Genomic DNA, 72,089 nt, shown 5'->3' with positions numbered 1-72,089 from the left:
TATTCTCCTTTTTCATCTGTGCAATGACCTCTGGAAGATAAGATTTCCTAGTTATGCTTTTTAATGTCTATTTCTTAACTGTGTCTAAAAGCAGATTGATTGAGATCCATTTGCTCAATTTAGAAGGCTGGACTGATTAATTGTGTCAACATTCCAAGAGGCAGAGGAAAGGAAGAGACAGGGGTTCTACACGATGGAAGCTGTTCCTGAAATAATTTGACCAGCAGCCTTATCCATTTTTCCCATGGCTGGGAACAAAACGCAACCCAAGACAAGGAAAACAGGGAGCCCATTTGACTCCAGCCTTGTCACGTAGAGTCACGGCTGTCCTCCTGTGCCTTGGAGAAGAGTATGCTTTGGGTCTCTGTTCTACAATCTCTGTTTTGCTTTTCCTCCACAGTGTCTTATTTTACTAGCATATGCTGAAACTTGACTTACATTTCATAGCATTAAAACAAAAATCAGGAACTCTTTATCATTTATTAACTATTTGGTAAATAGTTTTTGGTGAAACTTTAACTTTATTATTAGGACTTACCATGGCAATGTACAACAGCTACTTCCACAGATAACAGCAGTGGCTTACACATGCTAAACTTGTATTTCCCTCTTACATAAAGAAGTCAAGCAATCGGTACCGCAGGGCTGGTTTGCATGAAGGCCCCAGGGTCAGAGAACCAGATGCCTGTTATTTTCAGCCCGTCAACTTGATGGCCCAAAGTGGCTGCCTGAGGGTAACCATCAAGTCCACATTCCAGGCAGCTGAGAGGAGGGAAGAAAGGTGCTTCAGTTCCCTTTTGGGATGGTTCTGTAAAGTCCCAGGTAGCTTTCCTGCTTTTATCTTGCTTTAGACAGAGGGCTGAGAGACAGCTTGCTATGAGGTAAGCTCAGCTGAGGACCAGCCATCTCCCTCGAGGGGAGGGGAGGGAGGGGGCGGGGAGGCACCGCTCATCCTGCACGTGGTGTAAGACACCACGATGAGCCGCCAGGGGCCTCCGCAGTCCGTCCATTGCTTCGGGCTGCACTGAGCGGCTGGTAACGATTGAGATTTTCATGTAGAGCTGCGTGTATGCTGGAACAATTGCTCGGTTCATTTAAACTAGTTGCTACCAGAGCACGTTGGAGAACACATTTGTTCTCACCTTCTAGCCAGGGAACCTCCCGCCAGGTTTCTGTCCTGCTGTTCATTTCCACGTTATTTTCCAAGACTTCTGGAGGAAATGTAAGCAGCCTGATGCTCAAATGCTTTTCTGTGTGACTCCCCCCTTGTTCTTTGAAGGAACAGCAAATTGCCAAGAGAACAGTGAACAAAATGCCAACCCCCCATTTAATTAAGGGTCTGAGATTTGGTGTTAGGAAATAGAAGAAATTTCCAGGAACACACTTAAGAAACATTATTTCTTTCAAATGTGATTTGGAACAGCAAAGGACAATATATTTTATAGCACAGCTTTTAAGACAAATGAATTGAAAGTAAGTTCCCATAATGAAACGTCCAACAATTCTTTATATTTCTCCTGGAATTTCCTTGGTTCTTGATGTAAATTTTTAAATATTAATATCAGCTTTCTATTCTTTCTCTTCCTGTAGTTGTAGAATTAATGTGAAAATAGCTCGTTGTCTCATTGATAAAGCCTTCTTGTCAGCCTTCTAGCTAAACAGCTTGTGTACGTTTTGGTGGCAGGTGTGCTAAATAGTAGTTTTCAGACACTTGAGCGATGCCCATCACACCAGCAATGCGGGAGCCTATTTCTCACCCACGACCAGGTTAGATCCTCCTTTCTTCCGCTGCCTCACCCAGGTCCCCATATTCTGATTCTTTCTCACGACCCATTTTCATAAAGTTCAGCCCTGCACCAGCAGAGGAAGCCTTGGTTTCTCAAAGACCAGGAAATTAGTTCTAGGTTTTCTGTTATAGGACAGTGTATAAAATCAGGCAAATTGATATGTCTTTTGAGGTCTCAGGATCCCTGCATTTAAAACAAGAACTTGAGTTACAATACTATTCTCTTTGACTTTTGAAATTCTAAAGCTCCACACAATAGCTTTTTTTAGTTGCTAAAATTTTTCTAGACTATATTTTTCGAAGTTTCACAAATATCTGTTAATTTATACTTAAAAATGTTATATTTAAGAAATGGAATAATTATTTACAATTAAATAGGAATTTAAATCAAGAAATGTTTGATACTGGATGTTTACTATGAGTTCAAGTATGTAAACTTGATTTCTGTGGTACTGTCGATAAACCACAAAATTTGAGAGATGTTGGTTAAAGTTTATCTGGGGCAAAATGAGGACCAGAGTCCAGGTGACAGTATCTCAGAGAGCTCGGAGGAACTGCTCTGAAGATGAGGGGGAGCTCAGAATTATATAAGATTTCAGTGAAGAGGGACGTGTGGTCCAGTACACGTTTAGGCAGAGGCTGCTGCTAGTCAAGGAGCAGGTGTCTCTGTTAATGATTTTAGTGCTTTTCTAGATAGGAGGAGATGCAAGAATTTGGGCTCATAAAATTTCCTGAAAATGTCTAACTATCTGAAGACTTTTCTGCCCATTTTCCCAGAGCACAGAGTGCCCCATTCCTGATGTTCAGAGGGTGTTGGAGGCCAGCAGTGCAGTGGCTCATGACTTAACCAAATCAGAGGCAGATGACAAGTGCCAATTTTTAGTTGACAATATGTATATATTGTAGGAAAAATTATTACTTTCCAGCCCTACCCGTGTTCTAGTTTTAGTTAGAGATCAACGGATTACTGTGTTAGATGACTTAGGTCAGGCGAGGGGGCGACGAAGTCGTCTCGTGAGCCGGCCGGTGCTCTATGTCAGCCTCCTTGATCACATTCAATTTCCTTTCTCTTCAAACAGCATGCTTCTGATTTTGTGAAGTTTGGAGCCTGTCCTGAGCACATGGGGTCTGGAGGTGGCCCTGATCCTGTGGTCTTTGTTTATTCTGTGAATAATGGTGTGAAACTTTATGTGCCCAAGCTTCATCATAATTTCAAACTTAAAGGATTTAAATATGGGAGATGGATGCCAAGTTCTGGGAATAGATTTTCAGGATAACAGCCAGGATTGGTAAAAAGTAGGGAGAATGGATACAGCCTTCAAAAAAGAAATGCTATTTTACAATTTCTGGCAGATAAGTTAAAGTGCTTGTTGGGATTCTATCAGGAATGTTTAATTGGGAGACTTGTCTTCCATTTTCATGAAACAAATTAATTTTATTATTTGTTCAGTGCCTACTGTCTGGCAATGAGGTAGCCCGTTTGCATATAGTTTTATCATTTAATCTCTACAGAGTCCTAGGAGAACACACGTGTCACAGGTGAGGGAACCAAGAACATCCAGGGTATGTGGCAGGAAGGCAGATGGGCTGGAGGGCTTACCCTCCTTCAGGCTGAGACAGAGACACCAAGGTTTATTGACAAGCATGTTGCTGAAGTGGTTTACTTAATACTTTCCTTCCTTCATGAAGTGGAGCCCTTGAAATTGTTTATGTCTGGCTTATTTCCCCTCTCTCCTCTGCCTCAGGATTTCTCATAAGTAGAATGAATTTGGCCTGAACATATTCAGTAAAACCAGAAAATATAAAATTAGCCCACACAAATGTCTGATTAGTCCTTGTAATTCAGTAATTCCTAAAACTCCTAGAATCGCAAGGAAGGTGTGTTACCTTTGGGACTGAGTGCATTTGAAGAGTGAGAAATGTAGTGTGATCTGGTAAAGGCACAGGCTCTATAGACAAAGATCTGGGTTTGGATCCTGGCTCCACCAAGTACTGGAAACATGACCACCCATAGCCTCAGTTTCTTCATGTGTTGAATGGGCTGATGGAGCTCACCTCCAAGCCGTCGGGTCAAAATGAGATGGTACGAATGACTCACAGGCAGAATGTTTGACATAGTGCTAGTTGCTCTTGCTGCTTTATAATGTCTTCTTAGGTAATTCCGTTGTCCATTGGCTTGTGAATACCTCCTCATTTGGTTTAAGAAAAATAGCATGCCTTCAGAATTTAAAAAAAAGGAATGAAGATATACTGATTAATGCTGGGTGTATTCTTATAGGTCATTTATTAAAAAAATAAGTAGGAGTTCTCTAAAGAGAATTTATTCAGTGTGCCTAGAATATGATTCAGTTAAATATGATTTTCCTTTAAATTCTTTTCAGAAATTTCCTGTGATATTTTTATTGAATAGTAGTTGAAGTTTTCTGAGGAGGGGTTACATTCTAAAAAGTTTATTCTAGTAACAATTGATACATTAAATTAATTATTGATATCCCTGGACAGCTTAAAGCCCTTTTTTTTTAATATATATAATTTTGGGGGTTAGTTCTATGACATTTTATTGGGCAGAATTATTTCCCATTTCCATTTTACAGGCAGAGAAGATGAGTCATACGATACTCATTATACAAGAGCAGCAGAGGCTGATTAATTTGGGCAGAGGAGGAAAAGTGTGTGGAGAAAAACTTCTTGATTCTCAAACTGGACACATTCTGTGGTGCTGTGCAGCTGAAACGGTTTTGAATTTGCTTCTCCGTTGACCTAGATTTTGGCCCATGTGCCTGGAAAGGTCTCTCAGGCAAACATGCTAATTTAAGAAGTTTGTCATTCTAAATGCTCTTAAGAGGATTAAACAAATTCCACAGCAAATAAATGAACATGTTTGGAAGGTTTTCCACCCTCATGCAATTTCCAGAAAACAGACATTATTCACTTGCTAAACCAAACACACAGGTATATTAATGAGCCTGGCTCATATGACTGGACAGCACGGAGGGAGCCTCATCTATTGGCGTGAGTTCTGCTGCAGGAACCGCACCTGAAGGTTTAATTGGAATTTATATCCAGCGAGTGCTTCTCCAGCCTTTTTCTCCCAAATGTAAGAAAGCGCCCTCCTTGCCTGGCCGTTAGTGGGCAGAGCCCCGCGGCTAACACACTCCTCTGATCATCAGGAGGGTGATGGAGCCAGTTTGCTTAGAAACGCTTAGCTACACTGGCAGCGGGGATCATCAGTCACTTCTGTGTGTTCACCTCCACGTGCAGGGGAGAAAATCGAGTTTTGCTGGAGACAAACGCTAATTGACCACCAGTTGTTTCAGAGGGACTGTGATGTTGAAAACTGGAGTCCCTTTCATTTTTATATGTTGGATGCAGACAAACTGCACGACGACACCCCCACTGTAAGTACACCCAGCAGGGAGGGGGTCGGAATTTGGATCTGCACGTATTCAGATTCTGGCACTGGTCAGCTTACTGTGTTCTCGCTGGGTTTGGGAGACTGTTTCTGTAGTGATTAATTTGGTTTCCAATAAATTTGCACAGCCGTCTCCTTCAGTCGAGTTCTGATGAGTTCAGTTGGGAGGGGCATGTGAAATTGGGGCAGGCAGAGAGGTGCAATGAAGACTAGACACCATCTGGTTTCCTCTCATTTTTTATGGGCCCAAAATGGTTGTCTTCTTTTCTTTTCCCCTCAATCCACCCCTTCATGTCAGGGAGTCGTCTTCAAGAATATCTTCCTAAAATATAAAGTAATGAAGAAGGCAGTGTGTCTCTTTGGTTGATTTCGTTTGAGTTGGGTTCATTATTAAAGATTTTCTGGTGAGGATTTTATGAGCTCTTAAAAGCTGGAAGAGCAGCACAACCAAGGAGAGAAAGTCAGAGAAACGAGTCAGCGGCCCCTGTGAGGTCTGGGGGACGAGGGCAGGAGGGGGTGCAGAGGCAGCACCGTGGCCTCCCCTGCAGCCCTGAGGGCAACGTGCGCATGTAAAGCCAGCGTCTCTTGTCACCATGTGTTCTAACAGGACTCCCACTAAAAGAATGCGTGGAGATTTGGGGAGGCCTTACCCTTTACCCTCTTGTCAAACATCTTTAATGCTGACTGTATTTATTCAAGATGACACAGAGATCACCTGCAGAGCTTGAGGGAGCGGTGCTTGCTTCCTGTCTTGCCCGCCCCATGCTCACTCATCAGACAGCTGATTCTTGCAGGCACTGCAGTGCCCGTGGGGGGAGCTCTGCTCCTCGGGGAGGTGGGCACGGGAGTGCTCACATTGGTGCCGGTCACACCAGCGCTGATCCCTCTCCACGTGATGAGCCCTTTGTGTAAGTAGTAGAGGTGGGATCCAGAGTCTTCCTGCGTCTACAGAGTTCTCCAGTAAAGCCAACTTGGAGGAAAGAAAGAAAATGCCTACTGTTTCAAGACTGTGTCCTAAGGGTTTAAAGCTCACTGTGGAGCACACGTGAGATCTCATCCAGTAAACACTCTGGGGTCTTGACTCAGACTTGTCATGAATTTGGCATTCTCATAATGTTATTTCTCTTATAATATGTCTAAGCAATCATTTTTGTGTGATGGTTATATGTGCATAAATGTCCTGAAGAAACTGTTGTGGATGGAAGTGTGGGCATCAGTGGTACCAAAAGGGCTGGTGGTCCTGGGGGCTGTCCGAGCCCCACACCATTTGTTACCAGCAGTCTTTCAGATTGCATCTTATTCCAGAGCTCACCGGGGCTCCCATCTCTCACTATGTGTCTTGAGAGAATATTTGTTCAGGGGGGAGGGGACAGGATGCTTCCAAGTCTGGGTTCTGGGGTTCCCTGTCTAAAGGTGGCACTGGCACAAATCCTTTATTCATGGAGTAATGAAGCCCCCCAGTCTCGTGGCTAATTGGGCCTCCCTGTCCTTCTTCATGTGAGGAGCCGGAGGGTTTGGGTTAGGCCCCCAAACCTGTTATTGGTGAGCTTTCAGCCCTATCACACCACCTGGGTTGTCCCGTTTCAGTCACATGACTTTGATTTTTGCAGGTAGGTGTGACTCCTGGACAGTGCCTGGGACTTCCAGGTTTCCCCTACAGTAGGGACAGTGAAGAAATTTCAACCCATAAGGTGTGTTTGGGGGCCTCGAGGACAAGTAGTGACCCACAGACAGATATCTGGGTGGGTGGCAATCAGGCCCGAGTCTTGGAAGGACAGAGATTCCATTACTGTTGTAACAGTGAACTTAAGGGAGGAATTCGGGAAGGTCTGATGCATTTGAGATTTAAAGTATTATCTGGCTTTTATTGTTAGAAGTAGTGGTTTTTAACCCTTAAACTCATTCCCGCTTTTTATAAGAAATATTTTGTAGCCTTTCCTTTTTGGTGCCCGGAATTGAACATCATAGAAAGTGTAACCTAAATATAAATATGATAAACAAATAGACAGGTAGATGGAAAGATGCGGTACCTCAATTCTTATATTATGAGGTATTTTATATTTATGCTAATTAGTGACCTCTCAGGACAAAAGGCACATACAAAGGAAGTCACTTCTAATAAACTATTTTTCCAAGCCTTACCTAACTGGGAAACAAGTGGCTTCACAATGTTAGAGCACCTTCCAGGCCCCGGGGAAATCTCCTTGTCACAGTTACACTTGCTGATGGTGTCTTGTGCCAAGTGCAAGCACATGCGGTTCGGAAGCTGCCCGGAGGCGGACTCCGGGGATTCCTTCTCCGTCGCAGCTGTGAGGGAGCCTTGCCTTTCCTGACCACAACCACAGAGGCGATTTTAAGTCTCTGAAAACTGCCATACCAGTGTATATCACAACCCCTATAAGATATGTTGAATAAAGTAGAAAACTTTAAGTGCCTCCTTTAAAATAGAAATAAGATATAAAATAAATCATGATTTAAAAAATTCTAGTGCCCGAATTAGTGCTACATTACACTAGATGCATTATTTGGTTAGACAACTTCATTACTGCTTTCCATACCACATCTTCTAGTTAGATTTTATTTATCTGTTTTTTCCCTAAAGAAAAAAATCATATGAATCATTCTTGTGTCAGAGGTGATGAGCAGAGAGCAAGTGCAAAACCAGAAATCGTGATGCTGGTCAGTCTAATATCAGCTCCGTCACTGCACAGATCATGTTAACTCATTTTACTGCACTTTTTGGAATTACATTCTCACTTGGAAAAACCTCTGTGTCAGTTAGATTTGTTAGTAAAACAATTCTTTTTCTTACTTAGTGCATCAGTGATGTTTTCAAGATGATAAAAAATTTGCCCATGGCATTTAAACAGTTGCTTGTTCTCGTAATTCATGGCTCACGGTCTCGTATTTGTCACAACTGGAGAACTGTGTTTTCTGTGTGCAAATTCTCATTGCTTTGGGGACACAGGGAAACGTCTCCTTACTGGATGGAGTATGATAGTAGTTGTTTGCATTCTCTCCCTAAATCCTGTGTTATGACTCCTGTTAACTTACAAAATATGAATATTGTTATTTACCTAAATAGCTAACATCGCACCAGTGATGAATATCAAATTGGCCCAACTAGGAATTCCAATATTAAGTGAGATAGTAATTTCACAACCCACACTTCCAAAAATTTGGATTGATGGTTCAATTATACCAGGGACATTACCTGTTTTAATTGAATCAATCATTGCTTTCTTCAATAAAATTTCCATTCCATCTGCTCTTTTGGTTGATTGTTCTTCAGTGTTTTGTTTGCTTTCTTTCCCAAATATATGTGATTTTGGCTTTTGTCATTGAAAATCCTTGCTGGTTTTGCTACCTCATGCTGGAGAGGAAGCCTTGTGACTGTTTTATAGTCACTGGTTTCATGGTTGTATGAGTGCTTAATGTCACCTTGCAGGGGTGTACAGACCTAATGAAGTGTGTACATAAAAGGCTTAGTCTACACTGAGTGCAGGGTTAGTGTGAGCAGCTCATGTCATCAGTAACATAGTTAATCCATTACAATCATCCTCTGTTAATCAGTGTTATCCTTCTAACGTCTCCAGGAGAGGAAATGTAGTATTCTAAATGCAAATTTTTGCCACTCTTTTAGTCAATTCAACACCTTTAAAGCTTTGCGTAATAGGACTGTGTGCCTGATATCCCTACTTCTGCTCCTCCTGACCCAGGACGCGGTCTCCATGGCTGATGATCCACGAGACACTGGATTCTTGGTCCCATGGCTCTGTGTGTTCTGGGACATCTGGGGACTTCAGCACTGTTTTAGGGTCTTTGGGTCCCACCTCTTCATAGCATTGCTGAGATGAGATCTGTGGTTTCACCCTCATTCTTGAGCGTACGGTGCATTTTTTCTAGAGCCAACACACGCCACCGTGGCAACACTGCTTTGACCATGTGCTGGGCCAGCGAATGCTTGTCAGTTCTTGGGTTTAAATTTTCTGTTCTAATTTCTAAAATGGGGTATATTGACAGACACTCTCCATGTAAACAGAAGCTCTGTGGGGTTTTCAGCAACTTCTAAGAGCATAAATATTCCTGAAGCAGCTAAACTTCCTCCCAACAAGTGAGGAGCAAGCAGGCAAGTCCTGGGTGCCTGTGGCGGCCAAGCTGTGCAGCCCAGGCTGCTCACTGAGGAGCAAGGAGAAAATCTTAAAAACCTACTTTCATGCTGTCTTTCACAGAATCTCAGAAATGAAAGGTTTAATATCTAAAGAGGGGTGATTTTTTTAAATAAATTTTTTATTTTTTTCCTTTTTCAGTTTTATTAGGTAGAATTATTACAGTTCAACTTAACATACACAAATTGCATGTAAATACATGTATAGAGTATACTGCATTTTTTAGTTTACATATATGTACTAATTACTCTTTCTAAGAACAGATTAGAAATTTAGATTTTTAAAATTACAGTTACCAGAGGAATAAGGACATCTACAAAAGAATAATAAACAGAATATGGTAATCCAATCACAAAGGACAGTCAGATGTGCTTACATATATTCAAGAAATCAAAATATTTAGTTCATTTGTGGTCTTATCATTATTGCTATTAATTTTAGATTCCCCATAAATGAAGTCATGTGGCATTTTTCTCTCTCTTTCAACCCTAGTTCACTTAGAATGACGGTCTTCAGGTCCATCCATGTTGCTGCAAATGGCACCTTTTATGGCTGAGTAGTATTCCATTGTATATATGTATCAGCTCCTCTTTATCCAGTCATGTGCTGGTGGACGTTTGTGTTGTTTACATGTTCCTTGTTCTATGTCCCTTCTGGCAACAATTACGGATTTTAAATATTTTCCACTTTAAAATCCTTCCTGAAGGAGATGTGGTAACTGGAATCAAAAACAGTTACAGCACAGGGTGGTGTGTGATGGGCCCTGGGGGCTTGGTAGAAAGGTTGGCAGTAAGGATTTCAGATTCTTATCAAATGATTCCACCTCTTGTAGCCCTGCTGACTGCCTCTCTCACGGCCTGCCCTACAAGTCTGACCAGTCCCTTCTATGAATCCTACTGTATTGTGCACACATTTGTCCAAATGGTGTCATCCAGCAGGGACCTTAAGTGAGGCACCCAAGCTCCTGTGTTGGTTTCTTTCAGCAGCCCTTAAACTTCCTTGGGAGCCAGGACTGTCTCATTGCCCCAAGGATCCCTAATGCCTAGTGAGATGCCTGATACAGCTGGTACTTAACGAGCACATCGGTCAAATGGAAAAACCTGATTAAAGGAAAGGCCCTCATTTTTCAGACATGCCTACCTGAGTACATAGGGTAAAATGACATGTCTTCTTGGATTTGCTGTCAAATACCTCAACAAAGGACAAATAAAAGAATGAAGGTCTGAATAAAGGAAATATGGAAAAGTTTGTGAATTCCTTAATCTGGGTGATGGGCTTACTCTACTATACTTACTGATATATACTTAAGTTAGTTTATAATTTTACTGTCATTAGCGGAATAGCAAGTATTAATACTTATTAATTGAAATCCTTAGAAATGACCAAACTTACCCCACACAAAATTCTTAATATCCAAGTAGTCTGTCTTACAGAAATCTTTTCCCACAAAGACAGGAAAAAAGGGAAAGGCAGGTCAGTGCAGTATTTCCACATTGTCAAAAGACCAATGGCCGACACAAAAGAAGAGGTTGCAGAAAAGATAAAGAGGCTGAAATCAATGTCCGGAAAACCTAGCTAAGAATCCTAAATAGCCGAACTTAACTAACCTCAGCACTGCCGCATCAAGAATGGAGCAAATAGCACCTAGTGGATTTTATTTTTAATAAATAAATAATGATCCAGTTCCTACCACAGGCAATTATGATAAGACTGAGTATAAGTTCCACCAACAAATAGTGTACAAATCATAATTTCTACTTGATTCAAACTGCTTCTTCTATAAAATTTGAATCTTTTTATTTTTAAGACAGATTTGTGGCATATGACCTAGTGATAAAATTTTCAACTGTCTTGTATTAAAAAAGTTCACCATAGTGAGAGTTTATTACATCAGCTATTCCTTTTTGGGAAACCCATGTGTCTTGTCACTCTCTTTCATAAGATTTTCTGTGGAAAATTCCATCCTTCATTCAGGAAAAGGCTGAACAATATATCTCATGGAAAACCGTCATAAACTGCAACCCAAGAAAATGAAAATGACACTGAGCATCCCGTGAAGCCGGCAGACACACACAGCGCACGGCTGTGTTCCCGCCTAGACTTTCTGTAACCAGCAGGGAAAATTTGCATTTAAAGAACTAAACATAAACACTTTTCAGGACCTGAGCACACAATTTTCATTTCAGGGTTTAGTGGGCTTCCATTTAATTCTATGAGAAATGTATAAAACAACAGAACAACAGCTGAGATAGGGTTTAAAGTAACTTTTATGTCTTAGTGAAAATAAAGCCAACTGATAGTTATCATTTTTACTTTATTTGATCTCACTCTCTTACTTTACCTTCCCAACCTCCTCCACAAAATGATGGTGAACATCCCCTCCTGGGTCAGAAATCTAAGTAGAAATTACCAATCACATTGAGGTGTGCTTTGTTGTTTAATTTTTCAAAACAACCAAGTTTCATTCATATGATTTAATAATTAAGATCAGAAACAAAGTCTACTCAATAAATGGTAGACAACACATGTCGTCATAGCTGCTCATCAGGTTTGGCCCCACGTTACACACTTTTACATGGACATGTGCCATGTGCTGTCATGGGAAACGGTGAGTGGGGACAGGGCCTCTGCTCTCACAGGGCACACAGCCTGGTGGGGCAGGCGGTGTTCAATCATTGCCCTTTTGTCTTTAATATACTTACAAATTATGGGAAATGCTATTTAAAAAGAACAAAATGAGTCAATGAAAGTGAAAAATACAAGGACAGTATTTAGGCTGAGGGAAGACAGGGAATCTCTTTGAAGATCTGACACTCCACTGAGACCCAAAGGACAACTCTGGCACTGAAGGTGAAGGGCAGGGACACACTGATAAAGGGCTGAAATCCCAAATATACCAAAATTTCTTTAAACTCAACAAGAAGGATGAATAACCTGATTAAAAAATGACCAAAATGCCTGAACACACACCTCATCAAAGAAGAAATCTAGATGCCAAAGAAGCCTATGGAAAGGTGCTCCACAGCATCTGTCATCAAGGGGATGCAGACTGAAACAGCGAGGTATCACTGCACACCTGTAAGAACTGCCAAAACGCAGAACACTGACAGCACCAAATGCTGGTGAGGCTGTGGAGCGACAGGAATTCTCATACATTGTTGGTGGGAATGTAAAATATCCCAGATACTTTGGAAGACGGTCTGGCAATTTTTTACAAAATTAAACGTACTCCTAACATATGATCCGGCACCTGTGCTCCTTGGTGTTTACTCGACGAAATGGAAACTTATGTCCACACACAAATCTGCATACAGATGTTAATAGCAGCTTTATTCATAATCACCAGAACTCAGAAGCAACTAAGCTGTTCTTCAGTAGGTGAATGGATAAACTGTGGTCCATGCAGAAAATGGACTATTATTAGGTGCTAAAATGAAATGAGTTATCAAGGCATGGAAAGACACAGAGGAAACTTATATGCATATTACTAAGTGAAAGAAGCCAATCTGGGAAGGTTCTGCAACTGTATGGTGTTCTGGGAAAGGGAAAACCACAGAGACTAAAAGATCAGTGGCTGTCAGAGGCTAGAGGGGAAGAAGCAATGAATGAGGTGCAGCACGGAGCATTTTAAGGTCACTAAGACAGACGACTCTGTATGATGATGTGATGGTGGATACCAATGTCCAAACCCACAGAGTGCGCACCACCAAGTGTAAATCCGAGTGTCAAGTATGGGCTCTGGGTGATGATGACTTGTCAGTGTAGGTTCAACCATTGTCACAAATGCACATTCTGGTGCAGGTGTCAATAGTGAGGAGTCTGTGGGGACAAACTACAGTTCATAAACCCTATACAGCCCCAGCCACTGCTGTTAATAAAGCTCTGTGGGTGTGTGGGCTGTCCGGCTGCTCTGGGGTCTGAACAGCAGAGCTGAGCAGCTGCACCAGAGATCAGGAGGTTTGCAGACCCTGAAATATTTACTCCCAAGCCCTTGACAGAAAAAGTCTGCTGAGCCCTGTTCTAAACGAATCAAAATTCACCCTGATGAGACAGGACAGCAGAGCCCAAACCAGGCATGGTTAATGAGACTGAAGCAATGTTTTAGTTCCAACACCTTTGCTGAAGTCCTGCAGGTCCAGCGACAGACTGTAGCCAGGAACCGTCTGCAGGAGGAGGCGGGAGCAGGCCTTCCCGCCAGGCTCCGGGATGCCGGGGGCCGCGGGCCGCATGGGGGCCTCCTGCTTGAAGAAGGCGGACTTGCAGTGGAAGCCGATCAACTCATAGAGCTCGGAGAGGAGGCTGCACTGCTGAATTCTCTCCTCGGAACGCTGAAGCACAGGGAGAAAAGCAACAAGCTTCTGAAAGAAACATGTCAGTGAAAAAAGACACGTAAAAAGATTTTCCCTTAAAACAGAGGCCCGATGACACAGGAAGGAAGAGGAAGGCTGACTCAGTGCCCTGACGGGACCGGATGCAGAAATGCAGGGAAGCAGCGCTGTGCAGAAGCTCCAGACCCCTCCGGGCCCCACCTCTCCGTGTTCCGCCTGTCCTTTTACTAGAAAGGCCCGTATTCCCTGAAATAGAGGAATCTCCTACCTAAACATGGGACACCGAGAAGGGAAAGAGGAAAAGGAAGGGAAAGAAAAGGAACAACAGTTCATCTAGACCCTAGGGTTTGGGCGGGAATTTCACCAAACACAGAACCTCTCAAAGCACAGAGCGCACAGTGAGAAGCTGACAGTGTGACTGCGACTTCTTCTCCTTAAGCACCAGCTACCTGCCAGCACACGCTGCACCCGTTACTGAATCATTACAATCATCTCAGAAACTATTACTACCCCGGCTCACAGGCAAGGAAATCTGAAACTTGGGGAGGAATTATTATCATCCTGGACAATGCCCCACAGCCCAGAATTGTCAGAGCCTCTGGCAGACCATTGACTAAAACGCTCCTCATCACCACGGGCCCTGAGCCTCAGGCTGAGGCCACGTCAGGTCTACACGGGCCCAGAGCACGAGGCTGTGGGACAGGGAATGCTCCCAAACGAAGTGCCAGGCCAAGACCCTCAGGAAGCTATCTAATGAAACCAAATCCCCAAACTCATTTCCAACCCACTGCTCTGTCCGGGAGGACTGCTCAGCCCATCTGTGCTGTCACCTGTGCACAGGCTGAGCAAGAGGCCCAGACAGGGACGTGACGTCCCAGTGGAAGTGGCTCGGAGAGCGCTTCTTCACAGGACAGACTCTCCCGGCTTCCAACGCTAACTCTTCGTTCCATTTCCAACTGGAAAGGAAGTTTAGACTTGCTTTCCTCTCCAGAAACAAAGAGAGTGTTAACATCAGCGGGAAACTCAAGACTGAGGAAGAGTCTCCGGCCATTTGGAAGGATAGGCCGGGGAGGGAACAGAGACAGGGATCAGAAAGACCCGTGTTCCAGTCCAAAGTCTGCACTTCACTCGCTTTGACAGTTTCCTTTTTAATGCAGGTGATAAAGTCTAATTATGATTGTTGGGAAAACTAAATGAAATAACGTATTCCACTACCATAGGTGTAAAATCCTCCATGAGTGTTCCAGAAATGGACGTGATCGTGGTTAGTTACTGTCTGCCAAGTCTTGTGTTCTAAGCTCACATCACCCAACCAGAGATGTGCCAGAGAATGCCTTACCAGCCAGCAGCCTTCTCCAACTTGGAAACTCACAGTGTCCGAAGAGCAGGCAGTGGTGGATACTTTGGGGCACTCTGGAGGTAGCACTCCAGTGATGACTTTAAAAAGCTGGGGAGAATTTAGGGGACCATACAGTTCAAATACAGAAAACTCATTCTATGTCTACAAATATTCATCTCTAGCCATGATGATTCAGAGAGGAAATACACATTCAAATGTACATCATTTTCCCACATAAGTGCATCAAAACAATTTGGAAAGAATTTAACTTTCTTCTCTAGATCACACACTGGGGATTACAAGGTTTGTACTGACAGCCCTACTTGTAAGTCATCTGCAAACGTAACTGGGTCCACTAACAGTCATCATCATTCAAAGAGAAGGATGGAAAAGAGCAAAGCCAAGCTAATACGCTCCAGCCTTTTGTTTGGTTACGATGTCACAGAGGAGACGGACAGCTCAATAAGGAACCACTCTGCCGTGATCACGGAGCCTGGGAGCGGGATGGGCGGCAAGATGTATGATGCACCAGTAGCTGTGCCCGCGCTTCTAGGCAGGTACCAAGACTCACCTCGACAAGATATCAAACGTTTATGCCCACGTCCTCATCACCTGACATGTATTAAAGAGAAATGAAAACATATAAAAGGCCAATACCCTTGGTTGGTACACCGTCCAAAGAGCAAAGTCACAGTTTGACAACTGGCCATCACGGTTCCCTGGGATTCATTCTTGGAGAACCTTAAAAGCCTCTCCTCTGTCCTCAAGAAGTGCTGCCTACTTCTCCTATCTTTGATTCAGGGATACAGCACGTTCACGTGGACTTTAATGTCTGCACAGATTTGACTGTCTTTCTCCAGGTTCACTTGTCCATTCTGAAGAGGCCTGAGTTAAGTCCACCTTCCATAAGATCAATTCTCTCCAGTGACAGCTCAACGAGCCTGCAATTACAAGCCAACTGAACAGGACTGTCCTCAGCTAAAAATATCACCCACCCTTCACTGCTTTCATAATCTCCTCTCCTGGCTAATTGCAACAGACCAACAACACCCTCCACCAAGTTCCCCAACTATGTCAAATAGAAAGTAAGGTCCATAAAAGAGGAGACAACTCCAAAGTCACCTCTGAATTCCTAGCATATAATAATGTCAATAAATAGAACTATGATTATTGCTTCTTTCCTTTAAAACCTTTCTGGTATTTGGGTCCAGTATCTTGATATAGAAGACTCTGGAGGCCTTTTTCAGAATGGCTGTCCACTGAATCTTCAAAACACAGCTTCTCTTTCCGGGAGGAGCTGAGATTTTCTACCAGGAGTTTGTGGTCACTCTCATGCCATAACAGCTTTAAGCTAAATCCTTACTTTGTATATGTTATTTTTTCCCTCTTCGAAAAAAATTGACTTTCCTTATTTCCTTGCCTTGAGGAATGTATTTTTTCTTTTATTTCAAATTCACCCTTTTGTAAAGCAGGATTCTCAGGATGTACTTGGCCTTACATAAGAACAGCCATCCAACACCCAGTGTGAGAGGCCTCGGGCTCACCTCCTGCCCTCCTGCCAGGGCAACTGAATCTCAGTTCAGGAGCCAACCTGCACCCCAGGGCTTCTAAGGCACACATATCTCCCAGAATCCCTACTTTCTGGTTGGTCTTGGCTTCTGAGGATTTCCCCTCATTTTCTTGACAATTAGCCTTGCAGCTTGAAAGATGAAGAAGGAAGGTTTTATTTCTTAATCTGCATTTTAAGGAACTTATGTAATGAAGGTTTTCACGAGTTTTTAGAACCCTCCATCGCCGAGACAGAAAGCATACTAGATATTTTCTAAATTTAGCTATCATGTGCATCTTTTCTTTGCTTTTGTTTTCTTAACTGCTAACAGACATTTTTTAATTAAAAAATAAATTAAGGCCGCAAATAGGATAGAAAATTGAAGGGGCAAACAAAATTAAAGGGCAAAGACAGAAAAATGATAAGTAATCTACAAAGTTAATAGAATACATACACTATGGATCAGATCAGCAATTCTCAGTAACAGCTAATTGAAACCTGACCATGAGGTAAAACGTCTCTCCTGTCAGGAGATGGCCAATAGAAAATAGAATTAAACCAACAAACTAAAATTCTAAGTCTGGCGAGGTATAGAAGTCTACCAGCTAAATGTGTCCTCTTCTGGAAAAGAGGGAGAATCACCAGCTCTTTTCTGTGGAGCCTGATCCCAGGGAAGGGTGGTGAAGTGAGCTCTGTAAGTTCCCAATTAGCAAAGTGAGTGATGAATAAAGAGACGTGAGCTTTGATGACAGAGATGATACTACTATTCACTTGTCCTGTCAAGTATGACTTCATGCTCAGTGATCAAAACCTGGGCGTCCTCAGGGATTGAGATTATAGGAAAATGCACAGCCTGGGCCCAGACCTCCTCTGTGAGCTCATGACGCTGCACTTAAATATCTCAAGGGTACCTCCAACTCCACATGTAAAGAGCTGACTTCACGGTGCTCCTCCAATAGCCGTCCTGCCCAGGGCCCCTGGTCTGGGGGTAAGATCTTCCTGCCTCTCCCAGCTCAGGCCCATCACTCAAAGATGTGACTGGACCCCTCTTTCAGGGCCCAGATATCCTCAGTCACCAAGTCCCACCACCCACACCTGACCTACCATGTACTCACTGGCACTCACTCAGCACTGACTCTGTGCTGCGGACCACACTGCACACTGTGCACAAGTTATCTCACTGGATTTCCACAGCAGTCCTGGGAAGTCGGTACATCATTGCTTCAATTGATTAGGTAAATTGTTTCACTTCCTTGAGTGCGTCATCCAAAGTGTCACGGCTACTGAGCCACAAACCTGGGACTGAAAATCACTTGAAAACTGAACACTGCTACACCTCGCAGCCACCGTACTCTGACTCATCACATCATCTCCTGCCGAGCCTTCTAAATGTTTCTAAGCATTCTACAAGACAAAAGTGACCTAAGAGAGCACCCCACTCCCGTACATAAAATCTGTCAATGACGGTCCACTGCCTTTAGGAGAATGCCCCACTGGGCCTGAGCATAGCCCAACGGCCCGGCATCTGCGTTCCCTGCTCAGCCACGCCACCTCACCCACCACGTAGTTCTACATGTGCCGTGTGCAGACAGGGATGCTGATTCCTTTCAACCCGGGGCTCGTCTCACTCAAACAATGATCACCCTCTTCAGTGGTCACCCTCTTCAATGCTGACTCTCAGAAAAATGTTTTCTCAGGATGAATCAATATCTTTTTCTTTACAACTTTCCATCATTGATAATGAGCTCCCCACAAAAGAGAGAAGACTTAATCCTCAGTCTCCTTATCTGTAAAGTGTGAATAACAAGGAACTATGAGAGGTTTTAAGAGAAATAATTTTCATGTGAGGCTGCGGGACAATTTCCAACATACAGTAAGCACTCAATATGTGCTTTCATAATATTAATAAAAATAGATTCCATTTGAGCAACCTTCAATCACTGCTTTATGGCTTTGTCCAGAAGACCACCAACAAACTGTTGGGCGAACCGCTTTGAGCAGATCAGCATAAGCATACTGGGAGAGGAAAACGCTGACTCCATTTACAGCTGCAGCCAACCAGCACTACGAGTTGGGGGCAGTTTGCACAAACTATTACATGTTGCTTGAGCATTTAGTTGTAGCTATTGAATAAAGACAGGTATTATTTAGTCAAAGCTCCTGAAACATAAATCTTCAAAGATTGATGCAAATTAGGTTTCAAGTATAACACACACACTAGAAATTATTTGAAAATTTTACTCTTAGATCCTCTGCACATCAAAAGGGCATATTCTTAATGTATCTGACTAAATACACTGAAAGGATTATTTAAAAGTAATTAAGATGAACCATCCTGAATAACCTCAGTATCATCTGCACAAAGCCCCATCCAAGGGTCTCATTTCTCACGTCCACATAGGTGTTCAGGCAGCTTAACCTAGGTCTTGGTTTCTTATAACACAGAGATGGGAAGAATTGTGGATAGATTTATGTAGCAAATACAAACCTAGGGTATTTGCTGTGAAGGAATCCTAGAAATAAATAAATTGATATATAGTCCCACCCTTAGGAAGCTCAGCCTTTCCATTTACAACAGCATTAAAAATAAAATGAGAGATACATTTAACAAAATTTTACAAGATTTGTACTTTGAAAATTTTGAAGTATCACCAAAAAATATTTAAAAGATCTACATATATGGAAGGCATCCCATGTTCATGGAATGGTAGACAATATTGTCAAAAATGTTAAGACTCCTCAAAGTGATCTACAAATTTAATGGAATCTCTATCAAAATTCCAGCTGGCTTCTTTCTAAAAATTGAAAAATTGTTCCCAATATTCATATGGAAATGCAAGGCTCCCAGGTCAGCCAAAACTATCTTAAAAAAGAAGAGCAAAGTTGGAGGACTCACTCAAAGGTTACTACAAATCTATAGTACTCAAGTCATTATGGTACTGGCATAAGTTTGGAAGCATAAATCAATGAGACTCAATAAAAAATCCAGGGGGAAAACTTACATTTACAGTCAGTTTTCCACAAATTTGCCAACAACACTCCATTGAAAGAATAGTCTATTCAACAAATGGTGCAGATACACCTGGGTATCTGCAGGCAAAAGAATGAATCTGGAATCTGGACCCCTGTATTTTATATAACAAATAAATATGAATTCAAAATGGATCACAGACAGAAACGTAAAAACTAAATGTATAAATTTTCTAAAAGAAGACATAGTATAAATCTTTGTGGTCGTAGTATAGGCTATGGCTTCCTGGATACAATACCAAGGGCACAAGTAATTAAAAAAAAAAGCAGATAAAATTGACTTCATCAAAATTAAAACCATTTGTTACAAAGGACATAAGAAAGTGAAATGAAAGAGGAAGGGGGTAGCTCAAGTGATAGAGTGCGTGCTTGGCAAAAATAAGAACAAAGAAAAAATCTAATTACCTCCCCTATAAAGAAATTGTTTTAATGTTTAAAAAAATTACAGTGAAACGACAGTCTGCAGAATAGGAGAAAAATTTTGCAAAGCATATATCTAATAATAGGCTAGTATCCGGGATATAAAACAAATGCTTACAACTGAGCAATACAAAGAAAATCGACCCAATTTTTAAATTTGCCAAGGATTTAAATAGATACACAATTGGCCAATAAGCATATGAAAAGATGCTCAGCATCAATAGCGAAATCTAAATCAAAATGAGATCTCAGTTTACACTCACTAGGATGGTTATAATCAAATCTTGGACAATAACAAGTGTCGGTCAGGAGGCAGAGAAATGGGAACCCTCAATACACAGCCGTTGGAAAGCGGCAATGGTGCAGCTTCTTTGGAAAAGCCTGGTGTTTCCTCAAAAGATTAGAGTCATATGGCTCAGCAATTCCACTCCTACATATAGAGTCATCCCTCAGTATCCTCGGGGGGTTGCTTTCAGGAACATCCCACCCTGGATACCATAATCCAAGGATGTTCGAGTCCCTTTACAATCAGCCATCTGGATCCATGAAGAGGAAACTACAGAAGTGGCGGGCCAACTGTACAGCCAACAGAATGAAAACATATTCTCGCAAAATCTTTCACATCAATATTCATAGCAGTATCATTCAGAGTAGCCAAAAGTTACTAACAATATCCATCCATCAATGAACGGATAAACAAAATTACCAAGAATAATCCGACAAACTTTTGGTCATTGAATCTTTGCCAAAGGAGGTGAGAACATACAATGGAGTAAAGGCAGCCTCTTCAGCAAATGGTGTAGGGAAAACTGAACAGCTGCATGTAAATCATTGAAGTTAGACTACTCCCTCACAGCATACACAAAAATGAATTCAAAATGTGTTAAAGACTTAAACATGTAGACAAGAGACTATAAAACGTTTAGAAGAAAACATACGCAAACATGTGACATATATCTCAGCAATGTTTTCCTAGAGCAGTCTACTCAAGCAATAGAAATACAAGCAAAAATATACAAGTGGGATCTAATTAAACATACAAGCTTTTGCACAGCTAAGGAAACAGTAAGCAAAACTAAAAGACAACCTATGGAATGGGAGAAAATAGTTGCAATAAATGAAACTGACAAGGGCTTAATTTCCAGAATATGTAAATAGCTTTTATACTTAATAAGAAAGAAAAACAAACAATTCAATTAAAAAATGGGCAGAAGTCCTAAAGAAACATTTCTCCAATAAGACATACATATGGCCAATAGGCACATGAAAAAATGTTCAATATCATTATCAGTGAAATGCAAAACAAAAGTGCAATCAAGTACCAACTCTCACCAGTCAGAATAGCCATCATTCCGAAGTTCACGCACAATAAATACTGGAGAGGCTGCGGAGAATTGGGAACCCTCCTACGCTGTGGTGGGAATGCAGTTTGGTGGAGCCATTGTGGAAAACTGTATAGAGGTTCCTCAAAAGACAAAAAATTGACCTCCCATATAACCCAGCAATCCCACTCCTGGGCATATATCCAGAAGGAACCGTAATTCAAAAAGACACCTTCACCCCAATGTTCACAGCAGCACTGTTTACAATAGCAAGACATGGAAACAACCTAAATGTCCAGTGACAGATGACTGGATAAAGAGGTTGCAGTATATTTGTCCAATAGACTACTATTCACCCATAAAATAATAATAAAATAATGCCATTTGCAGCAACAAGAATGGACCTAGAGAATGTCATTCTAAGTGAAGTAAGCCAGAAAGAGAAAGAAAATTACCATATGAGATCGCTCACATGTGGAATCTAAAACAAAACAAAACAAAACAAAAAAACCAAAGAAACAATAAGATAAACTTATCTACAGGACAGAAACAGACACAGAGACACAGGAACCAAACTATGGTTACCAGAGGGGAGAGGGTGTGGGAAGGAATAAATTGGGAGTTCAAGATATGTAGATACTGAGTATGTATAGAATAAACAGCAAGATTACACTGTATAGCACAGGAGAATATATTTAATATCTTGTAGTAACTTATGTTCAAAAAGAATATGAAAATGAATACACGAATATTCCTATTTAACTGAAGTGTTATGCTGTACAGAAGAAACTGACACAACATTATAAACTGGCTAGACTTCAATGAAAACATTTTTAAATAGACCAAAAACGAAAAAAAAGAAAAAGGATATTATCAAACACAAAGAATAAAGTACTGATTCAGGCTACAATATGGATGAACCTTGAAACTCTACTAAAATAAGCCAGACACAAAAGACCAAATAGTGCCCTTTAAGGTGAACAGTATCTAAGTGTTTATTGTACTACTCCTGTAAATTTTCCGTAGGTTTGGATTCTATCAATATCAAAATAAAATGTATTATTCATTAAAAACATAAAACACTTCCTCACAGGAGGGCTTTAATTGTTAAATGCAGAAATGCAAGTAAAGCTTTGGAACAACATTTTGCACGTCCACAGACAGTCAGTATTGTCACTGCCACTCAGAGGATGGTGCCAGCGCTGATGAGAGCTGCCTCCACTCGCTCCCCTGCAGACAGTAGTGAAGACTTGAGCTCTGACAGGCAGGGTTTGCGTGAACCTGAGTCAGACACATCCACGTCCCAGACTCTGCGTTACCCAAATTTCTTATACAAGCTGCAACATGAAATGTAAACACGCTAGAGGGATGTATCATACAACACAGGGAATACAGCCAATGTTTTTCAGTAACTGTAAATGGAGCATCTATTGTACAGCTGAAACTTATATCATATATTAAATCAGCTATATCATTATAAAAAATTAAAAACTATTTTAAAAATTTTATCACTGTAATAGCCAATTCGGTTTTTAAATAACTACTAAACAGCTTAGAATGTATAAAACCATTTAAGTGTGCTGTTTGTTTACATATTTATTTACTTAGAGCCTCCTGCTAAAAGAGAAATTAATCAAATATTTTCAACACAGCTTAACAACCATAACAACAAAAAGGCAAAACTGAGTGAAGAGAAAATGGAGATTCAATGCTTTAATGATACCAGGGGGAGATAAAGTCATAAAAATGGATTCCATGAAGTCAGGGCAAGTGTTATAGGCCGACTAGAAATTCAGCTGTAAGATTCTTGGCAGCTAAAGAAAAAAGAAAAAGATGATGGGGCTGGTGGTAGAGCATGTGCTTAGCGTGCACGGGGTCCTGGGTTTAAGCCCCTTGACTCCACTAACAGATAAATACACCTAATTACCTACCACCCCAAAAGAACCCCAAAGAAAAGAAAGAGAAATTCTTTTCCAAAAAACCTTGATATTAAATTTGGATTAAATACTTAAAGAAGAAAAATAGGAAAGATAAGTGACACAGTGAAGGAAAAGCCCAGCTGGGCTAACAAGCTAAGTCACATATCCAAGTGTGATAAGTGTCGGTTTACTGATCTAAGTTTTGCTGGGCTAACTCGTAAATCCAAGGTCAACAATTGTCAGTAATGTGATCTGTTCCAAATTGATAAGCTTCAGTGCACTGATTCCTTGCTTTTTCTTGTTTGAGCCTTATTGGCTAATAGCCCCATACTTGTAATTAAGCCTATAAAACCTCATGTGCAGGTCTTGGAGGTGCTCAGACCTTCAGAACAGAAGCCGCTCTGAGCCCGCTGGCGTTGTAAATCTCAGTACTCCAACCTTCCGAGTGCTGCTTGTGTCTTGGCTGGTCTGTTTTTTCCGCAACAACACAAGCGATAATGCCCGTGACATAAATGTGCGGTGGCTGCTGGCAGGTCCCCATGTCTCACGTGGGAAAATCTGAAACATCCTTCTCACCACTCAGAGTCATCATAAGCCAACCCCACACCTCCAGCTGTTAAATGCAGGAGAACAGGCAGGGCCCGGACTTTGCTCTCTCTGTGTCATCACAGTGAGACAGGATGGAAGGGGGCAGAGAACAGCCATTCAAGGAAGGCCACAGCAATTAACAACAAAATGGTGAAGGATTCAACCCCCAATAGGCCTTGAGGCTCAGGATGAAGAGATTTAACTTCTAGCAGAGCTTGAGCTTCATTAAACACCCATTGTAATAGTAACATTGGTGAATAACCCGGCCCCAGGCACCAGGGCAATTGCAAGGCTAGCCACAAAAGGTCACAGGGTGGGAAATGGCTAACTCCCTGGGAATCCCTGCCCCTTTCCCTAAGGCTGGTCCTTCTACTTATTAGCATATGAAGCCACCAAGCCCAAGAAAATGAGCAGCACAGCGCCACCTCGCGGGCACCCCTCTCTCTCCCTCTTTGGAGGAGGCCCACACTCAGTCTGTGGAGTGTGTACACACTTTTAATCTGAGCATCAAACCCCCACACGTCGTGACGTTTCTCTTGCATTTCAATGTATCTCTCTGTATAAATCTACCTTTACTCAACACTGGCTTGCTCTTGAATACTTAACTGCATGAAGCCAAGGAACAAAATCTGGTTGGGCACATCCCAGGGGCTCAATCAAAGCCTGGGACACAGCCCTTCTCATGCCCTACTTTTTTTTCTTGTATCAAAAGCACTGGGTTGTGAAGGGAGCTCTCAGGCCCCAGCTAAGGGACAGAAGCAGCCAACAGGGCTCCAATTGGCGGGCAGTCTCTCCCCCAGCAGGGGACTTGGGGGACGGACCAGTTCTCTGTGTTTGTTGTGATGACACCCCAGCCAGAGAGCGTTCTCCTAGGCCTGTCCTCACAGAACCCTTCTCTCCAAAATACAAGCATAACATGCCACAATCCTTTTGTTCAACCAGGAAATGTTCAACCCACTTTTTCCCTCCCCAGTAAAGTACCCAACTGTCCTCCCTCCCATCCCACCACTTCTTTCTTTGTGAGAATTCTGCACTCTCCACACACCATCCTGAACGCAGGTGCCTTGCTAGCTGGACCCGAGATGCTTCTTTCTCACACAGCCTGCGTCCTTTCACTTTCCCCTTGTTACCTTAAAAAAGCCTTTCCTGAGTCACCCACTCCTCTGATTCTGACTTTCACAAAGTACTGAGGTTGCAGTCACTTTGTAAATACCTCCCAGGTTTTGGCTGGGTTTCCTTTCCAAGATCTTCATTAAGGAGCTGCATCAAGAAGTTTAAAGAGGCTAGTCTTACATCTGAGTGGAGGAGCCTGCATAAAATTAAAATGGCTTTGAAGAGAGAGTTAACCAGGAACAGAGAGGTCGCAGGTCGTTGTCAACAGTGGCATGAGGCAAAATGTTCTTCAAACGCTCAGAGTGGTTTCTGAATGCGGAGTTGGTAGGGAGGAGATGCCAGGAAGTGAGTGGGGTGAGGGACACAGAGCACGCTCCCCCAGCTGTGGAAGAATTGGATTTTTTTCTAGCTTTCAAAACAATTTCTTACTACCTTTTTCTCTTATTGTCACATACCATTTCCTACGAATTAAGAATATCAATGTCAGTCATTTGGGCCGCTTCGGAGAAGCTACACGATGCCATTCACAGGGCTAGGACATGACAGCCACACCAGTCTAAGTGGAAAGGCCAGTGGAGTATTTCTAAGGAAATCACGGGCATGCAGCAAACTCCCCAGTTTCAATGACCTCATCTCAAAGGTGGGGCCAATAAAACTACCAAGCAAAGTGCGTGATGATTATGGCCGACATCTGTTTACTAGGTAATTGCCAGTGACAGCTGCAGCTGAAAGGGGATTGATTATGATTAACAAGGCCCTGTCTATCTGGCCACAAACGCCCTGCCTTCCTGCCTTGGTGCAGCAGCAGAGATTGTTAAGCTGAGATGAACGCCCCCAGAGCAGCCCAGACGGGAAAACCCCCAGCTCTGCACGGCGAGGCCTGTTCCTTTCCTTCTCATAGCTGATCACAGTTTGCTGTCATCTCTTTTTATGTTTATCCCTTTTTTAACGGCCTCTCCTCCAGAGTTTTTGCTCAAGCAGCGCAGGGCCAGGTGTGTCTTGCGGCCTGCCGGATATTCTGGGCTGGGAGACAGCTGAACCCACATCTGGCTCTGGTGCTGAACGGAGAGGGCAGAAGGCCCAGGGGCCCATGCTGAACCGAGGCCCCTGCACCCAAAATTATGGTGTGACTTTGGGCAAATAGCACAGTGTTTTTACCCTGAGATTCCTCATCAGTCCATGAAAATAACTGCCCATGGCACGTAGAGTTTCAAGGATTAAAGGAAATCACCAAATTCACAACCTAGCCAAGGGGCTGCCAGTGCGTCCTCAAAAGACAAATGCTGCCTTTCGGCTCTGACACACGCCAAGCGTGGCGGCCGCACACAGTGAACACTGCTAAGTGCCAGTGTGTTAAGTGCTTCATGTGTGCTATAATACTCTTTAGAATTTACAACAATCCCAGGAAGAAACGAATATTATCACGCCCATTTCACATATTCACCAACAGGTTAAGAGAGGTTACATTCTAGTCCAAGGCCCTATGTTGATGAAATGGCGATTTAAACCGGAATCTGGGCCCAGGCCTTGGCTCCATCTCTCTCCCATCCACCTGACCACTTGCCTATGAATTCCATCGGTCCAATACACAAGTTTGCAGCCGGCCAGCTCTTAAACGCAATGTGTGCCACCGTTTGTCAATGTTGGTTAATTACCATAAACTGTTCTCAGAAACCACTACAGAAAAGAAAGGTGGACTTAAGGAATTCTGCATTGCGTTCTCCTTTAATGTGCAGAAACCCTTCCCTACAGCACTAAATACTTTTGTATGCTTCCTCCATGTTTATGTATGCACACGGCTTACTAAAGTAGAAGGTACGTGCAGTAATTCCATCTCGGTTGCTTTCCAAGTTTGCAGGTTATCCATAATCAGCCTGTGAACGAAAATACCACAATGTGAATGAAAATGCTGCAACCATGTCAGTAAACAAAGAATGCTGAAACCAACTCATTAGCGGCTGCCACCACCCCCCGCGAGGACAGGCCTGCAGCCCAGCCTCTCAGCCACTCACAACGGTGCCCTCTGGGCAGACTCAGAATAAGAAAGGACAGGATACTTGCCCTAGATAGCTAGGTGCTCGTCTAAAGTATGAATTCAGTGAGTCCAAAATATTTGCTTCCTCCCATACATAGAAAAGCACTAAAGTCCTGAACTTGAGATACCTGGCTTTCTTCAGATAACAAGCAATCTTTTATTGTTCCAACAACCTGGTCTTTGTTGTAAAGCCCCTATATATACTAGCTCCTCTGCAACCCATTTGGAGTAGTCCCTCAGAGAGATCTGACAGGCTGTCATCCCGTCTCGAGTCCTCCCACCAAATAAAACATAACTCTTAACTTTTAGACTGCACATGTATTTCAGTCAAAAATTTTGGACACCATGAAGGGACCCACGGCAGACTTCTCTCCACCTGGACTCTCCGAGTAACTGGAGCCTTGGTACCAGCAGTGGCCCTTTGTGCCCATCAGACTCCTCGGGGAGTCCAGATGAATTTGGGTGAGTCTCTCCTGTTTCTCAGATCTCACATACTGGCTGATGATCCTGAGTTTCATCTGGCGGTGTATCCAGGTACATGGCCCTCCAGTTGAAAGAAACTGGGGTGAATTACCCACCCAGTGGAGACATACTGGGTGGGCCCTGGTTGTACAATAACGGGAAAAACCCACCTTGAGGAGACGTCCGAAGTGGGGTTGGTGGAAACATATGAGGAAAATACTCACCAAGTGGAGACATCCCGAGTGGGTCCAAGTTGAAAGACATTGGGTTCAGGACTGAGTGGTCAGGTAAGAGCCTGGTCTAATGTTTTCCTCAATTTGGTTACATCCATTGAATTTTTCAGGATAAAAGTAAAACTCTTATGAGGAACATTTCAACTCCAAAAATGAGGCCCTCCTCCTGGCTGGTAACAGTTTTCTCGGGTGACAGAGAACCTTGCAGGAGTGGTATATGCAAAGACTTCATGCCATTAGAGTTGTCCCTGTGGGAAATCTTACTAGCAAATTTATTCTGAGAACCCGACCTTACAATGGGGAATAGAACATTCAAAAAAAAAAAAAAAGAAGAACAGAAAAGTAATTAAAAGAAATGACAGATTGCCAGCCTCCAACTGTTACCCCAGCCAGGTTTATATACGTACAAAACTTACAACATTAATTGGGAATTAGAAAAAATAAAAACTCACTCTGAATGTACCTAACCAGGCCCGATAAAAATATTTTTCGCAATTCTGAACTTATGAAAACAAAATCCCCTTTAGGGGGAACTTGGATTTCTCTTCCTTTGTCCTTGAAATGTAAATGTTGTATCTTTCTCTGGGTGTTTTAAGTGTGTGTGTGTATGTGTATATATGTGTACTTTTTTTTTAAAGGAAACCTTGGACTCTGCCATACAAAACGTAGAAGTATTTTGTACATATGGTGGCCACGCAAATATATTGGATTCTAAGCAATTCTTTGTACCAATATTCAGATATTTTACCATCTTAAACTTTGTTGCATCAGCCTGGACCACAAAGGCTTTTAGATTTTGGAGAGTAAACCTTTGAAATTTATTTAGGCAACACCCCACTCTTATGTGGAAGGGCCTCTTCAATTGATTTTAAAACAATCACTACATATATATATTCTATATACATAGAAAAATATATATATATATAAAAATATTTATATATATATATATATAAATTGATGGCCATATGATGGATCCTTTAATTTGGAAAAACTTTTAAATTTGTGAAAGTTGAAATGAGATCTCATTATAAACAGCTGTTTTATTGGTACCTATTAAAATCAAGTTTAAAGGTAGAAAATTATATCTAATGGTTAACCTAAGAACTTAGTTAAAAAATTAAACCTGGTTTGAAAAGCTACATTTATGTTTTTCCTTTCCGATAAATGGTTCTAGAGATGCTAATAAAAACTTAGAATAATTAATGTTAATTAGTTTGAATAACTGGAAAAAGGATCGTAAAAATTTTGAAAAACAAAAAAAGAACAGGGCTTATCACAAATGGATAAATATTTTTATATGGTTACTTTGAATGAGGTAAATAAATTGGATATTTTTGGATTTAGATACAAAGTTTTGATACTACACTATTTAAAGTTAAAAAAAAAAGGGACAAAGAGATCACCTACAGCCCCCCAACATTAAAGTTCAAACAAGTCCGTTTTATTTACCACAGTTTAAAATATATGTATATATAGACTGAAATACTTGAACGATGATTGGGACAACAGACCAATTAACCAAATTAAAAATTGAGAAGGGCCTAAGCTCTTTGGCTGAAACTTGGGCATCCTAGAGACTGTTCTATAAAATTAGATACAATGCACAAAAAAAAAAAGGCTTCTGGCACTCCTTCTAGAAATAAGAATTATTGATTAAACCTAATAAATATAAAAATTAAAGGTATAAGATTTAATAAAATTGAGATAAATTTTGTAAAATTGGTATATTTAAACGGTCTTTATATAAACCTTTTGCTTAATTATGTTGTGGGATAGATATATTTCAATGAAAATACGCCTCCCCTTCTTGGTATTATAAGGCTGGGCACATACCTGTCCCTCAGAAAATATTAATTGAACAAAGTAAAGGAAACCAGTAGAGTTACATGAGCCATTCAATATAACGTAAAACTGAAATCTAATATTCAGTGGCTAATAAAAAATATAATAAATGTTTTACCCTGGGTTTAACTTATAACTCAAGGAAAAGAGACCTTACTAAATGCCTTATGCAAGCTTTGGAAGACATGATAAAGTAAACCTTAAAGTTTTAAAACATGGAATTCTTCGTTTACTGCTCTTCTCACTGATACTAAAATGCCAATTAAGGAGATAAAACTGGGTATGGGTGACAGCAGTTCTCTGGGGTCCTGGACGCGTGTGTCTTTGTCTTGCAGATCAGAAATATAAATACAACAAACAGTGACCTAGGATTGAGCCTAATTAGCTCAACAAAATAAAACTTAAGGCCAAGAAACTTTTGGCAGTTGAGAACTCAGAACTCTCACGGGTCCTTCAGACTTTGTGAAGCAATCTTAACTGTCTATTTCTTAAATAGTAAGCCTTAGTGATTTGAGCCAGCAAATTCAGCTTACTCCAACTATTATTACACCTATCTTATAAGTAAGTTTAATACTTAAGCTATGAGATCTCTTGCTTTTGTCTGTTTATAAGCCTGTGTACACATTATCGATGTGAGATATTTCTACTGCTAAAAAAGAAAAATCAAAGTCAAAGAGCTCTGCTTAATTGATGTAAAAAATAAGAGCTTAAAATTAAGTATTTTTAAAATAAAAACTGAACAAATTCACTTTCAGCATCACGTGAAATGGAAAATATTCAATATTAAGGTAATATTTAATATTGTTTAGTTTAAGTATGTTCTAATTAATATAGACATCTTTAAAGTCATCAATATTAAGTATAATAACTTTACTGTACCTAGGTTAAATGAAAGTGAAATAAGATCCTGTTATATCTGTTGCAGATTTGTCAAAAAAAAAATAACAGTAATGGGGTGTGGTAAAATTTTAAGGAAATTAAATGCAAATGAGATGAGAGTTTTGGGTAAATTTTTAAAATATATCATTAAAATGTATGCTTAAGATAATCTGTAAATGTTTGGTATCTTTAAATTCTAGATTTGTGCTAAATTAAGTTAAATGATAGGATTTTATTAAATAGCTATGCCATTTTCAGATAAAATAAGATTGAAAGATGAATTACTTAACATTTAACTTCCTCTTACAGTGAAACTAAAGGTGTTTAGAAATATTAATAAATGGTTGGTGCCACCCTGAAATAGTCTCTATTAGTAAGGGAATGATCTCAGTTTCCTACCAAAGTAATATAAATGTGTAAAGGAAGACATAACAATGGAATTATATTTTGTTAATGAAACATAGTGAATTTCTCCTGAAGCTGGTTATTTCTGAATGGAAGAGAAAATAAGGGACACACTAATATGAGTATAGAAATCTGTGGAAGGCTTGTGGAAGAGGAAACCTGAGGAAAGAGTTTTGTACGTGGTTAGAATTGGCTAAGTTTAGAATCAAATTGGGCAAAGTAAATGAATCTTAGAAGTAAGCTGGTACAAGAATACATTTGGTTTTCTCTCTGTTAAGAGGAAAAGTTTTTCTTAAAATGTTAATCCACCTTCAGTAACAGATTGTAAAACTTCTTATACCACTTAGCTGATATGTTCTGCCTTTACCTTTGACGTATTTTCTTGTTAATGAATAAGTACTACTTTACAATGATCTATATGTTTATCTGACCAAGTGTTCTGAAATCTTTAAAAAGATCCCCAAGTATCAATTTCTAATTAAAGTTCTTTTAATCTCCAGTTAAGTTTGGGATGCTACAGAGGGCCCCTGAAACATCTCAAGGAGAGATTTTGAAATAGTAAGTTTCATTTGCCATGTTAAATATCATGGTATTGTCAAATGAATCATAAATCTTCTAAGGTTATATTGAATGAGAAAATATTATTAATATAAATACTGTAGAAATTATATGGACTCCCTAAAATTCTGGTATATCTGAAATGTTAAAAGTGATAATTCTGGGTATAGTGACCAGGTTTCTTTATAGATTATTGTGTAACGGTGTTTAACCATGCTTTTAAATCTTTTGTCATATATAGACAGCTAATTGTTTTCTTCTCATGATTTTGAAAATGCTTGCTCTTCATGGAGATTTACTGATTTCTAATAAATTTCAAACTATACCACTGAACTAAACAGGGTAAGACATTTTTAATATGCAGTGAAAACTATGATTAAAAGGATTAGTTTTGTGGGACTGAGTAAACTGATGAATATGGTTACAGATTTTGATTTTGTTTGAAATACTACTGGTTTTAACCTGTTTCCCATTCATAAAGAAACTCTTCCTCTTAGGCTAGTTATGAATCACAGAAATTTGATAAATTATACCTATGTAAGCAGACTTGAAACAGTTATCTTTTCTCTCTATATGATCGCTCAAGAGACTAAAAACTCTTAGGTCCCCAGTGGCTCTATGAAACAAATGAGGAAGATCATCTCCTAATAGATATAGGAATCTCAAGTTATTTTAAGGATTAGAAAGAGAAAAGAATTTACCTAAATATGTAAGGCAGAAATCCATGACAAGCATTTGACGTGGCTTTCCTGGCCTTAGCAAATCTTATTAACATTCTACCCTGAGACACCGTATTAAAACTTCCAACACAGCCAATTTTAAAAACCCTATATGATCAAATAATCAGACTTTACATGTAAAGAAATTAATCTTGATTTAGCTGTATTTGAGAAAAATGAGTGTAACTTTAGAGAGAGAAAAGACTTTATTTTAGTGAATATTAAATTCTAGTTCTGTTAATCGAGGTCTATATTTACTAAGACACTTCCCAAATCATTCCTTGCTGTTATGTCACATTGCTGTACAGTTTAATTGAATTATGAAAAGGATACACTAGGTTTGTTTCTGAAGCTCAGTAATCTATCCTTGGGTTAAGTTCCAATGCCCCATGACCTGCAGCCAGGGGATTATACACAGTGGAACAGGCATGACTTAAAGAACTGTCTCCAACCTGAACGGAAGGACACTTTTTCAGGTACTCTTAACTAGACCATAAACACCAAAGCTGAAGGAAACGGACTTTCGGATTCATTTCCTATCAGAAACAGCCCCTGCAGTGCACTGGCCTATAGAGCACTGCTCACCTTAAAACAATGCCCAAATGGAGAAAAAGCTACCAGGCCAGGATGAGTAAGAGACGAGATCTGAGGTAGAAAGCTGACCCAAGACACCAGACCAAGTTTGTATAACAATTACTTTGACAATTTCTCCTAAGTTTGATTATGAACTACTCCAATTGTTAAGTTTATGGTAAATTACCTATGTATAGTACTTCTGTGTTACCTTGGTGGGTTTCCTTACTCCAGCGCTCCAACTAGATAGCCCTCAGAAACGTTATTTTAAAAGAAATTATAGTTATGTTTAGGCAACTGTTGATCTTACAAGGTGAGAGACCTCATCTGGCCAATTAATACCTGCTCTGACCCTGACCATAAATATGAAGTTTCTTATAAGAGCACTCAAACTCAATCAGAAATACAAGCAAAATTTTAACCCAAAAATATAGCTTCTAGACTATTAAATTCTTACTCGTGACTTCATTAACGTTACTAGCTGTATTACTTATATCCTGTCTATTTTATAAAATTGTTGTCTCTTACATTTCCCAATGTGTAACTAGGCCTACAAGATTGATGATGGCTAAACATCTTGAAGAAATAGATAAAATTTATAACCCTGTATAAAATAACAGTAATAGTGTGATTCTAGGTATGGGAATTAACAACGAAGGGTAAACATTTCCTGGATCAGAAGAGACTAGTAAGACAGGCGATCCAGAGAACTTTTAGTATCAACAGGGCCTGATAAAAAACCTAACACCTTGAATGGCAGCTCAGAAAATTCTTCACCTGTAGTAGGAATGAGCCATCCTAGACCCGTGGGACAAAATTCGTCATGAAATGTCTCTCAAAATATTGGTCGAATTTAGGAAAAAGGGGAGCACTGTGAATGAAAATACTACAATGTGAATGAAAGTACTACAACAATGTCAGTAAACAAAGAATGCTGAAACCAAGTCATCAGCGGATGCTGTCAACCCGCAGCGAGGACACGCCTGCAGCCCAGCCTCTCAACAACTCACAGTGGTGCCCTCTGAGTGGACTCAGAATAAGGAAGGACAGGATAATGTCCCTAGACAGCTAGGTGTTTGCCAAAGAAATGAATTCAATGACCCATATGTTTGCTTCATCCCATACATAGAAAAGCACTAAATACTTGAACTTGAGATATCTGGCTTTCTTTAGATAAAAAGCAATCTTTTCTTGTTCGAAGTACCTGGTCTTTGTTGTAAAGCTACTATTTATCCTAGCTCCTCCCATACCTCTTGGGGCATTCCCCCAGAGTGATCTGAGGGGCTGCCTTCCAGGCTCGAGACCCCCGCCAAATAAAACATAACTATTAAATTTTAGTCTGAAACATTATTTCAATGAACTGCCAGAATAGACACAACTCAGCAATTCTGTAATTGAACGCACTGAATCAAGAACCAAACGCGTGTTCTAGCCCAGAAAAACTACGGTTTCCTCTTTCTTCCTGTCATTGTACAATCTCACCAGAAGCCATTAATTTGCTGTCTGCTCAGTTGGCAACGAAACTCAGAGAAGAGTCAACTCAACAGAGCGCCCTGCTGGGAAGAACCCCCCGCAGCAGCACCGCGGGCTGCCTGCCCTCCCGCATGCTCTGCTGGCCCCTAGTGTCCTCCGTGGAGACCAGGCCAACAGAATTGCTCCAACAGCTGCAAAGTCCCACACATTAAATAAAAACATTTTATTTTATACTATATGTTACGTATATACTCATTTCGGAAAACAGCTTTGCCAGAAGCCCAAATCTTCAACACTAATCTGCAAAGTCAAATCCGGTCCCCAAGGGAAAACAAGTCTTAAGACGATGCTAAGGCCTCCAATGTCCTCTCCACGACCGTCAACAAAACTGACTGCAGGTCTGCAGCTGCAGGCGGTTACATGTCCATTTTTAAAGCAACCCCCTGCCCTCAGGTGCTATAATGTCCCTCTACGCCCTCCCATCTCAGGGTAAGAGCAGCCGCAGCAGAACCTTGCAGGGCAGCACTGACGGGAATAGACAAAAGGATCATAGCTAAACTAAGGCTTCTGATGACATGAGCTTGTCACTCTATCACTTTACAGATGAACATATATATAGAGAGATGTGGAGTGATGGTGATATTGCTCAAAGTCACACAGCTAATAAGTGGCAAAGTCTATAACTCTGCTCCTCCCTCTGGCGTGATGCCCCAGCTGGGAGGCCCACAGATTTCTCTCCTGCCTGCCTGACCAGTCCTTCCCTGTCACTCATAACCCACCACAGTGTCTGATCTTAGCCTGACTTTTCGGCACCTTTTCCCTCCAGTCTGGCAGGAAGAAGGCTGCTCGGGCCACTGTATGACTTCCGGCTTCCCAAAACCTCTGTGCTCAGGCTGGTCTTGCCTGTGCATCCGGTCCCCTGCTCAGAGGCTCTTCCTCCCCTGCAGGAGGACGTTTCCACTCTCCGCAGGGACACCCCCTCAGGAGAGCCCTCTTCTCGCCCTCAGCATGGCAGGTGTCCGAGGCCACATCCCGAGCTGCCCCATTAGGATTGCGGGTGCCCAGGTCTGCTAGTCAGACCAGCAGCCTCAGACCCAGGGATTATGCCCGGGCCACCGTGCAAACCTACTGCCCGCCTCACAGCCCCCAGCCAGCAGGTCACCTAGAAGTCACAGCAAGTGCCCCACCCAATCCAGAAGCCTCTTCATTTGCCAGCACCGCTGATGACTGGTCTCCAAGCTTTGGTCAGTTTTGCAAAAAACAGCACCTTCTACTGTGAACCGGGGGTTTTCGCTTCTGCTCCCCATCCTTACTGGAAACATCGAGGGAAACCAAAAGTCCTTTTCTCAACACTTTTCTAATGACATCCTTCCACCCACAATATTCACATGCTCAAGAGCTTTGCGTCCACGTGATTTTGTTTCCCTAACGGTAAGTGGCTCAAAGCACTGCAGGATTTTTTCTTTTTGAGGGTATTTGTACTCAGTTTATCGGCTTTAATCTGTTTTTGTCTCTCTCTTAAGTATCCCTAGCAGTTACCTATTCTTACTCCCTTCAGCAGCCTCCCTCCCAACATCTAGTGTAGGAAATCAGCTGTGATGAGGGGGCCGGGGGCAGTCACAGAAGATGCAACTAAGGCACAGAGAGGCTACATAATTTGCCCAAGAAGATCAGCTTCAATCCCCAACAGTGTGTGTCACTTCCCTCTGTTTAACCCTTATGATAAGCAAGCTAACTTTTTGTAGATTATGGTTATAAACAGATGAGGTATCAAAATAAATATAAGGACACACATCAACTCTAAGATGTTCATTAACTCCACTATTTTGTTTCTATTTATTTTATTTCTATTAAAAATAATTAAGAACCTCTGCAGTCAATATAGCAAAATGTTACTGGGTTTTAATCCAAAATATAGAAATGTTAAGTGTGTCATTACTCATCCTTATTTGTATGTTCACAAGACAAAATGATTTGAAGGTCTCTCTCCCCTGCCCCTACTCACAACTGGCTCTCACCAGAGCTCCCAGAGCACACATCTAACAACCTTTCACTTCACCCACAGCTGAACTCATCAGTTTTCCCCCAGAAATCCCTCTGCAGTTTTCCCTCCTCAGAGCACAGCAGGACCATCATTTACCTCATTAATCCACCCAGAAACCTGGGTCTTACTCAATCCTACCTTCAGAGACAGCATTCATTGTTTCCTTTTTACCATCTAAACATGCCTTCAATCTGTTCGCTTTTACCCACTGACCATCCCACCGCTGAAGTGGAAGCCACCAACACTGCCCACCTGGACTCACGAGTCTCCCAAGTGGCCCCACAGCCGCTCTCCCCTACTTGAGACAAATGGGGTTGTGTCACTCCCGCGCTTTTTGGAGTCTTTCCAAACCCACTCTTCTTAGAAGAAACTCCAATTTCTTTACCTGGTGAAGGTCTTTGCTATGAAACTGTCAGCTCAGGGAGGGCAGGACACGCCCTCTTCCCTCGGCCCCACCCTCTGGCAGAGCATCAGCTTGGGAGGACCTGCTGAGCTACACCTGCCTGTATTCTAAACCTGGTCTTGAGTTCTTAGCAAACTGCTTCACTTATCCATACAAATCCAAGGTAGATTAGAAAGATTTTAGATGTTGAGCTAGACTATTGATTTGAGGATTTTGCACTAGCAACCTGCAAGGACATGTTCTAATGATTCTGTCTTCTTAAAACCACACCCAGATTTAGGTAGTATTTGTGGAATATCTTCCAAGTAAAGGGACTGTACTTTTACAAACTTTATGTTTTATAGCATGAACATCCCGGACAGGGTCACAAATGGAACAGCCTCACAAGTGACGGAAGACAGGTGAGAGGCATATAGCAACAGGTCACAAACATGGTAAGAAAAAAGTTGTTTCTCCAACCCCCGAAAAAATTCCTCTAAGAACCGAAAACTCTGAATTTTGAAAGTAAAATTCTATCATATAAAGACATGACATAAATAACCTCTTCATCAGGGTTTCAAGATCTGACTGAAGAAATTTTAGCATGCCATACTGAATCCTAGCACAGAAAAATCAGATGGACTAGTGGTGAGTATTTTCCAGGGAAACGGCAGTAATTCCTCTACTTGTAAGGGGACACACACTCACTTGACGAAGGTGATTGTAAACCACATTCTGGAGAAATTCAAAAGATTCTGTCACTGCTTCAAGATGGTGATGACATGGTAGGACGGCTTGGATGCATGCTTCTGACTCACCGGCATTCTTGCACTGCAGGGGGAAAAGGAGGCCCCCATTCAACAGCAGAGATGTTCCTGTCATGTCTCCCAGGCCGTGCCTCGGGGACTCAGTGCACTGTAGCAGCCTGGCACCAGGCTAGGACCCGCAGCCTGGCCCACCCAAGCAGGATGGGCACTGTGTTTGAGAAATCCCATCTCCGATGGGAGCAACAGGGGCTGGTGTGGTTGTGTGAACATATAAATGCTCATTGAAATACACCTGCATACATTCAAGTGATACAATTAACAGTAGCAGGCTATTAAACAAAATTTCAATTGTCAGTGTTAATTTTACCATTCCTTTCCTCTTGTCCCCTGCACTCTGAGACAGGCTTAGGCTCTCTCACACCTGCAGCTGTGATGCAATATTTGTGAAGTTATTTTAGTTTGCTGCGTCTTCACTCCCCGTGTCGCTGTGACTGTCGTCTCTTAACACAGTCAGATGTCTTCCTAGATCTCTCCATGAGTTCCTTGTTCCTGCTTCTCAGATGCTGAGATAAAGAACCGGTGAAGGCACATGACTAGAAAAGGCACTGTGGACTTGACCAAAGTCCTCAGTGACCCCTAGATGAGTGCCTCTCACACCTTACCTTCGATTCTCAAGGTTCTGCCCAGGGTGACATCCAGACCGGGAGAGAGTCTTGGGCCCAATTAATGGCTGTGTGGTTTGGGTGCGGGGACAGGTGCAGGAGCTGGTTCCGGAGCCGGGCCCCTCCCCACCTCTGCTCCTCTCTCTCCCGAGGCCCCGCTCCCAGGCCCCCAGGCTCCCTGATATTCTGTCCTTCTCATCTACTCTACTCCCAGCCCTTTTCCCCTTCCTTTTTTCCCTGATTATCCCCAGCTGGAGTGATTTTTCCATCACAGTATCTGAAAAAATTTCCTGCAGCTGAAAAAGAGGTCTGCAGAGGGCAATGCCCATATGCTGGTACCTGAAGAGAGCCCCTGGCTAGGGGGACCCTCACCAACACTCACAGGGCATCAGACATGTTGCAGGGTCAGCCACCCCCAAGAAGAGTTTGCTGTGACCCCCAAGGCACGCACAGCATCCCTGCTCACAAAACTGTAGTTGGCCCACATATCCGTAATTAAGAAGCAAAAACAAAAAAATTGCTCATGTTTCTTACTAAAATTATTTATGAGGTGGAAAAAGAAGTTGTAATACAAAAGAACAAATTTGACTCCATGTTAGATATGTTCGTTTGGCTTTAGACCTGTACCCTGTTTTCTAGGCTCAGACTTGCTATCTCTGAACCTTTTGTAAAAGATAGTTGCCTTTAGCCTGAAATATCCAGGGGAGCCTATTCTCCGGGCTCTGATCTTTAAGGATGTTAGCTCTTCTACACTTACGTAGAGATGGAAAGTTGCAAAATAGAGAATAACCTATTTTTTTTTTTAGAGGTTTTAGGGGGACACCATGATATGACCCACATGGACAGCTGCAAGATCAAAGGATTTCAAGGACAAACAATTGGTACAGCAAGAAGTTTGCAACAACCGACCACAACCCCGCCGCTTTTTACTATAAAATGAGACTGAATTCTGACTTGGGGAAGAGAGTTCTCCTGGATATCAGTATGCCATTTTCTGGGTCAGCCAGCTTTTCAAATAAAGTCACTATTCCTAACTCCAACATCTTAACTCCCGATTTATTGGCCTGTCATGCAGCAAGCAGAACGAGTTTGGACTTGGTAACAAAATGACTGCATTGGAGGTAGTATGTCTCCATTGTTTCCTCATTTCCAGTATGTCACACCCTATCAATTTTACATGCTGTTTAACAACACGACCAAAAAATCTATTATACGGAATTGATTCCACGGAAATAAAATTATTTCTACTCCTTCAAAACTAATTTTTTCTATTTTATTTTGTTGCTTATTGAAAAGAAAATAAAAGACAAATCATTTTATTTCACATATTTTTATAGCTACATATTTAAATACTAATAAGGTTTAAATTACAATAAAAATTGTTCATATATTAGTATAAAGATATATACACAATCAATGCAGACTAGGAAATGAGTGGATATTTTCTAAAAATCCACTGCACATCCAGTCTTTTACAAGCATATTCTGGAATATAAGCTCTATTATCCAGGGGTCCCCCACCCCCATTCTCACTGCCGAGTCCCTTAGTAATCAACTACCAAATCACCAGCATAGAACCACACGATCACTATTTCAGGTATAAATGAGGGAATTAGCTCATTCAATTCTAAACGAGAAACCTTAAAATACATACAGAACTTATTTACAGATAAAGAAAATTGGACACAAAAAAGAACAGTTTCTCCCCCACGTCACAAAGATAATAACTGGTAAAGGCAAGATTTGAGCTCATCTGCCTGATTCTAAAAACTACGGTGGAAAACCCTTCGACTGGAGAGGTCCAGCAGCACAGCCTATCACCCTATCTTTGTTCAGATCTAGCTTTAGACAGCCTAAGACAGCACCTCATTCCTATGGAACTCGAGGGTAAATGATAACAATAAGGATTTTATATTCAGTAGTTTCTTAGTTCTCATTTATTTAAAGTGTCAGCAGGTCAGCAGAAAACTCTGGGAAATATGAGTGGGTCCAGAGCTTTTTGTTGATAAGAAACTCATTCTATCAGGACAGAGTGACCTTCCCATGAGAGGTCTCATGGACATAAACTAAAGGCAGCTGAGCAATAAAAAGTAGCATGACCCTGGAACTCAAGCAAGAAGGAACCCTGCCATCCCCTGCCCAGTTGCCTCTTCAACTATGTGGACACAATGGCAGAAGACCCAAATTCTTGTCAAAGTTACACCATCGTGGATACTCACCCATAAATAGTTATGACTCCATGCTCTCTTAAATCCTTTCCAACTCAAATATGATGACACCAATATCTCACCAGAATCTCTATGTGTCCACTTTCTCTCTTCTATTAGGAGACTATATCTATGGCGACAAAGCAGAAATCCAATTAAAAACAACATGCACGGAGCCTGGTGAATGTCTGCGTAAGAGACTTTGTCCTCACGCTCAGTGAATGAAAACTCAGAAAAAGTAGTCCTTCTCCCTCTGCAAGTGGAATGTAGCCTGATTGTGTGTGTGTGTTTGTGTGTGTGTGTGTGTGTGTGTGTAAATCAAATACAATCAAGTCTGGGATGTGTACAGGTTTTTTTAATGTCACTGTCATTTCATGGGGATGAGCCAACATTTAAAGTAATTTGAATCTAGTGTTCTGAGAGTCTCATTCTCTTTTGGTGAAGGAGGGGAACGGGGAAAGGAAAAAAGGAAAGAGGTAAATGAAGCAAAGGAGTAAGAATATTCCTAGGGAAAGGCAAGACGTTAATTTTGTTCCTACTTGCATCACACAAAAATTAGGGGCTGGCTTCCTCCATGTCTTGTCAAGCACTAACTTGCAGAAGAAGAGGCGACAGCCCATTTCTCACTGAGATTGTGACTGTACGTGGCATCTTATAGACACAAATTATTTACCCTGATCAAACACTTTAGCAGCAGGCGGTAATTCTCCTATTTTGAGAGACAAGAAAACAGGAATTGAAAGAGGGTATATAACTTGACAAAAGTCAGAGGACCAGTAAACTAAAGAGGATGAATTCATACTCAGATCTGAATGCAGAGTCTGAACTTCCCACTCCCAGGGCTCGAAAATCCTTAACACACAGGCTCCCCAGCTCCCCTGCATTGTTCCCGGCACCAAGCATTTCCCATGGCGATGGTCTCCAGTTCTCAGACACAGTACATTTTGCAGCCAATAACTTCCATTCGACCTTGATCATCTACCAGCCTCGCCCACCAGGGTTCAACAAACATGCAGGAAAGCTGGCTTTCAAGTGCATACAAAACCACCCCTGGTCTGACCTGGGATCTTCCGTGGCTTTTCCAGCGAAAAGGCAGCCATAAAACTGCTCACAGTTTGTACATGAGCCCCACTACCTCTCTCCATCTGTCTCCCCACCTATAATACTTAGCTATGACCATTTTGAGAATCTTGGAAACAAATTTTTAAAAACAGAAAAGAAAGGATTCTGTAACAATTACTTAATATTTGCAATTTTAAAGTACAAGTTACAAAGTGAGTATTTACAAACCGATTCTGCCTTCCTATGTGTCAGTTTTAACAGTTACAAAATATAATAGCAAAAAATTCTCACTTACAAAATTAACAAAAACATCAACAATAATCTGGAATACACGCAAAAACAATGCCCATGTTGTACATGGATAAAGTACAGGACTGTACTGCGGGGTAAAGAAAGATGTGTGAATTTAGAGACATCAACATATTTTATGGAGGAAAGCAGTTTTGTAAAGATGTACGTTCTCCTAAAGATAATTCAAAACTTACTAAAATATCCTATGATAACCCTTATCCTTTTTTTTTTAACTTGAAAAAAGTATTTTAGAATTCTTCAGGAATAATAAAGTCATAATACTAGCCAAGAAAATGGGGGATGGAAGAAAGAATCAAAAAATATCACACTGTCAGATATTAAATAATTTTTACAATATGTGAGATATAAAACTGGAGTAAGAAAGTAAGATTGACAGAAATAAACCATGAGCTCAAAAAGAGACTGTAGTATGCATAAGTATTTTTTACAGGTGGGATTTCAAATCAAAGAGCAAAGTATGAATTCAATAATTGTCCCGGGACAATCAGAGAATCACCTGGAAAAAGCAAATTCTATTCCAGTCATAATGACCACTAGAAAAATTACAGATATTGATGTAAATATTAGAAAGTATTTCTTAAGAATAATATCAAGGATAAAACCAAAAAGAAGACATTTACTAGCTTAAGATTATTTTGGGCCACAACAGAAATAAATCTACTGAACAAAATGAAAGGCAAGAAATGACAAGAAAAAGCTCTGTGATACATGTTGATGAAGACAAGTGGTTAATGTTGATAACATACAAAGAGCTGTCACAAAGCAACCAGAAGCTCCCTCACTTAAATGTTTGCAAAGGACAAAAGGGATCATTCACTTTTTAAAAGTCAGAAGGCTAATGAGTGGAAAATGCTCAATACTTCACTGGTCATCAAATGCAAACTAAATCAATGAAAAAGCACTTTGCCTCACCATATTGCCAAACATTTTTCAAACATATTCTAGCTAGTGTCCATCTGTGGGAGAAAAAACTGTGTGAGATCTTTTTGGAGGATGACATGTCAATGGATATGTAAACTCTGAAAAACGTGTGTACACACAGACTCAACTCCACTTTTAGGAAACGTTTCGTTTAGAAAAAAATCAGTTCAAAAGATGTACTCATCAGAGCATTTACACAGCACTGTATACAATGGTGGGAAGAAAAGCTGAAGTGAAATCATATCCAGCAATAGAGAATTGGTTACATAAGTTATTTTACATCTTTTCATTCCCCACTGGAGAAGGAATTTCTAGAGTCACTTGAAAGGAGCCTGTGATGTATGTAATTGTCACATCCAGGGACTAAATTTTCAGAATCCTTAACTAAACGAATACTCATACAAGATCACAGGAATGTTTGTACGAGAAGGATGCCAGTCAAACACCCTTTCTGACAGTGGAAAATGGAGAAAACTTACGTGTTCACCATCAAGACAATGATGTGGCAAATGAAGGCGAGCTGTGGGCAGTAAGGGGCCGGCGTTTCGGCGTGGCCCAAGGCCTTGTCCACAGCACTCTCCCACCAAAGTTGTCCTTGCAGAAGAGACCAAACCTGTACATCAGGAGACCCCTCTATCTGAAAGGACCAGGTGAGTCTGGAGTGGGAGGACGTTTATGATATACACCTGAGTGAATAAACCGAGCTTCAGAAAACATATAGTATGGATTTATTTTTCAATAAAGTATATACACACACACATATACATAGATTTCTCATATACGTGTCTGTATGTATGTGTATACATATATGACAAAGGCATAAAGGTCATGAAATATATACTCCACATTGTCAGCAGCTTTTACTCTCAGGAAAAAAGGGGAAGGGAAGTAGGGGACTTTCGGTACCACCACAGTTCTCTTTTCAGTATATCAGTTCAGTATACTTGGAATTTAAAAGCTTATTTAAGTCCGAAGTAAAATGGACGATGCCTCCACTAGACAGAATGCTATACTGGTCATTAAAAATCATGCCAGGGGAGATAGAATATTGTAGAAAAACGTGTAATAAGCCGAATGGAAAATGGAGGTCTCCACGTAGTAATCAGGCATAAAATGCTCGCTGGTTTTTATGACAGAGGTATTACACATTCATGAAAAGAACAGAAAATACATGTTAAACTGTTAATTATTATCTCTGAGTAGTGGGACCAGGATAGACACTTTTGCCCCTTTGTTCAGACTTTTATATTAAATACACATTATTTTTCATCTGAAAAAAGCATTTTTAGATGTCTAGTAAAACACATTGCACGAGTACTTACGGAAACAAATAACTAGGAGACACCACAGCAGCGTCACACAATGTAGAACGGGCGATCCTGAATAACACCACACAGTTACATAAGGACCCACAAAGTGAGAGCACCTGCTGTAACAGGGCGTGGCCCCCTTCTATTTGTCAGTTGTGTCTTCAGGGCTGAGGCAGTTCTGAGCACGGCCAGTGTCAGTGCTGGTGTCTGGATGGATGCCACTGGAGGTGAGGGCACCTGCAAGCCGAGAGGAAGAACAGAAATCATCCTCTGCTTTTCCTGTCTTGTTTCTTTGTTACTTTAAAAGAGAGGCTTAAATAAGATAAAGAATCTTCCCTACTGAAATTTCAGTAATGAAACCGTTTTTAAAGTGTTCACAACTTATATTCTGTCTATAACTGTCTTTTCAACAAAGCATCATATTTATTAAATGTTAATTAACTCAGTTAATTAACTATCTGTTGAAACCCATTAAAGAACATGAAATGCACTATGTAAAACCACCGCGCCTGCAGTGACTAGCTCAGCTGTCTTGACGGCAGTGCAGGCATCACCCATCATCCCGTGGCCCTGAGCTCCTGATGCTGGTAAGAGAGCACGCTGCCTCCTCAGATGGAGAGAAACGGTGAAAGCATTTTCTGAAATCTACAGCACTGACAAAACATAACTGACAAATCCCAGGCTCCTTGGAGGCTGTCATTTTCTGCTTCTGGCCAACACCCGTCAATGAGCAGAACCACCCCATTCCTGAGCCATGGGACTCACGTGGGAAGCAGTTTTGGAGAAATTTCCAGGTATAGAATGTAACCAACTATACATAGAACTCTCACAAAAGAAAAGATGCAATACTCTGGTATTGGAACACACTCAAAATATTCTCCTAAGCCTTAGTAGATGGAAAGGCTGGGCTTCTCCTCAGCCACTTATTAATTTCACAGCCAGTGAGCATCTCCCACAAACCCTGTTTCCCTGTGTCTGCTAGAAGCCTGAGGCACACTGCTGCTGTCGATCTTATAAGTCACAGGGCAGAGGCGTGTGTCTCATGCCTGCAACCCTCACACAGGCTCGCCTCCTAGCCTCATTGTCTGAACTTGGCCCCATTTTCTCACCTGTTTATTTTGGTATCTGTTTTTCTGTAAAAAGCCTGAAATGCGTTTTGGAACAAGTCAGAAGAATCAGTGGGTAGGTAAATGGACTGAAGGAAAGGTCAACAGAAAGAAGAAAGAAAAGGGGAACAAAGAAAATTTCCTATGCAAAACCCTCTTCTAGTCAGGGAAGGAAACCACCACGGAGAATTGTGAAGAGGCAGGTAGCTTAGGACTGTTTCCTGGATTCCATGAAAAGTCACACCAAGAGATGAAAGGGTAGAATTATAAATAATAAAAGAAAAATAGCATGCATGGTTGAAAAATATATCTACAATATGTACTTTATAATGAATAGATTAAAATCAGCAGGGCCCAATAACACAATAATTGGGTATTCACAGAAATGAGAATCCCATCTCCAAACCACAAGGCATCCCTTTGGAGCAGAGAGTCAACACGGGACGGTCACAAAGCCGTCACCACAAAAGCTATGCTATCCTGCACTTACGAGGAACGAGCAGGTATGCTCGGGCTGCCAATGCGCGTTATTTATCCCACACAGCACCTCTACGGGGGGGGGGGACGCCTAGCGAGCCCCGTCTCTGCAGGACAGAAAACAAGTCCGTGAGAGGCTAAGCCGACCTACCAGTTCTCCATCTCACAGGACTGGTCACTCCAGAGCAGGACTAGAACTCGGACCCACATTTGTAACCACAGTACTACCGTACTTTATGTCCTTTTTGTGTGTATAATACATTTGTTTCTGGCATGAAAGGATATGTAATAAATGTTCGGTTGTTTTGTCTATCTCATTATCTCACAATCATTATATTTTTGAACTGTACTCTTTTCCCCTGGAGAAAGAACGGAAGGAGCACGTGTCAGAATGAGTTTGGGCTCCATTCTTTATCTGTTACCTCATCTCATCCAAGTCCCCAACCTTGGAGAAGGAGCAAATATTCTCTTCATTTTAAAGAGAGGGCTCCAGTGATGGTGACTTACTCAACTCGAAAACGAAGGCTGGGGAAAGGCACATGCAGCAACCAGAGCAGTATCATCTGTAGGAAGGCAAAAAGAGCTCAGGGGAGGGCTCAGGGGGTCAGGTTTATTTAATTTAATTCGATAAAAGAATACCAAATTCTAAAAATACTAGCATGCAATGTATTTGCTCTTTCTTGACATCTAAATATTTCCACAGCCCACATGTAACATTATCGTGAACTAGTGAAAGGAAGAGTCCTCAGGCAGGGAAAATCAATGCCACAGGCAGGCTGAAACCCAGGCTGGAGGAAAGGAAGGTAAAGGGCATAGATAAGAAGAGGGGAAATTTTGGGAAAAAGACATTATCACAAGGACTCTCAAGCATCATCCAACAATCATATAATCATTCATTCAAGAGAGAGTTACTGACATCCTATTTTGTGCAAGATTTTACAGAGGGCAAAGAAAGACCACAGGGTCCATGGTGGCAGCAAGTGGTGGGGAAATAATACAATTCTGATCCCGGTACCTTGCACACTTGTACTCAGTATAAAGGCAAAAAAAAAATAAAGTGAAATAATACTATGTAAACTCTACGCATTTTTGAAACAAAATTAAAGAAGACCTAAATACCTGCACAGACACACCACGCAGATTCCTGGATCAGATGACAGCGCTCTTGGGATGGCAGTGCTCCCCAGAGCGATCCGTATACCCAACGTGTTCTCGATCACAATCCCAGCGGGCTCCTCTGCAGTAACTGACTAGCTGCTGCTACAATTCATATGGGAATTCGAGGGTCTCAGTAACCAAAACGTACTTGAAAAAGGAGAACAATGTGAGAGGACTTGTAATTCTCAATTTCAAACCTTACAACTGTATCTCCAGGTGAGATTAGAGGCCATTTTTAAGTTATTACTGTGGTTATCCTTATTTTCTAAATTCTGTACCATGAATATACCTGGTAGAATAAGAAAAATAAAAAGTAAGATATATTTTAAAAATTGCAAAACAATTCATTCATTGGGGAAAAAATTATTTTAACTATAAAGAGGTAAATAAATATCTAGTGAAAAAGGACTACTAAAAACTAGTGTGCATATACAATTTTCATAATTTGAAAACTGAAAAGCACAAAGACGTCAAGTTTCTAGGGAGACCAATGCAACATATTAATAGTTATTTTCAGAAATTCTAATTTAACAATGAAAACTCTGGAAAGGGAAAATCGTGACTGAGAGCCAACTGCAAACACATGGAGAGCAAAGGCCTAGAAATCACAGCTCCTTTAACTCTGCTACTAACTCAATAGGAGAGGAAATTCCTCACTGAGGGGACAGTGGAATCCCATGCATAAGACAGGATACACAGTACAAACTGCTGTATTAGGGGAGTGAATTTCCTAGGAGAATTCTAAAGTTACAACATTGCTTAAAAACTATAAAAACACTGTCAGACAGATTAAAACACACAATCATATATATTATATACAAACATATGAAGCCTGCTCTCATGTTGCATAGAAATACAAACATATTTGTTCATTTATAGGCATTGATTAATTTATCCCAGTTGGAATATTTCAACTAAAACAAATAATCAATACTACACTTCTCTTGTCAAATCTACTTGATAAGTTATTCTGCTATATAACCACAAAATGTCTAAGATAGATCTAAAATTAGTGAAAAAGATCTTTGTATGGTTCCTTGAATTCTTCTCAAAATTCCAAGCTTAATTTTAAAATAGATCTGAGCAGAATTTCTATATTATCTATTCCCTTATAAAATAAACAACACAGTCTATTGTCAAAATTCTGTCCTTACAATGATTCACGAGCACCGTATCCTCACAAAATTGCTGGACTGAAAGGCACTATCCAGACACTGTGACCGAACCAATGAAACACAAGGAAGACAGTGACCCTATACTGGAGGGCTTATAATCTGTGTCAACACCGGGGTTTTTATTTGATTGGTTTGACTGGGTAGCAAAATAAAATCAATCAAATACTTCCTTCTTTGAGCATTCTGTAAGTCATGACTGTTTCTAGTGTCATGAGCAGGAAAGACTTAAGCATGACTTGATTAGATCAACTAGCAACAGTCATCACTGGAGAGTGAATAATAAAGAAGTTAACTGACAGCAATGCTTCTGCCTACATGAGACCTAAAATAAACCTACACTGGTTTCCGAAAGGAAAATGAGGAGATGAGGTCCCCAATGAGAAAACAAACTAACAAGAAATCAAAAAAGGAAAGACGTTTTCATTCACCATTCCAGGCATTAGTGGAGCATGGTGGTGAAGAGCACAGATGCTGGGGACAAACATGAGTGTCTGAGCTCCCACAGCACTGGGTAGCTGTGACACTGATATTTCAGTGAAATTTTCTGCATCTCAGTCTTCTATCCATAGACTGGGGAGAACAACCACACCCATCTCCTAGAACGGTCCTACAAATTAAGTCATTTTAGATATACAAGTTTAAATAAAATAATTCAGATTTTAAATAATACCCCAAAAGCTCAAGGAACAAAGAAAACAGAGATAAATTGGAGTTCATCAAAATTTAGAACTTTGCTTCAAAGGGCACCATCCAGAAAGTGAAAAAACAACACACAGGAGAAAATTTTTTCAAATCATTTATCTGATTAGGAATTTGTATCTCCAAATGTAAGAAAAAAAAAAAAAACTCCTACAACTCAACATTAAAAAGGCAACTCAATTCAAAGGTGAATAAAGGATCTGAAAAGGTATTTTTCAAGGAAAATATACAAATGTTCAATAAGCACAATGAAACGATATTCAATATTATTAGCTGTAAAGGAAATGAAGTCAAAACCACTAGGAGAAACCGTTTCACACTCACTACAATAGGTTATAATAAAAAAAAGAATAACAAGCACCAATGAGGACACAGAGGAAGCGGAACACGCAGCCCTTGCTGGTGAGGACGTAACACAGTGTGGCCACTTTGGAAAACAGCTTGGCAGGTCCTCAGAGAGTTGAACATTTGGTTTCTGAATGAACCAGAATTCTGCTGTCTGGGCACACACGTAAGAGAACTGAAAACAAATGTCCACATAAAAACTCCTAAAGGAATGTTAACGGCAACACTACTCATCACAGCCAAAAAGCAGCAACAACCCAAATGCCTATCACGTGATGAATGGGTAAACAGTGGGGCCCAGCCATACAGTGGAATATTATTCAGCAATAGCGAAGCATAGAGTACTGACCCAGGCCACAACCTGGACAAACATTGAAAACGCTACTCAGTGTGAAAGAAGTCAGTCACAATAGACGGCTCCACTTACAAGAAGTGACTCGATTTACATGAAATGTCCAGCACAGGCAAACCCACAGAGAGAGAAGAGTGGCTCCTTGGGGCTGGGGGAGGATGGGGAAGATGGGAATGACTGCTTGTGCATACAGGGCTTCCTGTTAGGGGATGAAAATGTTCTAAGATTGACTGCGATGCACAATTCTGGGCATAGAGTAAAAACCGCTGTACATTTTAATGGGTGAATTGTATTAAAACTGTTAAGAAAAAAAGCACCTCGGGCCAGTACCTTCCATAGTAAATGCAAATTGCTAACTTTTGTTAGAGGAAGAAGAAACTGTCCTCAGCATGATAGCAGGAGATCAGCAAATGTGAGTTAACCGGAATTGGACAAGAGCATTTCACTTGAAACTGTTGCTGAGTGTACATGAAATATTCAGAAATACGAAAATCAGTTTGACATTACGAAGAAACATTCTGCTTCAAATGCAGATCAAGTATTGGGCAAGCCCAGCAGCTACAAAAGTACAGAGAAGAAACTTGGTTCTTAAAACAAGCACCAGAGCCATCAAGGAAATCGTGGTGAGGAAAGCAGGCGGCCGAAAATCTGGAACAGTTTGCTACAAATAATTTCTCCACTGAAAATTTAAAAATAAAATGAAACTGATGAAATGCTCTGTTGACCTCACGTGAATGGGCTTCCTCTGGTGCTAGACTCTTCTGTAACCCCGATTGAAAGACTCAGGAAAATCAGCATGGCTCCTGGGAGTCCCCAAAGGACTGCCCACCAGCACGCTGACCACCATCAAATCTGCCAGCATTGTATTACAGAGAAGAGACCAACTTCTGAAAGGCACAGGAAATGTTGAAAAGGGAAGAAAAGGCCGCAGTCAGTCCTGGGACAGAGGCCCTCTGAGCAGAGGCCAGAAGGCTGCAGGTGAACTGCAGTGGCCCTGGGGCAGGAAGGGACCACGAGGGAACAGATCTCAATTCTCTTCTCTGTCTTCATCTGGTAGGAGAGATAAAGCCTGCATCGTTCTCACCTGGAACTGTGGGTTCTGGCTGGCAGAAGTCTTACCGATATGGAATGATTATTTAAGACTCTGTGGAAAAAGTCAAGAAATCGAGAGGGAGTAGGGAGTCAACTCCAAGAGGCTCTCAAATGCTCCCATATTTATTGTGTATAATCAAAGGAAAATTCATTAGCAGTTGTGTGATAGTAAGGAGGAACTTCGGGAAAGACAGGGTGAGGCAGAGATTGTAGAATACACAATGAGTACAAAGGATTAGTTTAATTTTAAGGAAGTAATGGGGTGAAGGGAACAAGATACATTTTTAGATATGTGAATTACAAAGCAGACCACCAGACCAGCCTGGTCCTTGTTTTGGGGATAATAGACTTTCTAACAGCACACAAGCCCAGCGTTTATAGCTGAGGGCCTCGGTCCTTGCTTTGCAACCAGCAGAGTGCTATCTAAAACCTCAGCTATTCAAGCAAAGCATTGTCTCTGCTTTTTAAGGCAAGGAGACTGGAGTGAGGATGCACAGGTACTTGCTTGCTAAGCAGTTTCTAAGCATACTTTTCTCTTCTTAAAGTTCACGGGTGGCTGGGGTGTGTTACAATTTGTTAAAGCAATCATGGGCTCTCACATGGAACCATTATGGAGGACAGCCTAGGATGACAAATCCTGGCTGTCAGTCTTTTTCTGCCAGCTGCAGCCACTCTAGCAGGGACTAGACACATCCGTGAATAACGATCCTACATAACCACCCACACTCTTAACTCCTGGTGCTTGAAACTTAATAGTAGCTCTACACAACTTACCGTAGAAAAGTTTCAGAAATAAAAGTTATTATAATCCTTTTATATCTCATCATATTACTGATTTTTCTGATTGCTCTAAGCAGTTTCTACTTGATAAAGCACCTAATTCTGCAGGTGAATTCAGTAATTCCCATTGGGCATATCTAGCCAGCTTGGATTCGCAAACTTCTATTGGTCAAATACCGATAAACTTAATTGATTTCTTTGTTTATCAATTTCAGCCCGGAGGAGAGGGAGTGTCACTGTTCCTCAGCCCAACCTCAACACTTTTCTCATCAACTCAGGTCTCCTGAAAACAAAACAAAGCATTTGTTACCCTTCCACTCTTTCCACAAACCCAGCAGGAAACATCAGCCTGGAGAAAGAATTCAACACAAATGTTAAAAGAAAAATCTATAAACCTGAAGCAACTCCATCTCCGAATCATGATACACAATGGCATGAGAATAAGTGTGTCAGGCACAAAGCATGCGTGAAGCTGACCACCTCACTTCTATTCTTCAAAGGAAGGAAGGTTTTCGTATTTTTTAGTATAATTCTTTGTCATTGTTTCTGATGCCAAAAAATAGTTTATGAAATAATTATGCACTGCAATAACAGACATTTATTGTATAAATTACAGAAGGCATTCAGAGGGGTAGGAAAACCCACCTCTGTAAAAAATGCAAAATTTCTTCCCCTGTGAAGAACACGTATACAAAATGCAACAGAGAATTCAAATTCTTGTGGAGAGGAGCAAAAGTCACAGAATCAAAGCAAAGTCATTACAATGAGTCAATTCTAAATTCACTGGACAAACATGATCAATGCATTCAAATAATATTAAAGGCACACTGTTAACCATTCACTTAATGATCTTAAGGCTAGAGGAAGAATTTCCCTCTTTAACAGACAAAAGAAATCAATAAGGTGCCCCAAAAAACAACGACCAAAGAACAATCAGTTTTTTAAAAGTTTTGATAAATCAGCATGTTCTAAAGATCAAAATCCAGAAATTTTAAACATTCATTCAAACCACAATGAAACAAGCCTTTAAAAAAAAAATAGAAACTAAGCACATGGATCATGTACATAGATCAAGAGAATTTCTTGTACCACTGGAAGAAAGAACAGGCAATTGCCTTTTACTTGAAAAATAAAACTACTTTTAAAGATAACTGCTAAAACACATTTCATCATTCATGTTGCCTTGAAAAATCTGAGGCACTTGTATCTGATCAGAAAAGCAATTCTGAGTAATAGCAGGTTACAACTCAGTGCCAGTTTGCTTTAGAAGAAAAGAGAAATGAAAAGCTACTGTTTCTCATATCCTGCACAAAGTGTGTAGTGCCTCCTTGCCTCTTTCTCCTCCCATTTTCTAAGCTCATGCTCCCCAACCCTTCTGAAACAAGTATGAGAACCTCTTATTCACAACAATATGCCAAATGACAAACAATATCAATTTATTTGTGTAAATATATGACTACACCTTGAACTGGAGGAGAAAGGTATCCGAAGACTATATGGAACTTATTTCTACCTTCCTGAAATCACACACACAAACATTCACACAGACACAGACACTTACCCCTGGATTACTGGGCAATTCACAAGCTTAGTACTTACAACTTCTAGAAGATAACTTTTTAGTTAGCTTAAAATACAAAACTGTCAGCTTTTGAAAGCCTTGATCATCTGCTAAACCATCCAAATACCAAAGAGACCCAATTAGCCTTCTCTGTAGAATGTAATTTCCCTTGATGGCAAAACAGACCCTAAGAATTACTGGATCAAAGATTCGTGTTTATCACTACCTATGATCGTTTTTAAGCACATTAACAGATTCAGAAATTATTTCTCAACAACAATTATTCTTATTGAAATAGCATACGTGTTCAATTGTATATACCGAGACTAGGTAACTTGATGGTGTTTAAGAGCTATTTTGTTTATTGCAATAGTTATGTTCAAGTGCAGACAAGGAGGGCGTGTATTATTCAATTGTAAAACACCTGCTTAGCATGCACAATGTCCTGGCTTCATTCTGCACTACCTCCAAAAAAATAAATAAAAATAAGTGCATATTTAAAAATATGAATAAAGTTATAAAAAAATGCAGACTAAAAACCACTGCAATCTAGGTGCTACAATTATACAAAAAAAGGGTTTGTATCAAATATTGACTATATGCCAATCACAGAGACAACCACAAATCACACCTGACCACCATCACGTGTGATTCTCAGCAACCCTACTAAGTAGACACGGATGAGGAACCCGGCTCTGCGGATGAGGAGACGGAGCTCGGAGGAGCCGGGGACGCTGACCGCCCTGCTCCCCGTGACACCGCGTCAGCCCAGGGCAAGCGCTGACACAGCTGCTCTGAGGGGACACCCAGCTGCACGGAAGTTTGGGGCACTGGGGAGTCCCAGAAAACACTAAAAATTGTTCAGTGGAAAACCAGCTCAAATATATTACACTGTGCCTCATCCTTTAAAAAGGGAAAATGACTGAGACCTTTTTGATGCCTCCGTGTCCTTTCAGCCATCATCAATTATTTGCATTCTCAGCATGACCAGTGATGAACTAGACCCCATTTGAAGTGCACTCAGATGGAAGAGCTTTTAAAGTTATTTTATGAAGTTTGTAAGACTCTGTCTGTGCCTCACACAGGCGGTCATCCATCACTTCTCACCTGTGTGGACGTACCACCTGAAATCACTCCTTTCTGCTTTTTAAAATCCCTTCATCTAATCCATACTTTTCAACAGCAAAGAAGAAGCTCAACCACAGACAGTGGACAGTTTTTCACCAAACGGACTCGAACATCCCATCAGACAACCTGGAAACTCTTTTCTTCTATTAAACCCACTTGCAGGTACTTCATCATTTTCTGATTGGTGGACTTGGCCGCTGACTGGCTTACTCAGAGAGCTCCCAGCCTCACATCCGGGGGTGGGAGAGGACCCCGCTGTTGGGGGAAATCAGTGCGGTTGGTGGAAATCCTCCAGCCAGGTCTTCTCGGGTTGAAGTGCCACAACGTGCTCAGAAATCATAACGTCAGCACCCCTGGGCTCCCATGGACTGGTTTCACATTAACCAAACTCATCACACACTGATGAAAGAAAACCAGAAACTTAACTTACTAATGTAACAGAAGATGTGAAACTGAACCAGACTGAAATATCAGAGTTCAACCATGAGTACATTTTGTCCTCCACCGCCCAATCGCGGGCAGGCAGTCACATGCAACCATGGACAGAAGCAGAGCAGGAAGGGATTCTAGATTAACTCAATGGACTAAATTTCTCTTATAAGAACAGATATACTGCCTGGAAAACAATTAACGCCAATCACAGTGCACTTTCCGTAGACAGTGGCCGAGATACGACTATGAGCACCTGTGTAACTCTCCTTTCCCTTTCCTTTCTGGGCTGACTTATGCACAGGGGTAAATAAATTCAGGGATACAGATAACGCTAAACACCCAAAGCCCATCTCTGGGAGCCTCAAAACCAGACAGCCAGGGTTTAAATACCAGCTCTGCCACTTACTACTTCTGTGATTTTGGCCAACTTACTTACCCTCTGTATGCCTCAATTTCCACATTGTAAACCTGAGACAACAATCAAATCTTCCTTACTCGCTTGTTGAGAAGATTGAAGGATTCATTTCTGTAAAACTCTCAGAAAAGAATGTAGCACACTTTTGGTGCTCAACAAATGTTAATTTAATATCAAAGTGATTTACAAGTCTCCCTTCTAATCATTTATGTGTTTCCTGGCTAGTCTAAGTCACAAAGAAAATCCTTATTTCTACTTTTATAAACTCTTGGGGAGCACCCTTCTCTTCTATCTCACCACCTGTTTAAACCGTGGGAGGGGATGCCTCCTAACCACTCCTCTGGGCCATGGAGAGTGCTCCTCCCTTCACACCCCTGGCCCCTGGCCCACAGCTAGCCCTCATCACAGTAACAGAGTGAGGTGTGAGTCTGGGAAGACAAGCAGGGAATTTGAAATCCTTCCTTTCCCTCCAGTGTTGGTCACCATTGGGAAGCACCCGGGATGCTCAGTTCCATGGCAGGAAAGCCCTGTGCATGAAGGGGCAGGTCCTCTCAAGGGAAGGCTCGCTGTGGCCCAGAGCTACATGGGACAGGGTGAGTCTCTAATTCTGGGACACAGTGTCATGACATGCATTTCCCACAGCCCTGAAGTTCATGGAGAATGTGGCTTCATCAGTAACAAAGAAGACATTTATCGCATGCCTACTGTTTTGTGTCATCTCTCAGTTGGCTGCTGGAGACAACATGTGTATAAGTATTGGATCTCCTTAGGCCCTAACATATATGAAGTAACAAATAATTCTGTGGCTTAACGTTGGTTCAGGATGACTGTGTAACAGTTCTTACTCTGCTGATGCTTAATTATGGTTATAGGAACTATGGAACCTCCTCAAATATCTTTCATCATAAAACCAGCTTTTCTTATTTTCCTGTTTCTTAGTAATTGCCAAAGACTCTCAAATGATGGCTTCACACAAAACAGCAGCTAAAGTTTTTGAGCCCTCTTGACATAACCACTGTGGTAAATACTATACATAATTTCTAATTCTCACAATTCTACAAAGTAGATACGAATGCCCCCATCTCACAGACGAGGGAAAATCTCAAAACGAACTGACTCAGGTTCACGTGGCTCAGTGGCAGCGCGTGCAAACAAACCCAAGTCAAAAACTACACCCCTTCGTAAATGCACCAAATCTCCTACCAGCAATTAACACACAGCGGCGGGGTCAATACTCAGGGAACTCAATACGCTTTTCAGCTTTAACGTGCCCCAGAGGCCGCTTCTGGTTGTTTTATAAAATCCCGGCTCACTGGTTTCTAACACTGGAAGACAAGACGAATTTTACCATTGTTTGCAAAGCAAGTCTGAAATGTTCACAGAGACATGACAGAATAAAACTAAGATATAAGCAGAATAATTTTTACAGGTAGACAGACATAATGGACATTGGGCTATTCTGAAGCATTAAGGAAAGTAATCAAAATAAAATAACGTTGTTTAAGCCTTCTTTTACAAACAGGAAAATCAAGACAGCGTCACCTATGGCTAAAAAGACCTTCCAGGTTGCCGGGAAAGATGCAACAAAAAAATTGCCTGTAGGATCAGAAACGAGAATCAGATAACTAAAAGCTTATTTAGCACATACTGCACTTTGCTTCCGGGGAAGGGAGGGGTATTCAGTATTTAATCTGATATTGCTAATACTCCTGAATATATACAGAAGACATAGGCTCATGGAAACTCATCTTAGAAGAGGAAAGAATCCGGTCCAGCCACTTCATTTTGCAGGAGGGGAAACTGAGACATGGGATCTGTCCTCCTGGCAATCGGCAGCAAAGCTCTCCTAGGCCTCATGTCTTGCACTGTAGCAAAAGCACTGTACTAGGCACAATATTCATAAAAGTCACGTATGTATTTTTCCAACAGTAGGGTATCTAAGTATTTTGCAAAATACTTCTCAAAGAGCCAGGATATCATACAAGTTTATTGAAATACAAAAACATTTATTTACATAATAAAACAGCATGAGCTTTATTCTCTCTATTAGAAAAGTGACATGTCAAATCAATATTTTGATATTTTAAACCTGTTAAGAGTGCAGGAAAAAAAATCAAAATTTTCTTTAATCGCAAGAGAAGCTTATTCCCTAAAAATGATCAATGTGGATTTTACTAAACTTAATGGATCTGGTCAGAATCCCACGAATTTAAATGTCTGAGTGGATGGTTACGGCAACATGAATTCTGAGTTATAACAATACATATTCTGTGTAATTAACCTTCAAGGTCATCTGATTAAGGCAATTTAATTAGTCCCTGTCTCACTAGAATGATACAAATTTCATTAAAACTTCATACTACACTAAAAAAAAAATGAATCCTTGTTACTTTAAACCAAATTCAAATATATCATATATACATATTGAATATGCATCAGAAATAAGCGAAACTCTTTAGTATTCAGAGTTGATCCTTCTAAAATATCTGTCATTGTGACAGCACAATTTTATTAATTACCTCTTGGGTTCTTTGTATACAAGGCGTCTAACTCTCACAGTCATACAAAGTAAACGATATTACTCAAATTTCACAAATGAGGAAATGCACATAAGCCATGAAAACAACTTACATTTTCATCAACAGGAAAGAGAGGAGTAAAGATTTTACTTACAATATTCACTGACAATCTTTTCTTCCATATTAAGACTACATAAAGCAATTCAGTCTTTGTAAGTATTTCTGTCAATAAGGGCCACTAGAGAAAAACAAGTAACATCATTAGCACTGGTTGGACTTTCAAAGCCCACTTCTCTTTTGCACTATAATTATTTTTAATGTTTGGTTTTTAGTACTTACAGAGCACTAAAATAAAAAAAAAATAACTTTATATATAATTATCTGAGAATTAAACATTTGTGAAAATGTACAATTTTAATTTATGCCACTCTGTCTCACATTCTCAATGTTGTCTCTCCTTTGAAGGCCTCATCAGGCTGAGATCACTAAAATCGGCCATTTATGGAGCCACAGGAGTTCGGGTAACCACTTAATGGGAGACTAATTAGAGGAGCAATAGAGAACGCATCCTGTGCAGCCTGGGTTCCAGCACCGAGCTAGCCACCGCCAGCTGCGCGTGATTCGGGACAAGCTGCTCCATCTCTCAATCCCTCAGCTGCAAAAAAGGGGACACTGATACCTACCCTCAAACACCTGCTATGAAGTAAAACAAGAGGAAAGCATTTTAGACTAAGGACCAAACTCAGAGCGAGTTTGGTCATTATGATGATGAGGATGGCTGTTAGTAAATTAAGCTAGGCCAAAAAGGAGAAATCACCTTAAAGGAGAAACATTTTAAGTCAATGAGCACTTCTTTTTGGATGCATTGCAGAATATTCTATTGATTTTTTTAATAAAACAAGTTTTGTCCATTAATTATAGATTTACAGGTTCATGACAAGTCTCCAGAAAAAGAATTAGAGGCCTCTAACCCCTGAATACTAAGAAAGTAAAGTTAAAAAAAAATTACGGGGGAGATTATACCTCATTTTGGACAGTATGTGCTTAGCGTGCATGAGGCCCTCAGTTCAGTCCCCATTAACTCCATTTAAAAACTATGTTTTTTAAGAAATGGAGAATTAAAGCAAAAAGATGGAGGAATACAGAATTTTTTAGAGAATCATCTCAGATTTTAGATTGGGAAGAAACCATCCATTTCTCAGAAGAAATCTTGAGAACTATGTAAACTGGATCTGAGATGTCTAGTCTTCTAACATTATTCATGAATTCATATTATCAAGTCTTAAAACTACCTGATAACCCACAGTGGGTGATACTGATCATAAAAGCTGCCAATGCGGATCGAGCTCCGGCTCGGACTGCTCTGTTCTGACATCTCTGCCCCTGAGGCTTCACCAGGCTGAGAGCACTAAATTCGGTCATTCATGAGCATCTCATGTAAGTCCTCCAATTGCGTTTCTCACTCTCCCCTCACCACCCCCTCTGAGGGAAGCACTTTTATCATCTTCCCCACCCGCACACAAGGCCACTGAGGCACAGAGACTAAACCCGTTCCAGGTCACATTGGCATTGAAGGACGTCTGTATTTCTGCTGTTTTGCTTTTGACAAAGGAACCTGAGATATCAATTCAAGGCAGACTGTTAAATAATCAAGTCTGTCAGGTCTTCACCTCAAAGAGCAGATGCTATAAATTCCTGATGTAGGATGAGGCTGCCGCTACAAATTGGCCCAGCTTGAATTTCATATCCAAGATGAAGCAGCGGAAACACGTAAATATTCACGACTGTCAACTCCGCTCACGGGTCTCGGCCCTTCACTGCCTGAACGGGGGTGAAATCCCCACCCGGGTCCGGGAGGGAAGCGCGGCTCTTCCCGGTCTCACCCAGGATTCACGGGCTATTTCCCCCCACACACTGGCCTCAATGATTAAAAGCTGACAAGATTTTTACACCATGCAAAACTAAAAGACATTTCTGCAGATGGAGCACTTTCCCAGGCTTAAACCTTTTTTGCCTACACTCAGCAAGGGGGAAAAATGAAACATGATTCTACAAAGTCTCTGGCCCTCAACATTCACAGGAGTAGAACGGCCACAGCACAAAATGACTCTTGACATGGCAGAATGAGAGCAAATTAAAGCCGCTCTACAACAGGCACAATGAGACACAGCGCTCAGCAGTCTTCTGCACACTCATGGTTGTGCAGCCCTCACCACCATCTATTTCCAGAACACTTCATCACACCAAAAGAATCCCCCTTTCACTAGCAGTCACTCCCTAATCCCCCTCCACAAAGTCCCTTGCAACCATCACCTGCTCTCTGCCTCTGCATGTGCCTATTCTGGGCATTTCAGATCACTGAATTCAACAGTATGTGGCCGTTTGTGTCTGGTTCCTTTCACTTAACGTGCTGTTATCAAGGCTTGTCAATTTTGAAGTGGTATCAGCATCTCTCTCTTTTTTTGGGGGGGGGAAACGTTAAAGATTATTAGAAGGTGGTAAGTACTATCAAAAAGAGTACAGTGGAGCATAAGTGATTGGGTTTCAAAGGGAAAAGGGCGGGTTGAACAGTCAGGGTGGACTTTCCAAAACAGGTGGCCTTTTTCATTTTCCTCTTTTTTTTTTTTTCATTTTTATTCACTCTTACGTGTGAATAATGTTCCACTACATGGAGATACTACATTCTGTTCATCGATTCAACAGCTATGTATGGACGAGGTTCAGAAGAATGAGTGTAAGTGGTGACTAGCAGGGATGGCATTTAAGCAAAGGGCAAGATGTGCTTTCAAAAAAAAAAAGCCAACAAACAGAGGCACAAGGAAATTCACTGCGTTTCTGAGCAAAGTGCATGCTTGCTTCGGCAGGACTACCATGCAGGGCTGGGGCGTATGTTGGCAGGAATCACGGTGTGGGAGTCACCTGAGAAGACTCCTCACTGCAAGCAGCTCAGCCAATTCTCCTCCCTCATCCTGTATTGTTAGAGCAATGTTTCTAGGTTACTCTTATTTTAAGTAATAGCACTTTACTGCACATCTGAACATCTCCATCAGACCACATTACCTCCAAGCCACAGAAAATCATTCACTGACCAGAGCAGATCCAGGACATAACGGTGATGGATCAGGGAGTCTTGCAGCATTCCAGCATGCAGGCACAAACCCCACATGTGCCCTGGTGATGTCTGGAAAATAAAATGCATGGAAATATCTCACTGCTGGTACATGACATCTGCCCTCAAATTGCCCCAAAATCATGCTGGCAAAGCACTACTCAACCCTCTCAGTACAAAAAAAAAAAGGTAAGAAGGAAAATTAAGGCTCTTCCATTGAAAACCAGCAACCATCACTGCCAGTATCTGAGCTGGAATGCTCCTGACTTCGAAAACCACTGCGCATTTACATTTCAAACGTGAAACTCATATATGTATTTCACGTAGATGATATTGCAGTAGGACTTTTCTTTTCAAAATTTCCAGTTGCAAAATTAGCACAAGAAAGTTTATGTTTCAGGTTTAAAAAAAGTCAATTATCCTCCACTTTCTTAATTTTGAACTTACTATTATTTTATAAATGGAGCTATGCTGCGCATTTTAAACAAACTGTTTGATTTCTGCAAACAAGACCTTTATGACCTCACTATTTTAGAGCAAACTTTAACGATTCTTTGAGAGGTGAGGCCTGGGGGGCTCACTAACAGCTCTTTAAATACTGACAAGGATGTGCTATTAAGTAATGCCAAGGCTCTAACTCCACAGTAGCTCAGAAAGCAAAGAAACTACACCAAAAACTTACTTTAACAATTTTATATATTTCTATTCTTTTGAATATTAAATTTCTTAAAAGATATGATTTTTCTAGAAAAAGACAACAGCTGTATTAAATTTCCTCCCACCAAGCAATCTTTATCATGAATAAAAACCCCTTTGGAAATCGAAATGACAGGACGTTTCTAGCTAAGTGAACATCCAGAACTGAACACAAACTTAGATCCCATCAGATCTCACTCGAACGAGCTCAACAACGTCCTGGGCTACCCTGGAAATTAGCTCTTCTGTTCCAAATGTTGGCTGAGCTAAGATCATCACACAAGGCAGGGAAAGAGAGAAGAGGAAAGTTCAGCTGACGGCCTCCATCAGTTTTCTTCCAGCCACAAGGTGCCTCTAGGGCGGCCCCGCTAACAAGCCCCCAATAAGGAAATCTGGCATCCACACTGCCCCTGCCGTCCCCAAGCAAGCCCGACGCCCTTCTCCCAGCCTGTGAATGGTCTTCTAATGATTCCTCAGTTGGTGGCACCCTCCCCCTCTTACCCGCTACACACACAAACAAAGCCAAAGCAGCCTTCCCAAATCACAAATTTGATTACATCACCCCACTTCAAACCCTTCAGAGGCTCCCTGGTGGAATTCTATCCCCACCCCAGACCCTGCTCGCCCAGCCTCACCTCAGTACCCAGGTCCCCAGTGACCTCAGGGGCCCCCTGACCTGCTCCTACTTCCCACTTGCCTCCAGGCTCATTTTGACTGTTTCCCAAGGAAGCCTTCCCTCCCTCCAAAATCCACAATTTGTTCCTCTGTTCCTAGAATATTATAGGCTAAGTAAACTTCTGACAATGCTAAGCTCTCAAGAAGCAAATACATTTTGCTTACTAATGTGGCTACACCCTCTCTCCCCTAGACTCACAGAAGTGCGCGTGTTATAAATAAATAAATGACGGGGTGAGTCTCAAAGTGACAGACATACCTACTCTCACCCGTCCCGACCCTTCTGTCTGTAGAATATCAGAAGCAAAACCAGAAGTACCTTTCCTGAGGGTCAAATTCTGATGACACCCTTCACTGCCTACTGTGTCAGTTCTAGTAAAACCCAAGTTCTTCCAAAGCCCTCAACCCCAGACTCTCTCCAGTGTCCTCCCCAGAAGGGACACCCTCCACCCTGGACCACACAGGGCACTCTCCCCGGGTCCCCACGCCAAAAGCCTCCAAGAGCCTGCCCGGGCTGCCCCTGCGACCTGAGCCACATTCTTGACTCTTTCTCCTGGCTGATTCTTACTCTGTTATCACAACTGAATGTAGAGCACATTTCTTCCAGGAAGTCCTCTCTGATAATGTCCTTTAGGTCTTCGCTGGGCTCCGTCTACAGCAGCTGTACATGGTGACCAACTGGGTAGTTGCCCCCTCCTTTGAGACCACGAAATCTTGGGGGCCACGTGGGAAGGAGTGAGAGATTGCAAGATGGCTGGGGGAAGCAAAAAGCAAAAATCACAGCCCAAGTCCCAAATTCAAGGACACTTTCTCAGAAAAAAGTATAAACTATTTCACACGTGTGCAATTTGGCTAATATTTTTGTGGCTTGTGGACAGCAAGAACTTGGTGTTCTAGTCCAGAACCAAGGTTACATGCAAAGAAATGCATATATTCTTATCCAAAGGAAACCAGAGCTGCTCAACAACAGTTTGCAGTTAGAATTGAAAGGAACTTTGATAAAGGCAATCTCTCTCTCTCTCTTCTTTCTTTTCTGGCATCATATAATTTTAGAAGTATTTGCATGACTAAGAGATGGCTACAGCCCGTGATTCTGCACTGGAGTTTTTGAGGCTGAGGAAGCCCAGATCATATTCACTGTGTAAATGCAATCACACCAACACACTGACAGGAGCCCTGGTGGTGGAGCTGATGTTCCAAAGCAGGCAACCATATGTTGTAAGAGAACTCTAAATAGAAAGCAAGAAATGCAATGTCCTGTACTCAATTTCATTTGCTATATGGGCCATTAACTGATAGTATATCTTGACTAATGAAACCCAAAAATAAATTGTCAACGTCGATTTTCTTCATCTGATCATTTTATGCTAACTTTGGATATTAAACCCTCACTCCATAAGTAAAGCTCAGGCTTATGCTGCAGCACAGCTACAGCCCGTGGAAGAAAGCCAATCAAGGGAGAACTGGAGAGTTTCCCTTCAGAAGATGCTAAGTCTGGTTTTGCACCTGCACGTCATTTGCAACCACGTCATCGACAAAGGAGTAAGACCTAACATGTGCGGGGCGAAAAGCACTGCGGTGCTTCCGAACCAACAGAGAACACTGAGCTTTGTGAAACAGTCCTGAGGCACTTAAATCATACTTTTTCTGAAATGCTCCAAAACTGACCCACTTCACCATTCCAGGCACAACAGGGAGGTACCGGAATTAGTAGAGAGAACATGCCCTTGAATTCTGACAAGGCCATGCTTGAATTCGGCTACAGCACTTACTAGCCACTAAACGGACCAATTCCTTAACCCTTCTGAGAAGGCTTCCCAATCCACAAAAGGGGGCTGCCACCGCCCACCTGGGAGGCATGGATGTGAATGCAACAGGCAAGTAGGGCGGCCGACTGGTACCTGACACGGGGCCTGGCTAGTTTCCCTCCGCTGCCCTTCTCCCTCTTTGAACTTACACTGTTCCCCCGGTAAGGATCAAGCCCCCAGAACAGACTGCCCATATCATCTGTGTATCCCCGGATACATGGCTTACCCTTAGGAGGCCAGAGAAACAACTGCCTCCTCCCAAGTCACTATCAATGTTCTTAAGAGTCTGGGTATTTTTAACTCTATTTTGCAGGGAGACTAATCCAGAACTTTCCAAGCACCATTCTCCAGGTCGGCTCCCCTCTCAGCGCCCATCCCTTCTCACCTCAGATACTTTGTATGATTGCCTTCTATTCATGGGAAAGCGAGTCCGGTAGGGTGGGACTCCCTAGGCCTCCCTCCCTCCCTCACAGGTGAGTGTGACTACTTTCTCCCCACTCCAAATCCAGCTTCTAAGAAGTCTACCCTCCCAGACCCTGCAGCCTCTGCACATTCCCAAGACACACACATAGCCACGACCCTCCCTTCAGATTTCTTCCTGGCTGGCCCTGCCCATCCCCCGGCATTAGAATGAAAATGGCATTAGAATGAAAATCGCAAACGCGCTGACTGACACACCAAAGCTGCATGGTCTGGGCTTTCCTCCAATCCAGGCACAGCACTGCCCCCCCAGCCTCAGTCTGCAGCTCTCGAGATGATCTAATTCACAAGCAAGGCTGTGAACACCAGCTAAGAATGACGACTCCCAACGTGTATCTCTAGTCCTGCTCCTTCTCCTGAGCCCCAGTCTCATAGGAAAGAGTGTCTCTTTGAAGTCCTAACTTGGATGACAAATGGCACCTTAAAAATGCCTCATGTCCACCATTTACTCTGGAATTCGATTCCTGGCATGTACCTCCCAGACTCCCCATTTTAGTAACAGCCCCAGCACCCATCTATGTGTTTGAGGTCACATTCAATTTCCCCTGTTCCCTCCCCCCGGCCCTGCCCTGGAATCTGTCATGTAATTTCCTTCACTAAGCCCATCTCAAGTCTAGTTCTGCAGGGACCATGGCCGGAACCCCACAAGCTCACAGCATGTTGCAGTGAGTCACAGTCCTCCGTAGGTTACTCCCTGGAGGGGGAGGCATCTCCTGGCACGGGTCACCTCAGAAGGCACTGGATTCTCACAAAGGAGGCCCAGGAGAAGTTCTCACGTGGTCTGAGCTTTGAAGGGCCCGAGGTCCGGGGGAGCTCCTAATTAGCAGACACATTTGCCAGTGAGCATGCGAGGATGCAGGAACCTAGGCAAGACTGTTCTCACTCCGACCCCTGGGCTCTCGGGAGCCACGGGAAATGCCTGTGTCCAGGGTAGTACAGCCCGGCCATCACAGATACCAGTCTGCATTTGCCAACCCGGACAGCACAGACTCCATCTACTTGCGACACTTACTTCTGTTCTGTTCCCCACCCAGAATGTGATGGACTCATTTAGATATTCTGTCCTGACCCAAGCGAGACAAATTCAGTGAAAAATGAAGTGTCCACATTTGGACCAGAGCATGAAATGAGAAACAATGTCTCATGGTCAGCATGATGGTGGTGGCCAAACACTTCCACCGGGTGAGATGAACCATGGTGGGGGTGAGAATCCAAGGTCCTAGGTCGGTCAAAGCATCTTCCTTCACGGTTGACTGGGGTGTTGGAGACTGACTACCACAAACTAAAAGAAGCCGTCAGTGGTGGACGTCAACTGCAACAGAAACGGATTCAACTCTTTACTGCCAACATGGGTTAAAAGTAAAGGCCGGGGCAGGGAGGTCTGCACGGCTGCTGAGGCAAACCACAGACCCAGCTGTGAATGCCCACTGGCTGGAGCAGAGAGGAAGCTACGGCCCTTTTTGCAGTCCCTGTGTCCAACAGATCCAGGTGAGCCAGGTACTTAGGAGAAGGCCATGTTGTCCTGATACTCAGAAAACCCAGCCTCATAAAGGGAACAAAAGAGTGGCATGGATTTTAGACCCACTTCTGCCCCTTTATGAAGGCAAAGTAAGGTAAATGGCACGGGGAAGTTGAATGCAAAGGAAAAAAAACTGACTGCTTCCTCCAACAGCGTCCCCTGCAGCTCCTCCATCCCGATCCTGCCACTTCCTCATCAGTGACCGCCGGCCAGGAAGCGCCCTCACACACGTCACACAGCGACAGCCAGGAACCACATGCCGAGCACGTTTGTGTAAAAGCAGGAATCGAGCAAGGTGCTGCAGACTTTGACTTTCCAAGTTTAAATTCTCCATGAAAAGAATCCCTCAGCAGCCGCCTTAATCAGTTCGCATCTCACTTCTTCAAAACAATCAAACAAGTTTAATAAGGGCGCATTTGTCACCAAATATAAGGAGGACCAAACATGTCCCTCAAAGTAAGGATTTTAACAGGTATCAAACACCAGTGGGTGATGTGCTAACAAAGCAAATATTCCAAAAAATTAGAAATTAAAAAGATGACTAGGATAATACACGGATCAAGGCATCTGTTAAGTTTTTGCTTTTTAAAGCGATGGAGACAGCACGGAGGGCGATCTGGCTATTCCCAATGCAGGGTGTGCACAGCCCACATTTTCAGAAGCAACAACATGCTCACTGGGCAGTGAAAGAGAAAAATGAACGAAGAAAAAGGAGAAGAGGAACAAGAGATAATTAAAAACACACAAGAAGAAAAATGATTTTTACAGCATGTACATGAATTTACGAGAGTGTGTGAGGCCAGGGACGCGGGGACGGTGAGACCCACCCTCACCTCCTGCTCCAGGGGAGGCAGGGGCCTGAGGGGAGCGGCGCTGCCGGGGGACCCCAGTGTGGTCAGCGCCCCTAACCAAAACTCCACCTACATGCATCTAGGCAGCTTTTGAGCTACAAATTGTGGTCACATTTCAGGCTCACTTCCACCACGAGTAGCAGGAGAGAATAAGGCTCTTCTCCTGAACCAAAGCATTGCTTTATAAATTAATGACTGTGGAATAGAAAAAGCAACAATGGAATAAAATGACTGGAAGAGAATGTGCTTGACCCGAGCTCACTGGTCGCGTTAACTCACTGACATTAAGATGCTGGCTGAGCCCTTATGGTACCAGAACAGAATGACCCACAAGGAGGGAGGTTTAATGCGCTGCTGTGTTTGATGCCTGGAGCCATGCGTGGTACACGAGGTTCTGGGTAAACAATGGTGACAGTGTCTTCCACTATGGGCTAAGCACACATCCAGCTACTCCGCCAAATCCCAAGGGCAGACTTCAAAAGTCAAAATCAAGCTGACATTCTCTGGTGTGTTTTTAGACTCAGAGCGAAGCAGTTGCTTAGCAAAAATGTCACCAGTGCCTCCTATGACAAAAGAGGAGGCACTGGCCTGGGGGCTGGGGAAGGGCTTCGGGCTTCGACTGCTCACCCACCAGTCTGTCCAGGGGGAGAAGGTGGTCCCTGCTTATGTTGCACCGATGCACCTACCTTGACTGACGCCTTGGGACTCAGCAGGTGGTGACAGGTGAGGTGAGCGGAGCCAGCCTTGGTGTACCATGGTGCTGGCAGCTATGCTCTCAGCAGTGCCAGGTTCCTAAACCTGACACCTCATCTCCAAGGAGAAGAAGGGGAGTGCGGGCATGTAGATCACAGGGTCCTGTGAGGACAAGTACAGATCATGGACACGAAATGACTTGCCCCTTCCTTAAGCCATAGAGGTATGTTCGGGAGGAACAGAAAATTCATCCAGAGCCCGCTAGGCACCTCACGCAGGTGGGACTCGGGTCCCCTCTGCCTATCACTCACAGGGCTGGTCTCGACATTCTTTTTATCAATTATCTGGCATCTTCTCCTCCAACTTACCAACAACCAGAAAGTAGAATCTGATCTTAGTTATGTTCAAGAATCACAGAGCACCGCCTCCACAGCGGGCCCGGCAGCATGTACCAGGTCCTCCGACCGTCACCTGTGGGACCGCCATGAGCGATCTCCAGACTCAAGGACCAAGGCCGTAGGCTGGGGGGACACAGCTTCGCTCACTCTCCCCAGCAAAGGGGGACCACCTCTCGGCAAAGGCATCTCACCCTCTTCTGCATGAGGGACAGCACGATAGATACACGGGGAAACAGAGCAGAAGGTGGGAAGCCCAGAAGAGCTCGTCTGCACTTCCAAGGCAAAGTGGGGTCGTTGACTTAATCACAGTGACAAAGTGAGAATGAGCATTTCTCTGTTCTCTACCATACTCCGTGATACACCTTTCCCTGCATTAGGAGTTAATTCGGAAGTCCCTGGCAGTGTTTCTGATATCCAAACCTGGCATGGTGGCTGTCGGGCAGGAAGAGAGGGCCTGAGCCGAACAGGTGCTGGGCCTGGGGGGCAGGAGACACTGGCTCCAGCCCCAGCTCAACCAGCGCCTCGTTCTGCCTCTCGGGATTCAGCATCTCATCTATAAACAAAGGGTTGACACTGTCTGAGGACAGGCTTCCCAACAAAAATGAAATGAGAGCCATGTAAAGAAAGTTTCCCAGTTGCCACATTTAAAACGGTAAACAAAGAAACAAACCAACAAACAAAAAACAAATACTAGAAACAGATTTTAAGAACAGATCTTACTTAATCTACTGTATTTAAAATACTAACATTTTGACATGTAATCAATATAGGAAGTAACATGATAGTTAATATTCTTTTACTAGACAAGCCTCAGCGTCTGATGTGCATTTGACCTACAGCACATCTCAACACAGACCAGCCTCCTCCCCAGTGCTCCTAGCATCAGTGACTGTGGCTACTCTGTTGGACAGCAACTCCAGGGGTCCCACCAGTGGTCCTGGCTGAAAAGCGGGAGTAAGTGTCCACACTAACCCTAAAAGGATCTCTCTGAAACAAAGGCAGGTTCACTTTTAAATGTCTGTAAACCGGCGGGCTGCCCCTCCCTCCCCCCTTGGCTACAAGACAGTCTTCTTCTTTGCTGATCCCTTTCTGGATGTAGGGAAGAAACCTGGCACACAGCCAGGGTGGACTGGCCTCCAGGGAAACTTACCTGCTGTCTGTCTTCAGTCCCATGACGTCCTCCTTCTCAAACGGGATGCAGAGAAGGGTGATCTTGTCCCCAGACTTGTCGGGGGCACCATCCAGCTACTTGGACTTGGGCAAGATGAGGAGTGACTCTGTGAAGTCCTCGATCCTCTTCTCCACCACCCTGCAGTCCTCGTAGATTGAAGGCCACGTTGGTGAGCAACTGCTCGGCTACCTCCCCATGCAGCACAAAGACAAAGAGCTGAGAGTCATTAAGCATGGTGTCATTCAGCTCCTCTGCACATGGAGCTTCTCGAAGCCCTTGGCCGAGAGGCAGTCGGTAATGGTGACAAGGCCCACGACCTTGCAGTGGGTCTGGAAGTCGCTCCACCCATTCTCGGGAGCATAGTGGTGCCTGTAGTGGATACAGAGTGTCCACTGGGAGCCACACGGGCTGATCTGGCTCACCGAGGAGATTCGCTTATAGATGCAAAAGAAATTCTCCTCTGAGATGATCCCCACGGGTTGGACCACCACGGGAAGAGTCTCATAGTCCTCAGCACACTGCATGTACTCAGGGATGCTCATGTTGCAGGCCCTGCTGAGAGGGGAGAGGAGATCGAGGTACATACTGTGCTGTGGGCTGTGGGCCCATCTGGGTTGCGGTGACCTGGTGTGTACCAGTCACAAGGCAAGGGAAGCCAAAGCAAATCCGGGGGTACAGTTTGTCCTCAGAGTCTGCACATGGCTACCGTAGCTCGGATCACATTACCCAGCTTTTGGTCCAGGCTTCCTGCCCCTGCAGTGTAGGGTCATTTCTTGTTTTCTGTTTCCAAACAACTAGCAAGGCCCTGATGGAAAATCACTGCTCAAAAATGCTGAATAAATAAATGAACAAAGGAACTGCTTTCCCCAACCCCCTTCAGCAGAATATAAAGAAATATAAAGGTCAAAAGATCTGGATTTCTATCCAATTTATTTGAACTCCTAAGCTGCTGAATAATGGATAAGAAAACTCTCCTTGGGGAGGACGGTACAGTTCAGTGATAGAGCACAAGCTTAACATGTACGAGATCCTGGGGTCAAAGCCCAGTACCTCATTTTAAAAAATTAAACAAATAAATAAACCTAATTATCCTTCTCAAAAAAATTTTTTCAATTAAAAATTCAAAAAACACCTTCAATTGACACATCATTGTAAACTTGAATAAACTTCAATTAAAAAAAAAACTCCTTGACTTACAAGAATATATCTGGATTACACAAGTTTGCAAATGTAAAATGCCTAGGGTACCACCTTCATAAAAAGGAGGGACTGTACAAATTTACTATCGCTCCTTTATGAGCTATATTTCCTTTTGGGGGGATTATAACCTCTCAGAGTTAATTTTCTCAGATTAAAAAACAAACATTACCTGATTCTCAGTACTGCTGAAGAATCAGATAACCCTAAGAAAGCATCTGACCCACAGAGGTTACTCAATAAATGTTTGTTGAATGAATGAATAAACAAACAAAGTGAATGCTGCTCCCTGCCACAGACCATCATAATGGTAATACCTGGAAATCCCAGGCCCACGTTCCACCCGACTCTACACTAACCCTGTGTGTTTCTCTAAGCCCCAGTTTAATCGTGAATAGAAATAAGGGCAATAACACAAACCTCAAATTGTTAGTGAGTCAGTAATGAATTGTACCCCAACATTGCAAGATGGAACCATTAAGGAAAACTGGGCAAAGTGTCCATAGGCCCTTTTCATATAATCTCTTAGAATCACATGGGAATCTACATTACATCTCAAATAAAAGGTATAATTTTTTAAAGAGGTTATTGAGGTTAAGTGAGCTCACTGTCTCAAAAAATGAACACACAGTACAAATAGGACAATGCCCAGCCCATGAGATACACTCGGTTAACATTCCCACTGAACCCACTGGTCCCTTCAACTTCAGAGCACAAGGACGGGTCCTCGTGGCAATAGGCCACTGCACCTGAAGCTAAGAAAGCTAATGGTGCCCACTACTAAGAGCCCCTGTCACCACCCTTGTTCTAATTTTCTTTTTGTAATTTTTTTATTAAATAGAAACTCCCAATTGCATAGCCTTCACCTGACCAGATATCATGATTGCAGCCCTTCAAAACCTGACCACAGAGATCATGATGGCAGCCCTTCTTGGTGAAACAATAAAATGAAAAGCCATTTCCACAAGATCTCTGTGTAAATCTACTAGGGAACTTCATCCTACACTGAGGAAGAAGACTGTGGAGGAGGGGGCAATCTCAGGCAAGGAGAACTATGGGCCACCTGTCCCACGATGGACTTTAGACTCAACCCTCACCCTCCAGGAACTTCAAAATACACACCGACAGAGTGCTATGGACAAGATTATTTTTTTTAAACAAATCCCTGAATCCCTAGCAGGTCTTTTTTCTACCAAGACACAAATGGCTTATGTGTATAATGTTTCAAAAAAGCCCTAAAAAATTATCACCCCAACTTGACACATCAAGAAACAGAGGTAGAGAACTTTATCTCATTGTACAAGATTAGAAAGAGGCCATGTCAGACACCGTATTTAAATCGAAGCCCCTGCTCCAGTGCTCAAACTAGAAAGTGTGACATACTGCCCCTTTCCTGCCCTCTCCCAGCAATAAATCTCTGAATAGTCTTTTCTGTGCCACCTGGAATCACAATCACATCAATTTTCCACAAAGAGCTATGTCACCCCTTGGAGGAATTATCAAAATCTAAAGGGTTGGTTTGAGAGAAGAGATTTGCATTTTCTGTTTCTCAAAGGAAACATGGCTTTAAAAGAAACTGAAAAGCACTTATCTAGTCTAAGCCCTCATTGTGCAGAGAAAGAAACGGAGGCTCAGAAGAGATGAGGAAAGGGCCTTATTAACATATATAGCCTCATTGCAGCACCAAGCCAGCACTGGGCACTTCTGGAGGAGGATCTGGGAGGCCCAGGAGAATGAGTGTTAGAAATAGGAAAGAGAAGAAGCATACAAGGTCCTGTCTCTACACCACCATACCATGAAATTCCACCAAATTACCCAGTATGGGTGCACCAAATATTAAGGTGGGCTAAACAGGTTATAGAAACCTGGAATTCTCAACCATAGTTGAAATTCCAACATTTACTGTGTTTTTTCCCCAGTTCAAGCATCAACTCAGTGGACGCTCTGTACCAGGGGCTACATGAGGCCTGGATTTCTCCCAAATACAGATCTCTATTACCACGTGTGCAAACCACATAAAGGCCACCAGAAGAAAAGTGCCCACAGATAAGATGGAATTACTGAAACTGAAAACTATCAACCAGCATATATTACTAGCAAAAGCGGTGCTGCTAGAAATCGACTCATGGACATAGAAAGCAAACTGTGGTTAGCAGGCAGGAAAGGGAGGATTAATGGATACACATTAATAAATATAAAATAAATGACAAGGACCTACTATATTGCACAGGGAACTATATTCAATTTCTTGTAATGAGTTTCACTAAAAACACTCTAAAACAAATGTATATACATATGCATATGTTTATAACTGAATCTCTGCTGTACACCTGAAACTAACATTGTAAATTGACTACACTTCAAAAAAAATAATTTTATATAATAAGTAAAAATAAAAGCAACGCCATTAAGAAAAAATAAAAGAACACTCT

At 42.0% G+C, this 72,089-nt stretch overlaps 1 long non-coding RNA gene across 1 annotated transcript; it reads right to left on the bottom strand.

Annotated features, from left to right (window-relative positions):
• Window positions 1-42,972: 42,972 nt before the first annotated feature.
• LOC140693171 (uncharacterized) lies at window positions 42,973-68,483 on the bottom strand. The gene is made up of 8 exons (XR_012068883.1): window positions 68,440-68,483; window positions 62,109-62,294; window positions 60,150-60,241; window positions 57,215-57,298; window positions 46,524-46,709; window positions 45,912-45,967; window positions 43,834-44,058; window positions 42,973-43,197 (listed from the first exon to the last, which is right to left on the bottom strand). It is a non-coding gene; the product is annotated as an uncharacterized lncRNA (long non-coding RNA).
• Between the last annotated feature and the right edge of the window lie 3,606 nt (window positions 68,484-72,089).

Source organism: Vicugna pacos, unplaced genomic scaffold, assembly GCF_048564905.1.
Source record: "Vicugna pacos unplaced genomic scaffold, VicPac4 scaffold_19, whole genome shotgun sequence".
In the NCBI taxonomy this organism is placed as follows: Eukaryota; Metazoa; Chordata; class Mammalia; order Artiodactyla; family Camelidae; genus Vicugna; species Vicugna pacos.
Note: the sequence above shows the minus strand (reverse complement) of the source record. Positions and strands in the feature narration are given on the sequence as shown.